At 30.4% G+C, this 71,140-nt stretch overlaps 8 protein-coding genes across 14 annotated transcripts in view; 3 read left to right on the top strand and 5 right to left on the bottom strand.

Moving 5' to 3' along the window:
• Nucleotides 1–37,486: 37,486 nt before the first annotated feature.
• Nucleotides 37,487–37,720, bottom strand: LOC119603801. The gene has a single exon (XM_037955993.1). The coding sequence runs from the start codon at nt 37,690–37,692 to the stop codon at nt 37,564–37,566; it is 129 nt and encodes a 42-aa protein (XP_037811921.1). The 5' UTR covers nt 37,693–37,720; the 3' UTR covers nt 37,487–37,563.
• A 2,859-nt stretch (nt 37,721–40,579) lies between these two features.
• On the top strand, nt 40,580–46,438 carry LOC119603792. Its single transcript, XM_037955962.1, has 8 exons — nt 40,580–41,680; nt 41,740–41,949; nt 42,982–43,151; nt 43,208–43,351; nt 43,407–43,815; nt 43,874–44,412; nt 44,469–44,547; nt 45,964–46,438. The coding sequence occupies exons 1-8, from the start codon at nt 41,171–41,173 to the stop codon at nt 46,195–46,197; spliced, it is 2,295 nt and encodes a 764-aa protein (XP_037811890.1). The 5' UTR covers nt 40,580–41,170; the 3' UTR covers nt 46,198–46,438.
• Nucleotides 46,439–46,445: 7 nt separating this feature from the next.
• LOC119603794 (peptidyl-tRNA hydrolase ICT1, mitochondrial) lies at nt 46,446–47,778 on the bottom strand. The gene is made up of 4 exons (XM_037955964.1): nt 47,490–47,778; nt 47,247–47,432; nt 47,013–47,182; nt 46,446–46,647 (listed from the first exon to the last, which is right to left on the bottom strand). The coding sequence occupies exons 1-4, from the start codon at nt 47,652–47,654 to the stop codon at nt 46,554–46,556; spliced, it is 615 nt and encodes a 204-aa protein (XP_037811892.1). The 5' UTR covers nt 47,655–47,778; the 3' UTR covers nt 46,446–46,553.
• A 130-nt stretch (nt 47,779–47,908) lies between these two features.
• Nucleotides 47,909–50,132, top strand: LOC119603793 (probable tRNA (guanine(26)-N(2))-dimethyltransferase). The gene is made up of 5 exons (XM_037955963.1): nt 47,909–48,066; nt 48,121–48,566; nt 48,628–49,174; nt 49,286–49,818; nt 49,880–50,132. Exons 1-5 carry the CDS (start codon nt 48,040–48,042, stop codon nt 50,034–50,036), a joined length of 1,710 nt encoding a protein of 569 aa, XP_037811891.1. The 5' UTR covers nt 47,909–48,039; the 3' UTR covers nt 50,037–50,132.
• LOC119603795 (protein C1orf194 homolog) lies at nt 50,097–51,517 on the bottom strand. Its single transcript, XM_037955965.1, has 2 exons — nt 50,310–51,517; nt 50,097–50,248 (listed from the first exon to the last, which is right to left on the bottom strand). Exons 1-2 carry the CDS (start codon nt 50,695–50,697, stop codon nt 50,127–50,129), a joined length of 510 nt encoding a protein of 169 aa, XP_037811893.1. The 5' UTR covers nt 50,698–51,517; the 3' UTR covers nt 50,097–50,126.
• Nucleotides 51,518–53,477: 1,960 nt separating this feature from the next.
• LOC119603799 (serine/arginine-rich splicing factor 2) lies at nt 53,478–58,749 on the bottom strand. 2 transcript variants are annotated; one of them, XM_037955976.1, is made up of 5 exons: nt 58,519–58,749; nt 58,202–58,332; nt 55,028–55,495; nt 54,851–54,941; nt 53,478–53,934 (listed from the first exon to the last, which is right to left on the bottom strand). In XM_037955976.1, exons 1-3 carry the CDS (start codon nt 58,582–58,584, stop codon nt 55,102–55,104), a joined length of 591 nt encoding a protein of 196 aa, XP_037811904.1. In that variant the 5' UTR covers nt 58,585–58,749; the 3' UTR covers nt 53,478–53,934; nt 54,851–54,941; nt 55,028–55,101. The 2 variants fall into 2 exon arrangements, with proteins under 2 accessions (XP_037811904.1, XP_037811903.1); XM_037955975.1 differs by lacking the exon at nt 53,478–53,934 and having other exon boundaries at nt 53,943–54,941.
• A 1,600-nt stretch (nt 58,750–60,349) lies between these two features.
• On the top strand, nt 60,350–66,046 carry LOC119603796 (eukaryotic peptide chain release factor GTP-binding subunit ERF3A). Of its 5 annotated transcripts, none has more exons than XM_037955968.1 (8): nt 60,350–61,003; nt 61,133–61,419; nt 63,919–64,107; nt 64,185–64,954; nt 65,027–65,113; nt 65,177–65,353; nt 65,424–65,592; nt 65,668–66,046. In XM_037955968.1, the coding sequence occupies exons 2-8, from the start codon at nt 61,203–61,205 to the stop codon at nt 65,709–65,711; spliced, it is 1,653 nt and encodes a 550-aa protein (XP_037811896.1). In that variant the 5' UTR covers nt 60,350–61,003; nt 61,133–61,202; the 3' UTR covers nt 65,712–66,046. The 5 variants fall into 5 exon arrangements, with proteins under 5 accessions (XP_037811896.1, XP_037811897.1, XP_037811894.1 ...); XM_037955969.1 differs by having other exon boundaries at nt 61,124–61,419; XM_037955971.1 differs by having other exon boundaries at nt 60,396–61,003; nt 61,133–61,413.
• A 4,919-nt stretch (nt 66,047–70,965) lies between these two features.
• The window catches only part of LOC119603798 (solute carrier organic anion transporter family member 74D), a 14,827-nt gene continuing 14,652 nt past the window's right edge, over nt 70,966–71,140 (bottom strand). For both annotated transcript variants that reach the window (XM_037955974.1, XM_037955973.1), the window contains exon 8: nt 70,966–71,140. This exon is cut by the window's right edge and continues 220 nt beyond it. The gene's annotated coding sequence lies outside the window, so the exon portion shown is untranslated.

The following is a 71,140-nucleotide window of genomic DNA, read 5'->3' as shown; positions in this document are numbered from 1 at the left end:
ATAGTCTAGTCTATAGTCTAGTCTATAGTCTAGTCTATAGTCTAGTCTATAGTCTAGTCTATAGTCTAGTCTATAGTCTAGTCTATAGTCTAGTCTATAGTCTAGTCTATAGTCTAGTCTATAGTCTAGTCTATAGTCTAGTCTATAGTCTAGTCTATAGTCTAGTCTATAGTCTAGTCTATAGTCTAGTCTATAGTCTAGTCTATAGTCTAGTCTATAGTCTAGTCTATAGTCTAGTCTATAGTCTAGTCTATAGTCTAGTCTATAGTCTAGTCTATAGTCTAGTCTATAGTCTAGTCTATAGTCTAGTCTATAGTCTAGTCTATAGTCTAGTCTATAGTCTAGTCTATAGTCTAGTCTATAGTCTAGTCTATAGTCTAGTCTATAGTCTAGTCTATAGTCTAGTCTATAGTCTAGTCTATAGTCTAGTCTATAGTCTAGTCTATAGTCTAGTCTATAGTCTAGTCTATAGTCTAGTCTATAGTCTAGTCTATAGTCTAGTCTATAGTCTAGTCTATAGTCTAGTCTATAGTCTAGTCTAGTCTATAGTCTAGTCTATAGTCTAGTCTATAGTCTAGTCTATAGTCTAGTCTATAGTCTAGTCTATAGTCTAGTCTATAGTCTAGTCTATAGTCTAGTCTATAGTCTAGTCTATAGTCTAGTCTATAGTCTAGTCTATAGTCTAGTCTATAGTCTAGTCTATAGTCTAGTCTATAGTCTAGTCTATAGTCTAGTCTATAGTCTAGTCTATAGTCTAGTCTATAGTCTAGTCTATAGTCTAGTCTATAGTCTAGTCTATAGTCTAGTCTATAGACTAGTCTATAGTCTAGTCTATAGTCTAGTCTATAGTCTAGTCTATAGTCTAGTCTATAGTCTAGTCTATAGTCTAGTCTATAGTCTAGTCTATAGTCTAGTCTATAGTCTAGTCTATAGTCTAGTCTATAGTCTAGTCTATAGTCTAGTCTATAGTCTAGTCTATAGTCTAGTCTATAGTCTAGTCTATAGTCTAGTCTATAGTCTAGTCTATAGTCTAGTCTATAGTCTAGTCTATAGTCTAGTCTATAGTCTAGTCTATAGTCTAGTCTATAGTCTAGTCTATAGTCTAGTCTATAGTCTAGTCTATAGTCTAGTCTATAGTCTAGTCTATAGTCTAGTCTATAGTCTAGTCTATAGTCTAGTCTATAGTCTAGTCTAGTCTAGTCTAGTCTATAGTCTAGTCTATAGTCTAGTCTATTCTAGTCTATAGTCTATTCTATAGTCTATTCTATAGTCTTGTCTATAGTCTAGTCTATAGTCTAGTCTATAGTCTAGTCTATAGTATAGTCTATAGTCTAGTCTATAGTCTAGTCTATAGTCTAGTCTATAGTCTAGTCTATAGTCTAGTCTATAGTCTAGTCTATAGTCTAGTCTATAGTCTAGTCTATAGTCTAGTCTATAGTCTAGTCTATAGTCTAGTCTATAGTCTAGTCTATAGTCTAGTCTATAGCCAATAGTTTAGTTTATAGTATAGTCTATGGTTTAGTTTATTCTTTGTTGTAGTCTACAGTGTGCTATGAAGTGTAGTTAACAAGCTAGTCCCGTTAGGGCGATTAACGCTTTACGCCCTGGTTCTGTTTTGTTGCAGAAAAATTGATCCAACCTATCCTTTGAAAGTAAATTATTAATTTTTAATTAGGTTAAACAAACAAAATATTTTTTGTATTTCCTTTTATAAAAGTAAAGAAAATCCTATTAATAATATTTTGTTGTTGTTTGCTATTTGTTTTTGTTAAAATTTATTTATTATTTCCTTTTTGCGTTCTTATCACTTAAATGCCGCAATTTATCAATTAGAGGGGTTTCCCTTAGTTTTTCATTTTTATTTAATTTTGAAAATTATTTAAAAATAAAAACTGTCATCGTAAATGAAGAAAGAAAAAAATGTAGAAATGAAACAACACGTTTGTGGCCACATTTCAATAAATATTTCTTTAATTTTATTAATATTTTTTGTGCAACAAAAATAACATCTGTTTATTAGTGTTTTTGGGGGATTTGTTAAAAAAAGTGTGCGCACTTATAGTCACACATACATAAACAGAATTTCATATTAGTGATGAATAAAGGGGTACAATAGTACTTTTAGTTTAGCGTATAACTAATAAATACTTTATTCGTCTTTGGTCAAATTAAAAGACCAATAAAGTGACAATAATTATTATGTGATTTCATGTTTCTTTCCCAATTTATATCCGTCCACAACGGGCAGTTATAATTCAATACACTTAAGCTGTTGCACTTAAAGAAAAATAAATACAGGGTCAAGAACATGAAACTTTTTGATACTTTCACTAAAATACTTATTTATAACAGTAGATATATTTTTTTAAACTTTTAATAATTCATAACATTTTTGAAACATGTTTTATTTATTTTTTTTTTACAATTTAATTAATTTTTCGTTGTTATTTTTGAGGTTGATTTCGCTTCGCATTCGTTGTTGTATTTCACTCCAAAAACTACAATAATATGTAATTAGAAATACAAGCAAAAATATTATTCATAAAAATTGTAATTTATTTTTTGTTGTTGTAGTTGTTTTTTTTTTCTATTATTTATGGTTTATTTAGGTTTCATGTGCCAAAAAAGGCAAAACAAAAAAAGCGAATAAAATAAAAATCTTTTGTGCTATATATTCTTAACGTCGACAGTTGTGGGTAGAATAATAAATGTTTTTCTTTTTTTAATTTGTTTAAAATATTTGAAGGTTGAATGAACTGTCTGGACTAAGAATTTTATTAATTGCATGTCTAGCATATGTGTATGTACGTAAACTCTCACATTATTCAATCTGAAAGTTTAGTTTTTCTCTACTATTATTGCTATCACCACTGTATATTTAAGAAAATAAGGTATCATTTACCTTCCATGAGAATGGCGTGCGTTTAGCTGGCAAAAAAAAACTGAAAAAAGTTCAAATAAATCTGGCCCAAAATTTATGGGTAATAAATATTAAGACCAACTTACAAAAACTGCAATGTAATTTATACTAGAACAGAAATAGAACAGAACTGGAACAGAACTAGAACAGAACTAGAACAGAACTAGAACAGAACTAGAACAGAACTGAACAGAACTAGAACAGAACTAGAACAGAACTAGAACAGAAATAGAACAGAACTAGAACAGAACTAGAACAGAACTAGAACAGAACTAGAACAGAACTAGAACAGAACTAGAACAGAACTAGAACAGAACTAGAACAGAACTAGAACAGAACTAGAACAGAACTAGAACAGAACTAGAACAGAACTAGAACAGAACTAGAACAGAACTAGAACAGAACTAGAACAGAACTAGAACAGAACTAGAACAGAACTAGAACAGAACTAGAACAGAACTAGAACAGAACTAGAACAGAACTAGAACAGAACTAGAACAGAACTAGAACAGAACTAGAACAGAACTAGAACAGAACTAGAAACAGAACTAGAACAGAACTAGAACAGAACTAGAACAGAACTAGAACAGAACTAGAACAGAACTAGAACAGAACTAGAACAGAACTAGAACAGAACTAGAACAGAACTAGAACAGAACTAGAACAGAACTAGAACAGAACTAGAACAGAACTAGAACAGAACTAGAACAGAACTAGAACAGAACTAGAACAGAACTAGAACAGAACTAGAACAGAACTAGAACAGAACTAGAACAGAACTAGAACAGAACTAGAATTGAATTAGAACTGAACTGGAACTGAACTGGAACTGAACTGGAACTGAACTGGAACTGAACTGGAACTGAACTGGAACTGAACTGGAACTGAACTAGAACTGAACTAGAACTGAACTAGAACTGAACTAGAACTGAACTAGAACTGAACTAGAGCTGAACTAGAACTGAACTAGAACTGAACTAGAACTGAACTAGAACTGAACTAGAACTGAACTAGAAAACTGAACTAGAACTGAACTAGAACTGAACTAAAACTGAACTAGAACTGAACTAGAACTGAACTAGAACTGAACTAGAACTGAACTAGAACTGAACTAGAACTGAACTAGAACTGAACTAGAACTGAACTAGAACTGAAGTAGAACTGAACTAGAACTGAACTAGAACTGAACTAGAACTGAACTAGAACTGAACTAGAACTGAACTAGAACTGAACTAGAACTGAACTAGAACTGAACTAGAACTGAACTAGAACTGAACTAGAACTGAACTAGAACTGAACTAGAACTGAACTAGAACTGAACTAGAACTGAACTAGAACTGAACTAGAACTGAACTAGAACTGAACTAGAACTGAACTAGAACTGAACTAGAACTGAACTAGAACTGAACTAGAACTGAACTAGAACTGAACTAGAACTGAACTAGAACTGAACTAGAACTGAACTAGAACTGAACTAGAACTGAACTAGAACTGAACTAGAACTGAACTAGAACTGAACTAGAACTGAACTAGAACTGAACTAGAACTGAACTAGAACTGAAGTAGAACTGAACTAGAACTGAACTAGAACTAAACTAGAACTGAACTAGAACTGAACTAGAACTGAACTAGAACTGAACTAGAACTGAACTAGAAAACTAGAACTGAACTAGAACTGAACTAGAACTGAACTAGAACTGAACTAGAACTGAAAGAACTAGAACTGAACTAGAACTGAACTAGAGAACTAGAACTGAACTAGAACTGAACTAGAACTGAACTAGAACTGAACTAGAACTGAACTAGAACTGAACTAGAACTGAACTAGAACTGAACTAGAACTGAACTAGAACTGAACTAGAACTGAACTAGAACTGAACTAGAACTGAACTAGAACTGAACTAGAACTGAACTAGAACTGAACTAGAACTGAACTAGAACTGAACTAGAACTGAACTAGAACTGAACTAGAACTGAACTAGAACTGAACTAGAACTGAACTAGAACTGAACTAGAACTGAACTAGAACTGAACTAGAACTGAACTAGAACTGAACTAGAACTAGAACTGAACTAGAACAACTAGAACTGAACTAGAACTGAACTAGAACTGAACTAGAACTGAACTAGAACTGAACTAGAACTGAACTAGAACTAAACTGGAACTGAACTAGAACTGAACGAGAACTGAACTAGTACTGAACTAGAACTAGAACTGAACTAGAACAGAACTAGAACAGAACTAGAACAGAACTAGAACAGAACTAGAACAGAACTTGAACAGAAACTAGAACAGAACTAGAACAGAACTAGAACAGAACTAGAACTGAACTAGAACTGAACTAGAACTGAACTAGAACTGAACTAAAACTGAACTAGAACTGAACTAGAACTGAACTAGAACTGAACTAGAACTGAACTAGAACTGAACTAGAACTGAACTAGAACTGAACTAGAACTGAACTAGAACTGAACTAGAACTGAACTAGAACTGAAGTAGAACTGAACTAGAACTGAACTAGAACTGAACTAGAACTGAACTAGAACTGAACTAGAACTGAACTAGAACTGAACTAGAACTGAACTAGAACTGAACTAGAACTGAACTAGAACTGAACTAGAACTAGAACTGAACTAGAACTGAACTAGAACTAGAACTGAACTAGAACTGAACTAGAACTGAACTAGAACTGAACTAGAACTGAACTAGAACTGAACTAGAACTGAACTAGAACTGAACTAGAACTGAACTAGAACTGAACTAGAACTGAACTAGAACTGAACTAGAACTGAACTAGAACTGAACTAGAACTGAACTAGAACTGAACTAGAACTGAACTAGAACTGAACTAGAACTGAACTAGAACTGAACTAGAACTGAACTAGAACTGAACTAGAACTGAACTAGAACTGAACTAGAACTGAACTAGAACTGAACTAGAACTGAACTAGAACTGAACTAGAACTGAACTAGAACTGAACTAGAACTGAACTAGAACTGAACTAGAACTGAACTAGAACTGAACTAGAACTGAACTAGAACTGAACTAGAACTGAACTAGAACTGAACTAGAACTAAACTGGAACTGAACTAGAACTGAACGAGAACTGAACTAGTACTGAACTAGAACTAGAACTGAACTAGAACAGAACTAGAACAGAACTAGAACAGAACTAGAACAGAACTTGAACAGAACTAGAACAGAACTAGAACAGAACTAGAACAGAACTAGAACAGAACTAGTACAGAACTAGAACTACTACTATAAAAATTGCTTCCAAATAGTTGTCTACAAATTAAATAATAATTTTTGGCAATATTTTCGCACATAACAAAAATGCCAATTTGCATTTTGATTAGAACTTTGAAAGTTAAATTTTAACACAATTGACATTAACAAATTTTTGTAAGTTTTTCCACAATATAACAAATTTACTAAAATATATTTTTAAAAATTTGCAAAAAAAAAATACTGTTCAATTTGTAGGTAATTTTCATGAAGCAAAAAATATATAGTATATAGAGAATTATGAGAAAAATATATAATCAATCTTGGCCTAATGCCATTATCTTATTTGCGTTTCAGAATACAACAAATTAGTAATCGAAAAAAAAAATATTATAAAAAAAAATAATTTAACAAAAAATAATTGTGTATAAATAACCTTTTTTATTTGCAAAATATTGATTAGTATTTATTTGATCAAATAAAAAGTGATTTCTTTCTAGTTTTTTTTTTTTTTGTAGACATAAATGAATGGAGTTGATTAGGTGGAATGAATGAATCTTAAGTTTAGATATTGAGTTGGAGAATATGAATTTTAAATTTAAAAAATACACTTAACAATTTATTAAAAATTAGCCTAAAAAGTCTAAACAATTTTCTGTGTATTTTGCCTTTAATCATTCACTTAATGTTTTTGAAATTACGTTGCAAAATAAAATTTTAGTTTATTTGAAAATATTTAAATTAATTCCAGTGAAAGCGTAATTGGGAGGGGGAGCGGTAAAGGTGAGAGAAGTAGAAACATTTCTTGCGTAACTTAATGAATACATATGTATTTTGCAATAGCAATTATTTAAATTAAAAAAAAAAAAAAACTATTTTTAGTTTTTATTTTCCTTTGTAATTTAACTAGATTTTTATCTTATCAAATTTAGTTGTTTTAAATAAAAGAAAATCTTTTGCTAAATAAATTTATTTGTTCGTAAATTAATTACAAAAACTGTAAAAGTTTACTTTAGATGTAGATTAAATCTGTTCGCTTTCATTTAAAGTAAATTTCTTAGTATATAATTTAATAACAATTAGTTTAAACCTGCTTTAAATTTAAACTTTTTGTAAAACTTAGTTTAAGTAAATTCTACCGTTTATTTAAACGCTAAATTACCTTAAAGATAAAACTTTAAGTTTTAAATCGACTTTAAACTTTTTAAACTACTCCTACAACTTAAATCTACAGTTAATTTTCTTAATTAACTATACCTTTAAAAACTGCTACCTGTTCGTCTGATAAATGACTATTTATCTAAATCACGTTAAATGAAAAAACAAAATTTTGTTTTGTTTACCAAAAGAAACTTTGTATGTAAGTATGAATTCCATATAAAATTCATAATTATTCATGTCAATTATGATAATGAATTTTATGATGAGTGCGACAAGCAGTATTTATTTAAGGCAACCATAATTAAAATATTCGTAGCTGCTGTTGATTTTTTATGATAATAGAATTTTTGTTGTTGTTTTTTGGTTTTTTTATTAATTTTTTTATATGGGAGTCTAATAAACAACAATAATTATCTGATAAATTTACGAAAGTTGAAAATTGAAGGAAGAAACTGAATTTTATTTTAAAATACTACTGATGTTTTAGTTCTGTTCTAGTTCTGTTCTAGTTCTGTTCTAGTTCTGTTCTAGTTCTGTTCTAGTTCTGTTCTAGTTCTGTTCTAGTTCTGTTCTAGTTCTGTTCTAGTTCTGTTCTAGTTATGTTCTAGTTCTAGTTCTGTTCTAGTTCTAGTTCTAGTTCTGTTCTGTTCAGTTCTGTTCTAGTTCTGTTCTAGTTCTGTTCTAGTTCTGTTCTAGTTCTGTTCTAGTTCTGTTCTAGTCCTGTTCTAGTTCTTGTTCTAGTTCTGTTCTAGTTCTGTTCTAGTTTCTGTTCTGTTCTAGTTCTGTTCTGTTCTGTTCTGTTCTGTTCTGTTCTGTTCTGTTCTGTTCTGTTCTGTTCTGTTCTGTTCTGTTCTAGTTCTGTTCTGTTCTGTTCTGTTAGTTCTGTTCAGTTCTGTTCTAGTTCTGTTCTAGTTCTGTCTAGTTCTGTTCTAGTTCTGTTCTAGTTCTGTCTGTTCTAGTTCTGTTCAATAGCGTTCTGTTCTTTCTAGTTCTGTTCTGTTCTGTTCTGTTCTTAGGTCTGTTCTAGTTCTGTTCTAGTTCTGTTCTAGTTCTGTTCTTAGTTCTGTTCTAGTTCTGTTCTAGTTCTGTTCTAGTTCTGTTCTAGTTCTGTTCTAGTTCTGTTCTAGTTCTGTTCTAGTTCTGGTTCTAGTTCTGTTCTAGTTCTGTTCTAGTTCTGTTCTAGGTCTGTCTGTTCTAGTTCTGTTCTAGTTCTGTTCTAGTTCTGTTCTAGTTCTGTTCTAGTTCTGTTCTAGTTCTGTTCTAGTTCTGTTCGTTTCTAGTTCTTTCTAGTTCTGTTCTAGTTCTGTTCTAGTTCTGTTCTAGTTCTGTTCTAGTTCTGTTCTAGTTCTGTTCTAGTTCTGTTCTAGTTCTGTTCTAGTTCTGTTCTAGTTCTGTTCTAGTTCTGTTCTAGTTCTGTTCTAGTTCTGTTCTAGTTCTGTTCTAGTTCTGTTCTAGTTCTGTTCTAGTTCTGTTCTAGTTCTGTTCTAGTTCTGTTCTAGTTCTGTTCTAGTTCTGTTCTAGTTCTGTTCTAGTTCTGTTTCTAGTTCTGTTCTAGTTCTGTTCTAGTTCTGTTCTAGTTCTGTTCTAGTTCTGTTCTAGTTCTGTTCTAGTTCTGTTCTAGTTCTGTTCTAGTTCTGTTCTAGTTCTGTTCTAGTTCTGTTCTAGTTCTGTTCTAGTTCTGTTCTAGTTCTGTTCTAGTTCTGTTCTAGTTCTGTTCTAGTTCTGTTCTAGTTCTGTTCTAGTTCTGTTCTAGTTCTGTTCTAGTTCTGTTCTAGTTCTGTTCTAGTTCTATTCTAGTTCTGTTCTAGTTCTGTTCTAGTACTGTTCTAGTTCTGTTCTAGTTCTGTTCTGTTCTAGTTCTGTTCTAGTTCTGTTCTAGTTCTGTTCTAGTTCTGTTCTAGTTCTGTTCTAGTTCTGTTCTAGTTCTGTTCTAGTTCTGTTCTGTTCTAGTTCTGTTCTAGTTCTAGTTCTGTTCTAGTTCTGTTCTAGTTCTGTTCTAGTTCTGTTCTAGTTCTGTTCTAGTTCTGTTCTAGTTCTGTTCTAGTTCTGTTCTAGTTCTGTTCTAGTTCTGTTCTAGTTCTGTTCTAGTTCTGTTCTAGTTCTGTTCTAGTTCTGTTCTAGTTCTGTTCTGTTCTAGTTCTGTTCTAGTTCTGTTCTAGTTCTGTTCTAGTTCTGTTCTAGTTCTGTTCTGTTCTGTTCTGTTCTGTTCTAGTTCTGTTCTAGTTCTGTTCTAGTTCTGTTCTAGTTCTGTTCTAGTTCTGTTCTAGTTCTGTTCTAGTTCTGTTCTAGTTCTGTTCTAGTTCTGTTCTAGTTCTGTTCTAGTTCTGTTCTAGTTCTGTTCTAGTTCTGTTCTAGTTCTGTTCTAGTTCTGTTCTAGTTCTGTTCTAGTTCTGTTCTAGTTCTGTTCTAGTTCTGTTCTAGTTCTGTTCTAGTTCTGTTCTAGTTCTGTTCTAGTTCTGTTCTAGTTCTGTTCTAGTTCTGTTCTAGTTCTGTTCTAGTTCTGTTCTAGTTCTGTTCTAGTTCTGTCTAGTTCTGTTCTAGTTCTGTTCTAGTTCTGTTCTAGTTCTGTTCTAGTTCTGTTCTAGTTCTGTTCTAGTTCTGTTCTAGTTCTGTTCTAGTTCTGTTCTAGTTCTGTTCTAGTTCTGTTCTAGTTCTGTTCTAGTTCTGTTCTAGTTCTGTTCTAGTTCTGTTCTAGTTCTGTTCTAGTTCTGTTCTAGTTCTGTTCTAGTTCTGTTCTAGTTCTGTTCTAGTTCTGTTCTAGTTCTGTTCTAGTTCTGTTCTAGTTCTGTTCTAGTTCTGTTAGTTCTGTTCTAGTTCTGTTCTAGTTCTGTTCTAGTTCTGTTCAAGTTCTGTTCTAGTTCTGTTCCAGTTCTGTTCCAGTTCTGTTCTAGTTCTGTTCCAGTTCTGTTCTAGTTCGTTCTAGTTCTGTTCTAGTTCTGTTCTAGTTCTGTTCTAGTTCTGTTCTAGTTCTGTTCTAGTTCTGTTTTAGTTCTGTTCTAGTTCTGTTCTAGTTATGTTCTAGTTCTGTTCTAGTTCTGTTCTAGTTCTGTTCTAGTTCTGTTCTAGTTCTGTTTAGTTCTGTTTAGTTCTGTTCTAGTTCTGTTTTAGTTCTGTTTTAGTTCTGTTGTAGTTCTGTTCTAGTTCTGTTCTAGTTCAGTTCTAGTTCTGTTCTAGTTCTGTTCTATTTCTGTTCTAGTTCTATTCTAGTTCAGTTGAAGTTCTATTCTACTTTTTTTCTAGTTCTGTTCTGTTCTAGTTCTATTCTAGTTCTGTGCTAGTTCTGTTCAAGTTCTGTTTTAGTTCTGTTCTAGTTCTGTTCTAGTTCTGTTCTAGTTCTGTTCTAGTTCTGTTCTAGTTCTGTTCTAGTTCTGTTCTAGTTCTGTTCTAGTTCTGTTCTAGTTCTGTTCTAGTTCTGTTCTAGTTCTGTTCTAGTTCTGTTCTAGTTCTGTTCTAGTTCTGTTCTAGTTCTGTTCTAGTTCTGTTCTAGTTCTGTTCTAGTTCTGTTCTAGTTCTGTTCTAGTTCTGTTCTAGTTCTGTTCTAGTTCTGTTCTAGTTCTGTTCTAGTTCTGTTCTAGTTCTGTTTTAGTTCTGTTTTAGTTCTGTTTTAGTTCTGTTCTAGTTCTGTTCTAGTTCTGTTCTAGTTCTGTTCTAGTTCTGTTCTAGTTCTGTTCTAGTTCTGTTCTAGTTCTGTTCTAGTTCTGTTCTAGTTCTGTTCTAGCTCTGTTCTAGTTCTGTTCTAGTTCTGTTCTAGTTTATGCTAAAACAAAATTTAAAACATTATGCTTTATTCTCTTCAAATAAAGCATACTTTTAGGTTGTTTAAATTTATTTAAAATAAAAAAAAAACAAAAACATTATCTAAGAAACTTATCTCTCAAATAACTCAATGTATTATAATTTATATGCCAAAATTTTAATTTATTTATTTTGTAAAAAACTTTTAATCATATGAGACTTGTCAAAAGGGAATTCCCTTTTAAACTATAAAAAATATTTGTCTTAAAAATATTAAAATATAAACTTTTTATATTTTTGTAATAAATAAATATACTGGAATGTCTGTTGCAAAATATACATCTAATAAATCATTTTGTGTTAAAACAAAAACATTAACTAAATGAATGTTAATAATTCTAGGTATTGGCATATTTCTGAAAAAAACAAAGGTATAACACTAACGGTCAAGGTGTGTCGGTATAACAATATAGATAAAAATAATTTAATTAAATTAAAAAAAAAAGAACTTTTAGATAAAACTTTTTTCCATATTGATTGATAAGAAATGGCAAAAAATGTAAGAGATATATTTAGCAAAATTTTTTCATAAATAATTTTATAATAAATTTTTGTCATTTTATGTAATTGTTTATATTTGTTTTAGCATTTTTAAAATTTTTTTGTTTATAATGGTGAGAATTTGCTGCAATTATTTAAAATTTTGATTTTATAAAGAATTTAATTGCTGCAATTTATTACTATTAGTAGTTTGATTGTCTAGATTTGTTTTAAAGATTTATGCATTTAATTATCAACATTTTACTTTGTTCATAATCATGTGGCAAATTGCGCTTATTCATTTAGCAGGAAATTAGTAGAAAATGACTTTTGAAAAATTGCAAAAATTTTCAAAAACATTTAAATATAACTTTAATATACAATCGCTTTAAAACATATAAGAATTGATTACTTTACATGACACTAGTAATCTATTGAGTAGATAATTGTTACCTTTTTAACCCTAAGTAATCAAAGATGTACTTAGAGTATAAGAACGTTCTGAAATACTAATGGAAATAGTCATAGTTGGAGATCAACATTCAGAACTTCAGGGTACAAGATATAAATACAGATATTCCCGATTGTAGATATGTATGTATCTCATATGAGTCGCCATTGTATTGAGCGGGTTAATGCTTTATTATGTGTGTGTGTGAGAGAGAGGGAGAGAGAGAGAGTACATTTTCATTATCAAATACGTTAGCAAAGGGAGCTTTAAAAAGGATTTTACACTTTAGTAATTTGACTTGATTAAATTCTTATCAAACAACAACATACAACATGAATGCAAACACATACAAGTCACAGGTAAAAGCTCAGGTGTCTTACGCCATAAAACAAATGGCGTTTGAAATTTTAAAAAATAATTTTCTATATATTTCTTTTCTAACATTTTGTAAATATCAAAAGCCATGCCAGCTAACGCAGCCCAATTGTAATAAATCAAAAAAAAAAAATCAACAAACAAACATAGCAGCTAAATGAGTTATATACGTAGTTCCAAATAACCTAAAACTATATATAACTTACTATAGAATTCTGATCAAGTTACTAGAATATTTAAAGGGTAAAAATAGCCCTAAGTTAGTTATTTCTTCAAAAATAACACTTAGTTCCGTTTTACCATTAACGTTGCTGGCCTGTTTAGCATTCATTGGCTGTTGTGTTTGCCTAAAGTTTTTAGTAACTAAAAAAAAGGACCCTTCTTGGGGAATTGCGCAAAAGGGAAAAAAATCAATAATATTAGCAACATTTAAAAGAGAACAAAGTGGAAGAGAAATAAACATTTACATTTAAAAGATTATTAGATTTTTGTGAATGTTTTCTTTTCTTCAGACTGTTGATAAGCCTTAAAAAGAATTTGTTTATTTGAAAAAAGCAAAATACAACAACATTTCAATAAACAAATTACTTTAGTGTACTCTTAAAGAAATAAAATTATAATTAATTGCAAATAAACAAATGCCGGAAGAATGTATGTAGAATAATTTTTTAGAAGTAATGATTTCGATCATAAGGTATAAAAAGACTAGACTATAGACTAGACTATGGAGTATACTATAGGCTTTACTGTAGACTAGATTAAAGACTATACTAAAGACTCGACTGTAAACGAAACCAAGACCAATAGACTAGTCTAAACGCTTGACTATAGGTTAGACATTAGACTATACTTTAGAGTAGACAATAGACTAGACTATAAACTAGACTATAGACTAGAGTATAGACTAGACTCTAATTTACAGTCTAGTCTATACTCTAGTCACTAGAGTATAGACTAGATTTTAAATTAGACTATAGACTAGCTCCGTTCTAGTTCTGATCTAGTTCTGTTCTAGTTCTGTTCTAGTTCTGTTCTAGTTCTGTTCTAGTTCTGTTCTAGTTCTGTTCTAGTTCTGTTCTAGTTCTGTTCTAGTTCTGTTCTAGTTCTGTTCTAGTTCTGTTCTAGTTCTGTTCTAGTTCTGTTCTAGTTCTGTTCTAGTTCTGTTCTAGTTCTGTTCTAGTTCTGTTCAGTTCTGTTCTAGTTCTGTTCTAGTTCTGTTCTAGTTCTGTTCTAGTTCTGTTCTAGTCTGTTCTAGTTCTGTTCTAGTTCTGTTCTAGTTCTGTTCTAGTTCTGTTCTGTTTAAAAGCAGTCTGCTCTATAAACTTATCTATAGACAACTTTATAGTCTAATTTATAGACTTCTCTATAGACTGCTCCAAACACTACTCGAAGACTACTCTATAGACTACTTTATAGACTGCTCTGTATACTACTCTATAGACTACTCTATTGTAGACTCTATAGACTATTCTATAGACTACTCTATAGACTACTCTATAGATTACCCTATAGACTATTCAATAGGCTACTCTATATACTACTCTGTAGGCTACTGTATAGACTACTCTAAGTATATATACTACTCCATAGACTAATCTATATGTATACTATTGTGTAGACTACTCTATAGACTTCTCCATAGACTAAACTAAACAACAAATTCTAAATTTTAATATTTTTTATTATTATCAACAGGAGTATCATTAAAACCTAAAATTAATTATTTTATTTCTAGTCTCCAGGCCATTTAATTAGACAATGCCTTTTGTTTCCAGATACCTCAGCCATGACTAATTAATTTTAAAATATATACTATACAGCAAATTTGTTTGTTTTAAATATTTTTGGTTTTGGAACTTAAATGACCAGAAAATAGTTTTTAATTATTAAAAAAAAAAAAACACTCTCCTATAAAAGCTGTGTGTGTTTAAGATTAAAATAAATTAAGAATTTTTTTGTAAAAATTATTTAAAAGTTTATGTCCGAGTGTGTATGTATGTGAGTTTGAGTATACTTTTTAAATCGACATGAAAAACAACAACTAAATACATCAAGGTCATTTTATTAAAAAAAATGTTTGTTGTTGTTATTATTAATGACGTACATGAATAAGTTTCTTTTTTTTATTTTTTAGTAGTGAAAAAACTAAATATTTGAATGTTTTAAATTTTTTTTTTAATAATGTTTAAATGTTTAGTGTGTATTTAGAAAAAACGATACAATGTTGTCGGGTTTTTAGTTTATAAATTTTGATTTGCAAAAAAAATTTCATTTCAATTACTTTTTATAAATTTTTTTATAAAATTAAGTGATTTCGGCTTTAATTCTGTTGGTCTGTCTGTCCGTCCGTCTGTTTTTTTTTTCTTGCTTATTGGCAAAATCAGCGATGGAAAATTATGTGTGGCAAATTAAGCAGGTAAAAAATATTAAATTTTGCATGTAGGGCCTTGATTAGGCGAGAAGCTATAAAAGGGTACTTTTTCGTTCTTAAAAGGTACTTTATGAATTATCTATAATATTGAACCTAGAAACATGAAATTCAGCATGTAGAACTCGACGTAAATGCGAACCTATAAAAGGTTACTTTTTAGTACTTTTTTTCAAAAGGTACTTTTTGAATATTCTGTAATATTGAACCTAGAAACATGAAATTTAGCATGTAGACGGCGGAGTAAATGAGAACCTATAAAAGGTGACTGTTTGGAACATTTTCGTTCTTTAAAAGGTACTTTTTAAATATGAAATTAAGCATGTAAAGTTCGGAGTAAATGAAAACCTATAAAAGGGGACTTTTTGGTACTTTTTCGTTCTACAAAAGGTACTTTTTGAATTTTCTATAATATAGAACCTAGAAACCTGAAATTTAGCATGTAGGGCCTTGATTAGGTGAGAACCTATAAAAGGGAACCTTTTGGTACTTTTTCGTTCCCCAAAAGGTACGTTTTGAATTTTCTATATTATTGAACACAGAAACATGAAATTTAGCAGTAGGGCCTTGATTAGGTGAGAACCTATAAAAAGGGATTTTTTTTGGTACTCTTTTGTCCTTTAAAAAGTACTTTTTGAATATTCTATAATATTGAACCGAAAAACATGAAGTTTAGCATCTAGACCTCAGAGTAAATAGGATCCTATAAAAAGGGATTTTTTGGTACTTCGTTATTCAGAAGGTACTTTTTACATTTTCTATAATAATACTGAACCAAGAAAAGGAAACTTTTAGGTATTATTTCGCTGTTCAAAAAATACTTTTCTATAATCAGAGTTCTTAATGAATGAAAAACTGTAAGGAAAGATTTTTGGTACTTTTTCGTTCGTCAGCTAGTACTTTTTGGTTTTTCTGTAATATTGAGCCTGGAAACATAAAATCAGACATATTGGATCCTTGATTTTTTTAGTACTTTTTCGTTCTTCAACTGGTACTTTTTGCATCTTTTATAATATTAAACCTAGAAACGTGAAATAAAGCGCAGCATACTGATTGAATGTAAATCTATAAAAAAGGAAGTTTCTCGTACTTTTTTGTCATTCAATTGGTACTTTTTTGTTTTGCTGCAATATTGAACAAAGAAACATAAAATCAGACATATAGGATCCTGATGGAATGAGAATCTATAAGATTGAAGTTTTTGGTACTTTTTATTCTTCAAAAAAAGTACCAGTTTATGCATCTTTTATAATATTGAACCTAGAAACCCAAAATAAAAGAAGCAGCATACTGATTTAATGAAAATATTTAAATGGGAATTTTTTCGTACTTTTTCGTCATTCAATTGGTACTATTTTTTTGGAATGGAAATCTATAAGATTGAAGTTTTTTGTACTTTTTGCATGTTTTATAATATTGAAACTAGAAACACAAAATTTAACACGCTGCATAGCGATTGAATGGAAATTTATAAAAGGGGAGTTTCTGGTACTTTTTCGTCATTCAAATGGTACTTTTTTTATGTTAAACCTAGAAACATATAATTAAACAAGAAGCATCCTGGTTCATAAAAAGGTACTTTTTTTGTATATGTACAATGGTGAAGAGTATATATGATTCATCACAGCCGAATGTAAAACCCTGACTTTCTTTAATTTAACATTTTTTAACAAGTTTTTTTTTTATTAATTAACTACAACAAAATTAATTGCTAGATTAACTTGACTTCATATTTCAGTATTAATAAAAATGATTTATGTCAAATATAGTTAAAAATCAAACATTCTACAGTTTAAATATGAGAAAATTTACACAGACATTTGGAACAGAAAAAAAATCTATGATTTATGGCGTTAATGTTCAAAAAGCTTATGACCGACAGTAAAAAATTAAAAAATTCTTCAACCAATATCACGTAATGATAATTTTGAACTTGTTAACATTATTTTTAAATATTTTATAGCAATTGAAAAAAAAAAAAACAAAAAAACTATATATTTATTTAAATAAATTTTGTCATAAAATAGTAAATAAATGTTTAAATAACAAAGATCTTTTGTTAGTGGAAAGATTTATATTGAATAAATGTTAATTTTATAGAAAAATTAGAAGTTTTAAATAACAAAACAAAAAAGTCAGGTGTGAATATAAAAAATTTTAATAATTTTAAACGAAAGATAAATAAAATATTAAAAAAATCTAAAAAAAAGGAACTTAATTCCGTAACACGTTTGTTAAATAATTTTCAAAATGTTTAAACAATTTTTTAAATAAAACTTACATAAATTAATATTTTAGAACTTTTGGACAATGCTTACCTGTAAATAAAAAATTATAAATATTTTAATTAATTAAATGCTTAATAATCAGTTTTTTTTACAAAATTATTTACAAAATTGTTAAATTTTTAAAGAAAACTTGATTCAAAAAATGGCTTTAAATCACCTTGATAAAGGGGAAACACCCAGTTGCAATTTGTAATAAACACTATAAATCAATTATTTAAAATGTTGACCGTCTTTATGCAAAAAAAAAACAAGACAAGACAACCCTGATAAAAACAAAAAAAAAAATCCAATAAATTGAAATGTTGTCTTCTATTAAAGAAACTAAATTCTATGAAAAAATACTACATACATATCATTACATTTCTTATCGTTTTGTCTTTGTTTTTATTTAATTTATCATTTTATATCTTCTATTAAGCTTTAGTTCTTTATTTGCTATCGTTGTCTTTGGAAGTTTATTTTCGATGCATTTAATTCATTTCCCAGTTAAATAATTTTTAATTTCTTTTTTTTTCAGAAAATTTCAATAGTATTCATTGGTCATCCATATACTTATATATTTTAATACTGGCAAATTGTAGCGAAAGTCTCTAGTCATTGTGGGTGGAATTTAAATAAATTGCACAAATAAGTGTGGCTCATTCCATTAATTTTCAATTGAAACTGGAAATATTCAACATAATACCGGCTTTTGTTGAATTTTTCTAGTTTTATTTATTTCGCTTTTTTCAATTTTAGCGTTACACTGAGAGAAAAACACTATACTAAATTTAAATATTGAAAAAACTAACCTAAATTTTATTCTATAGTCTAGCTTATAGTACAGTCTAAAGTCTAGTCTGTAGTCTAATGTATAGTCTAGTCCATGGTCTAGTCTACAGTCCAGTCTAATCTATAGTCGAGTCTATAGTCTAGGCTAGACTATAGACTAGACCATAGACTAGACTATATACTAGAATATATACTAGAATATAGACTAGACTATAGACTAGACTATCGACTAGACTATAGACTAGATTATAGACTAGACTATAGAATAGACTATAGACTAGACTAGATTATAGACTAGATTATAGACTAGACTATAGACTTGACTATAGACTAGACTATAGACTAGACTATAGACTAGACTATAGACTAGATTATAGACTAGACTATAGACTAGACTATAGACTAGACTATAGACTAGACTATAGACTAGACTATAGACTATCAATAGTGTATATTGACTAAACTATAGACTAAGCTATACACTAGATTACAGATTAGACTGGCCTATAGACTAGTCCATGGACTAGACTATATATTAGACTATAGACTAGACTTTAGACTAAACTATAAACCAGTCTAGTCTATAGTCTAATGTATAGGGTATTCTATGGTCTAGTATATGATTTAGTCTCTAGTCTAATATATATTCTAGGCTATGATCTAGTCTATAGTCTAAACTAGAGGCTACTCTATAGTTTAGTATATAGTCTGGTCTATATTCTAATCTACAATCTAGTCTATAGTCTAGTCTATAGTCTAGTCTATAGTCTAGTCTATAGTCTAGTCTATAGTCTAGTCTATAGTCTAGTCTATAGTCTAGTCTATAGTCTAGTCTATAGTCTAGTCTATAGTCTAGTCTATAGTCTAGTCTATAGTCTAGTCTATAGTCTAGTCTATAGTCTAGTCTATAGTCTAGTCTATAGTCTAGTCTATAGTCTAGTCTATAGTCTAGTCTATAGTCTAGTCTATAGTCTAGTCTATAGTCTAGTCTATAGTCTAGTCTATAGTCTAGTCTATAGTCTAGTCTATAGTCTAGTCTATAGTCTAGTCTATAGTCTAGTCTATAGTCTAGTCTATAGTCTAGTCTATAGTCTAGTCTAGTAGTCTAGTCTATAGTCTAGTCTATAGTCTAGTCTATAGTCTAGTCTATAGTCTAGTCTATAGTCTAGTCTATAGTCTAGTCTATAGTAGTCTACGTCTAGTCTATAGTCTAGTCTATAGTCTAGTCTATAGTCTATAGTCTAGTCTATAGTCTAGTCTATAGTCTAGTCTATTAGTCTAGTCTATAGTCTAGTCCAGTCTATAGTCTAGTCTATAGTCTAGTCTATAGTCTAGTCTATAGTCTAGTCTATAGTCTAGTCTATAGTCTAGTCTATAGTCTAGGTCTATAGTCTAGTCTATAGTTCTCGTCTAGTCTATAGTCTAGTTAGTCATGTCTAGTCTATAGTCTAGTCTAGTCTAGTCTATAGTCTAGTCTATAGTCTAGTCTATAGTCTAGTCTATAGTCTAGTCTATAGTCTATAGTCTAGTCTATAGTCTAGTCTATAGTCTAGTCTATAGTCTAGTCTATAGTCTAGTCTATAGTCTAGTCTATAGTCTAGTCTATAGTCTAGTCTATAGTCTAGTCTATAGTCTAGTCTATAGTCAGTCTATAGTCTAGTCTATAGTCTAGTCTATAGTCTAGTCTATAGTCTAGTCTATAGTCTAGTCTATAGTCTAGTCTATAGTCTAGTCTATAGTCTAGTCTATAGTCTAGTCTATAGTCTAGTCTATAGTCTAGTCTATAGTCTAGTCTATAGTCTAGTCTATAGTCTAGTCTATAGTCTAGTCTATAGTCTAGTCTATAGTCTAGTCTATAGTCTAGTCTATAGTCTAGTCTATAGTCTAGTCTATAGTCTAGTCTATAGTCTAGTCTATAGTCTAGTCTATAGTCTAGTCTATAGTCTAGTCTATAGTCTAGTCTATAGTCTAGTCTATAGTCTAGTCTATAGTCTAGTCTATAGTCTAGTCTATAGTCTAGTCTATAGTAGTCTAGTCTATAGTCTAGTCTATAGTCTAGTCTATAGTCTAGTCTATAGTCTAGTCTATAGTCGTAGTCTATAGTCTAGTCTATAGTCTAGTCTATAGTCTAGTCTATAGTCCTAGTCTATAGTCTAGTCCTATAGTCTAGTCTATATAGTCCTAGGTCTATAGCTAGTCTATAGTCTAGTCTATAGTCTAGTCCTATAGTCTAGTCATAGTAGTCATATTCTAGTCTATAGTCCTAGTCTATAGTCTAGTCTATAGTCTAGTCTATAGTCCTAGTCTCATAGTCTAGTCTATAAGTCTAGTCTATAGTCTATCCTATAGTCTAGTCTATAGTCTAGTCTCATAGTCTAGTCTATAGTCCAGTCTATAGTCTAGTCTATAGTCTAGTCTATAGTCCTAGTCTATAGTCCTGTCTATAGTATAGTCTAGTCCTATAGTCTAGTCTATAGTCTAGGTCTATAGTCTAGTTCTATAGTCGCAAGTCATAGTCTAGTCTATAGTCTAGGTCTATAGTCTAGTCTATAGTCTAGTCTATAGTCTAGTCTATAGTCTAGTCTATAGTCTAGTCTATAGTCTAGTCTATAGTCTAGTCTATAGTCTAGTCTATAGTCTAGTCTATAGTCTAGTCTATAGTCTAGTCTATAGTCTAGTCTATAGTCTAGTCTATAGTCTAGTCTATAGTCTAGTCTATAGTCTAGTCTATAGTCGAGTCTATAGTCTAGTCTATAGTCTAGTCTATAGTCTAGTCTATAGTCTAGTCTATAGTCGAGTCTATAGTCTAGTCTATAATTTAGTCTTTAGTATTGTTTATAGTTTAGCCTATATTCTGGTTATCTAATATAAAATAGTTTCTTTTTCTGAGAAACACAGCATCATTTTCTATTAATAATAAAATATTTCTTTATAATAATAATATTTTAAACATTTTGCTGCATAATTTTAAACAAACATACATACACTAGTGACTAGTTAATGACCTAAATGGGAATTTCCTAAAAACACATTTCTTTAGCATTTAATATTTGTATACTTTTTGAATTTTATTACTTTAAGTTAAATACCGGTTATTTTAATGTTCACATTAAAAAAACCGGCAAAATATTTCAATACTTTTACACAAGAATTTCTTGTTCAAAATACCAAAAAAAAAAAAAACTATTTATGACTAAATGTAATAAAACGTCAAACTGTTTTTAAATGTTTTAATTAGTTAGAGAAGTATTGAGATCAAGTAATGCATTACAAACTAATATTTGATATACACAAATAAATAATAAGAATATTGTGTTTGAAATCATTTTGGTATTTGTGGATAATTAACTCTTGATTTTTTCTCGTCAAGAGAATTATTAATAGATATTAACTTCACAACTGAATATCTGATAGAATTTTTGTAGCTTTGGCACCTGAAGATATCTGGGACCTTAAAAAATTGATTTTAACATACATTCATACGGAGAAACAGTGTACAATTTCATAGCCCTCTCACGCCACCCAGTTTTAAGCCGACTTAAGATGGCAAATTTAACAGCGCCGTCAAACTTTGAAATTTATAAGCGGCTGGGCTTAGTCAACAACTCTTGGTATTTCTTTTAATCTATTGTTGCATTTCAAATAACAACCTCTACAATATATTTAAATCATTGGCAACAAAACTAAAAAAGCGAATGTGTAAAAAAAACGCCAAACTGTCGTTATTTCAAAAAAGAGCAAAAAAACTATTTAACAGAAAAAAAGCATCGACGACGACGCGACATGAGTCATGAATATTGGAATAAAATATTGAAACAAAAAAAATGAAAACCAAAGTGTAAAATCACACATCATAAGTACCATAAAGAGCAACAGAAATATAAACATACATACGTATAAAATAAAGCAAAATAAAAAATAAATAAAATAAAATTGTATAAATAGTAAAATTGCTTTTGAATTTAAAGCACATGGCGTAAAATAAAAAATAATAATAAAAAACTAAACTACAAATCGCCTTTTTAGTTTTAAGCTTTCTTGGAAACAATGACTGGTTATATTTTTATTAGTTTTTTATTATATATTAGGGACGGTTCAGAGACCTGTGTAAAAAATAAACAAGGCGCTACGCAATAAATTCTTTAACTTTGTCTGCATGTTTTTAACTTAGCATTTTATTTATAAGAAATGCCGCGATTTATTAATGAATCTTTTGGTTGACTTATGGTTTGAAGCAGGCATGGAAAATGCAAATGTAGAAATAGTAATAACTCATAACCACAAGAGTACTTATTGAACAAATTTTCTGCTATAGCATAGACTAGACTATAGACCAGACTATAGACCAGACTATAGACTACACTATAGACTAGACTATTGACGAGACTATAGACTAGACTATAGACTAGATATAGACTAGACTATAGACTTGACTATAGACTAGACTATAGACTAGATTATAGACTAGACTATAGACTAAACTATAGACTGGACTATAGACTAGACTATAGACTAGACTATAGATTAGACTATAGACTAGACTATAGACTAGACTATAGACTAGACTATAGACTAGACTATAGAATAGACTATAGACTAGACTATAGACTGGACTATAGACTAGACTATAGACCAGACTATAGACTACACTATAGACTAGACTATTGACGAGACTATAGACTAACTATAGACTAGACTATAGACTAGACTATAGACTAGACTATAGACTAGACTATAGACTAGACTATAGACTAGACTATAGACTAGACTATAGACTAGATATAGACTAGACTATAGACTTGACTATAGACTAGACTATAGACTAGACTATAGACTAGACTATAGACTAGACTATAGACTAGACTAGAGACTAGACTATAGACTAGACTATAGACTAGACTATAGACTAGACTATAGACTAGACTATAGACTAGACTATAGACTAGACTATAGACTAGACTATAGACTAGACTATAGACTAGACTATAGACTAGACTATAGACTACACTATAGACTAGACTATAGACTAGACTAGAACTAGACTATAGACTGTACTATAGACTAGACTATAGACTAGACTATAGACTAGACTATAGACTAGACTAGACTATAGACTAGACTATAGACTAGACTAGACTATAGACTAGACTATAGACGAGACTAGACTATAGACTAGACTAATAGACTAGACTATAGACTAGACTATGACTAGACTATAGACTAGACTATAGACTAGACTATAGACTAGACTATAGACTAGACTATAGACTAGACTATAGACTAGACTATAGACTAGACTATAGAACTAGACTATAGACTAGACTATAGATAACTAGACTATAGACTAGACTATAGACTAGACTAGAGACTAACTATAGACTAGACTATAGACTAGACTATAGACTAACTATAGACTAGACTATAGACTAGACTATAGACTAGACTATAGACTAGACTATAGACTAGACTATAGACTAGACTATAGACTAGACTATAGACTAGACTATAGACTAGACTATACCAGACTATAGACTAACACTATAGACTAGACTATTGACGAGACTATAGACTAACTATAGACTAGATATAGACTAGACTATAGACTTGACTATAGACTAGGACTATAGACTAGATTATAGACTAGACTATAGACTAAACTATAGACTGGACTATAGACTAGACTATAGACTAGACTATAGATTAGACTATAGACTAGACTATAGACTAGACTATAGACTAGACTATAGACTAGACTATAGACTAGACTATAGACTGGACTATAGACTAGACTATAGACCAGACTATAGACTACACTATAGACTAGACTATTGACGAGACTATAGACTAGACTATAGACTAGACTATAGACTAGACTATAGACTAGACTATAGACTAGACTATAGACTAGACTATAGACTAGACTATAGACTAGACTATAGACTAGACTATAGACTAGACTATAGACTAGACTATAGACTAGACTATAGACTAGATATAGACTAGACTATAGACTTGACTATAGACTAGACTATAGACTAGACTATAGACTAGACTATAGACTAGACTATAGACTAGACTATAGACTAGACTATAGACTAGACTATAGACTAGACTATAGACTAGACTATAGACTAGACTATAGACTAGACTATAGACTAGACTATAGACTAGACTATAGACTAGACTATAGACTAGACTATAGACTAGACTATAGACTAGACTATAGACTAGACTATAGACTAGACTATAGACTAGACTATAGACTAGACTACTAGACTAGACTACTAGACTAGACTATAGACTAGACTATAGACTAGACTATAGACTAGACTATAGACTAGACTATAGACTAGACTATAGACTAGACTATAGACTAGACTATAGACTAGACTATAGACTAGACTATAGACTAGACTATAGACTAGACTATAGACTAGACTATAGACTAGACTATAGACTAGACTATAGACTAGACTATAGACTAGACTATAGACTAGACTATAGACTAGACTATAGACTAGACTATAGACTAGACTATAGACTAGACTATAGACTAGACTATAGACTAGACTATAGACTAGACTATAGACTAGACTATAGACTAGACTATAGACTAGACTATAGACTAGACTATAGACTAGACTATAGACTAGACTATAGACTAGACTATAGACTAGACTAGACTAGACTATAGACTAGACTATAGACTAGACTATACCAGACTATAGACTACACTATAGACTAGACTATTGACGAGACTATAGACTAGACTATAGACTAGATATAGACTAGACTATAGACTTGACTATAGACTAGACTATAGACTAGATTATAGACTAGACTATAGACTAAACTATAGACTGGACTATAGACTAGACTATAGACTAGACTATAGATTAGACTATAGACTAGACTATAGACTAGACTATAGACTAGACTATAGACTAGACTATAGACTAGACTATAGACTAGACTATAGACTGGACTATAGACTAGACTATAGACCAGACTATAGACTACACTATAGACTAGACTATTGACGAGACTATAGACTAGACCTATAGACTAGACTATAGACTAGACTATAGACTAGACTATAGACTAGACTATAGACTAGATATAGATTAGACTATAGACTTGACTATAGACTAGACTATAGACTAGACTCTAGACTAGACTATAGACTAGACTATAGACTAGACTATAGACTAGACTATAGACTAGACTATAGACTAGACTATAGACTAGACTATAGACTAGACTATAGACTAGACTATAGACTAGACTATAGACTAGACTATAGACTAGACTATAGACTAGACTATAGACTAGACTATAGACTAGACTATAGACTAGACTATAGACTAGACTATAGACTAGACTATAGACTAGACTATAGACTAGACTATAGACTAGACTATAGACTAGACTATAGACTAGACTATAGACTAGACTATAGACTAGACTATAGACTAGACTATAGACTAGACTATAGACTAGACTATAGACTAGACTATAGACTAGACTATAGACTAGACTATAGACTAGACTATAGACTAGACTATAGACTAGACTATAGACTAGACTATAGACTAGACTATAGACTAGACTATAGACTAGACTATAGACTAGACTATAGACTAGACTATAGACTAGACTATAGACTAGACTATAGACTAGACTATAGACTAGACTATAGACTAGACTATAGACTAGACTATAGACTAGACTATAGACTAGACTATAGACTAGACTATAGACTAGACTGTAGACTATAGACTAGACTGTATACTATAGACTAGACTGTAGACTATAGACTAGACTGTAGACTAGACTGTAGACTGTAGACTAGACTATAGACTAGACTGTAGACTAGACTATAGACTAGACTATAGAATATACTATAGACTAGACTATAGACTAGACTATAGACTAGACTATAGACTAGACTATAGACTAGACTATAGACTAGACTATAGACTAGACTATAGACTAGACTATAGACTAGACTATAGAATATACTATAGACTAGACTATAGACTAGACTATAGACTAGACTATAGACTAGACTATAGACTAGACTATAGACTAGACTATAGACTAGACTATAGACTAGACTATACTAGACTATAGACTAGACTATAGACTAGACTATAGACTAGACTATAGACTAGACTCTAGACTAGACTCTAGACTAGACTATAGACTAAACTATAGACTAAACTATAGACTAAACTATAGACTAAACTATAGACTAAACTATAGACTAGACTATAGACTAGACGATACACTAGACTACAGACTAGACTATAGACAAGACTATACTATAGACTAGACTATAGAATAAACTATAGACTAGACTATAAACTAGACTAGACTATAAACTAGACTAGACTATAGACTAGACTATAGACTTGACTATAGACTAGACTATAGACTAGACTATAGACTAGACTATAGACTAGACTATAGACTAGACTATAGACTAGACTATAGACAAGACTATAGACTAGACTATAGACTAGACTATAGACTAAGCAATAGACTAGACTATAGACTAGACTATAGACCAGACTATAGACTAGACTATAGACTAGACTATAGACTAAACAATAGACTAGACTATAGACTAGACTATAGACCAGACTATAGACTAAACTATAGACTAAACTATAGACTAGACTATAGACTAGACTATAGACTGGACTATATACTAGACTATAGACTAGACTATGGACTAGACTATAGACTAGAATATAGACTAGACTATAAACTAGATTATGGACTAGTCTTGTCTAGATTAAGTTTATAAGTAAGTAAAAGCATCGAAAATGTCGATATGATAAAGTACTAAAGTACTGAATTTTCCGTCCCTGGCTTAGAAATTAAATTGAAATTAAAGACATGTAGTAAATACAAACTAAAGTGGAGACACAAAAAGCCGGTAGATTGGTATGTGCATAGGTAGATATGAGTTAAATATGAAACCACGTTTTTAAATTCCAGTAAAGTTTATGTTAAGAAATTATAAAATGAAAAATATTATTAAAAGATTTTATCGAAATCGTAGAACTTTAAAGGTTTATTTATTTTTCATTCTAATGGTACTTTTTTGATTATCTGAATTATTGAACTTAGGCCGGGTTTCTTACTACTTAGTTAAACTAGGCTTAACTTGCTGTTCGATTAAACACGGAGCAAATTTAAGCGTACTTAAAACCGATAATTGTGTCTTATGGATTTAAGATCAGTTAACTTTGTTAGCATTGCCAACTATTCAGTCAAAAACATAAACAATGAACAGCTGTTGTTTTGCAAATATTACTTTTGTTAAATTAAAAACTTTAGAAAAACTTTAAATAAACATTTAAAATAATAACAATATTGCTAAAACAAAACAGAAAATTACTATTTACTTAAAAATTATGTATTACTTCTTCTGAATTGATTACTTTGTCGTTTTCGTTATAACTTAGAATTAATTGCCCACTTATAAGTTAGTATTAATTGCACAATACCACTTAGTTAAACTAAGATAATAAGTAACGTAACTGTTTACTGAAAAACACAAAACATAGCTTAAACAAGGTTTAAACAAAGAATTTAGATTATCGTTATCAGAAAAACCCGTACTTAAAATCATACATATAGAATGCTGATGTAATGAAAAGTTATAAAAGTAAACTTTTGGTACCTTTTTGTTTTTTAACTAGTACTTTTTGAAATCTAAACTTAAAATCATGGAATTAAACACACAGCTTCCAGATTAAATGAAAAACTATAAAAGGGACTTTCAGGTGATATTTTGTTTTCCAATTGGTTGAGAATATAGTTACAATGGCACTTTTATGATAAATTCCGTCATTAAAAGTCGAATTGAAAAGATTCTGTTTCATATTGACATAGATTTTAATTTAAATTATTGTTTTTGTACAATTGTAAACAAAATAGTGCAAGTTTGCAATGCTGTTTTCTACACATAAAAAATACCCATTTGCCATCTCTGATGTAAACACAATAAACAAAAACATTAAACAAGATGATGATAATGATGAGTGTTGTTGCTAAAGAAACCACAGAAATAGCAACAATAATTATAAATATAAACATACGAAATGTATTCTTTAGGTATGAACAAGAAATATTTGTAACCAAAAAAAAAAAAAAAATATGAATAAAAAACTTATATAAAAAGTATACTAAACATGTAAATTTATAAAACATAAAATAATAATTAATAATAAATATAAAAAAGTACTTACAAGAATGTAATTTTTTCTAAATTTATTCGATATTCGTAAGATAAAACTTTGAAATATAATTTTCTTATTAAGGTACAAATGATTGAATACAACAACTCCTAGTTTTGGAATACGATAAAAGAAATAGTTTATAAATAATGCAAATCCAAAAGAACGAAAAAAATATTTAAACAGAACACAACGATTTAACGAAATACACGAGCAGACATAAAGTAAATTGTTGTTATTATTTCTGTTTTACGTTCACTACGTTTTTTTTTTGTGTTTTCGTATTTTCCTTCTTGTTTTTTTGGAATTTCTGTTTAAATATTGTATATATTCAGACGTTTGTAGTTATATTTATATATAAACGCGAGAAACAAACAAAAAATATATTTTAATAAAATAAATGTAAAATTGGAAACGTATTATAAATTAAAATAAAAACACAAACAAAAAAAATATTTTTAAGTAGGGCCGCCACTTGAATGAAAATTTTAGCTTGACGTTCTAGATACGTGTGATTTCCATACGTGTTTTTGTTTTTTTTTCGAAAATTTGCAAAAACAAACTCAAAATGAATGAACGTAAAAGGTCACCGCCATAATTATTGCACAGGATATTTAGGAATATTTCAATCACAATTTAAACTTGCAAAATTTATTTTATTAATTTTATAACACACAAGTTATTTGCTTTCTTAACGTTTACACTCTTCTTCCTTTTTTATTTAATTTGCCTTATTTTTTTCCTTTTTGGCACACACAATTTATGAATGAAATTTGGTTTTTGGAAAACCAATATTATGGAGAAACCGTTTTTGTTAATCAAATTGGAATTAAAGTCAAAACAAATGTCGTCTATTTAAAGAAGAAAAAACAATGTTAAATGACTTGTTTTTCACTTCTTTTTTTTGTTTTTTCAACAAAAGTTTCTTTTTTTTTAACATAAAATTATAAAATAAAACACAACCGCACACCGAACGTTTAGAAAAACACACCAACGTCGATGTCAAAATGACAACTGACAGCTGTGTAAAAAAAATGTGTTGTGGTTGGAAAAAAAATGCGAATGCGAATAACTGTGTAAAATGGAATTGATAAGAGTAATAGAGAGAATTGTTTGAGAGAGAACAAATGCTTACAGGGTTGTATAATTTGGTAGGAAAATTTTCGTTTTGATTTGAAATTAACGGTATTTTTGGTTAAAATATGAAAAAATAATAGTATTTTTTTTAATGATTTCTTAATATTTTAAGCATATTATTACCAGGGTTCTATAAATTAAGTTGCAATTAAACAAAAAATCAACCTTTTGTCGAAAAAAAATCGAAAAGTTAAAAAAGACGACTATTTGTTTGTTATAAAAAAATTCGAAAAGACCACTTTGTAAAATAAAATTTATCGAAATAAGTTGTAGAAAGTCGAAATGAGGGCAAATGTTGATAAATTCAAAATGTTGAAAAATGTTAGAAAAAATCGAAAAATTTGTTTTGGTATTTACAAAAAGTCGACTTTCCGACTTTTTTTCAATTAACGAAAAGTTGATTTTTCAAACTTAGAAATGTTGAAATAGTGACCTTTTGAACATTTATAATATCCACTTTTTGAATTCGAGTTTTTTTATTTCTTTACACTTTTTTTGACTTTTTTTAAAAAAATTGTAGATTTCGTCTTTGTTCGAAAATCGATTTATAGAACTATCATTTTAAACCATTGACCTTGTCGAAGCCGTTTATTTTTTTAACAAAGTCGTCTATCATTAGAGAATAAAGTCAAATAATCGATTATGTAGATTCTATATGGTATGAAAAGTCGAAAAGACTTTTGTAAAAAAAAGTCGAAAAGTCTATTTGTAAAAAAAAGTCGAAAAGTCTATTTGTAAAAAAAAGTCGAAAAGTCTATATTGACTTTTCTACATTTCTCAATTGTCGAAATGTTGGATTTTCGCACTTTTGAATATTTTACAAGTTTGAAATTGTCGATACCAAGGTTTTTTAAATCGACTTTTTGAGTTTTTTCGACTTTTATTTCAAGAGTCGACTTTTTCATTTTTATAAAAAAAAGTTGATATCGACTTTTCGTTTGATCGAAAATCGATTTATAAAACCCTACCTTGGATAAATTATTAGATTTTTCTGCAAAAAGTCGATTGTTGGAAAGTCGATTTATAGAATTATATTCCACTAATCCACGGATTGCTTTAAGTATCCCCACAAAGTTTTGTTTTACCGCAAGGTGGCATCATACTTTTAAATGCTAATCAATTACTCCTCTTTCTGAAATTTAGGACTCTTAAAGCGTACTGGCACAGGGGCTCAATTAGTAAAAGGTAAAAGCTTTAATTTTTTTAATTTATTTATAAATTTAACGATTACCCTTTAACATTTTAACCTCAAAATCTATACCTGTACATACAAAATCAAAAATATTTTCCATTACGAAATTATTTAGCCATCAAATACACAGTCAGCCTTTCACCCTTAAAAACAACAACAACAACAACAATTACCTTTAACTAGCAACCATTAATGCAGTTTTGGCTTTAATCCATATTATTTAACGTCATACCAATAACATCATCCTTTACTATAGAATTCTTCAATAACAAGGATATTCTTTTTATCTCAGTTATTACTATTATTATAATGATTATTTCTTATTTGTACGACGACAACAACTTTTATAACCAAGAAAAAAATGCATACAAAGATTTCCTACCAAAATATAACCCGCCTGCTCAATGTCATTTGAAATGCTTAGAGAAAAGAAAACTTTTTTTTGCATCAAACATCCTAGGGCAACAACAACCACATCAAAACGGATACAAGAATTCATTCATGTATACATCCATACAAAGGCAAATACAAACTCATACACATGCAATCATTTATCGATACACGTGCCGTGCCGGGTTTGGTCATTCCAAGTTCATATGTATGTTCATGTTGGTTTTTTAGTTTAATTAACCCTGAACTTGACTGTGATTGGCAAAATGCAAGGCAGTCATCGTTTACAATACATTTCAATGAAAATTGGGTAAAAACTACCATATAGCAACAGCAAACGGAAGGCTTGCTCATTTAATACATACATATGGACAAAAATACTCATTCACTCATTTCGTATTTAAATGCAACAACTTTTTTTGTAAAAAAGTTATAATAAGTTTAACTGTAAGCTAATATAATAACACAATTTCTAAATATGTATAATCATTAAAGAATTATTAAAAATATTTAAAAAATTAACTAACTACAGATCAAGAACTGAACTAGAACTGAACTAGAATTGAACTAGAACTGAACTAGAACTGAACCAGAACTGAACTAGAACTGAACTAGAACTGAACTAGAACTGAACTAGAACTAAACTAGAACTAAACTAGAACTGAACTAGAACTGAACTAGAACTGAACTAGAACTGAACTAGAACTGAACTAGAACTGAACTAGAACTGAACTAGAACTGAACTGAACTGAACTAGAACTGAACTAGAACTGAACTAAACTGAACTAGAACTAACTAGAACTGAACTAGAACTGAACTAGAACTGAACTAGAACTGAGCTAGAACTGAACTAGAACTGAACTAGAACTGAACTAGAACTGAACTAGAACTGAACTAGAACTGAACTAGAACTGAACTAGAACTGAACTAGAACTGAACTGGAACTGAACTAGAACTGAACTAGAACTGAACTAGAACTGAACTAGAACTGAACTAGAACTGAACTAGAACTAAACTAGAACTGAACTAGAACTGAACTAGAACTGAACTAGAACTGAACTAGAACTGAATAGAACTGAACTGGAACTGAACTAGAACTGAACTAGAACTGAACTAGAACTGAACTAGAACTGAACTAGAACTGAACTAGAACTGAACTAGAACTGAACTAGAACTGAACTAGAACTGAACTAGAACTGAACTAGAACTGAACTAGAACTGAACTAGAACTGAACTAGAACTGAACTAGAATTGAACTAGAACTGAACTAGAACTGAACTAGAACTGAACTAGAACTGAACTAGAACTGAACTAGAACTGAACTAGAACTGAAGTAGAACTAAACTAGAACTGAACTAGAACTGAACTAGAACTGAAGTAGAACTGAACTAGAACTGAACTAGAACTGAACTAGAACTGAACTAGAACTGAACTAGAACTGAACTAGAACTGAACTAGAACTGAACTAGAACTGAACTAGAACTGAACTAGAACTGAACTAGAACTGAACTAGAACTGAACTAGAACTGAACTAGAACTGAACTAGAACTGAACTAGAACTGAACTAGAACTGAACTAGAACTGAACTAGAACTGAACTGGAACTGAACTAGAACTGTACTAGGACTGAACTAGAATAGAACTGAAGTGGAACTTGAACTGAATCGATCGATCGATCTATCTATCTATCTATCTATCTATCTATCTATCTATCTATCTATCTATCTATCTATCTATCTATCTATCTATCTATCTATCTATCTATCTATCTATCTATCTATCTATCTATCTATCTATCTATCTATCTATCTATCTATCTATCTATCTATCTATCCTATCTATCTATCGATCTATCTATCTATCTATCTATCTATCTATCTATCTATCTATCTATCTATCTATCTATCTATCTATCTATCTATCTATCTATCTATCTATCTATCTATCTATCTATCTATCTATCTATCTATCTATCTATCTATCTATCTATCTATCTATCTATCTATCTATCTATCTATCTATCTATCTATCTATCTATCTAGCTATCTATCTATCTATCTATCTATCTATCTATCTATCTATCTATCTATCTATCTATCTATCTATCTATCTATCTATCTATCTATCTATCTATCTATCTATCTATCTATCTATCTATCTATCTATCTATCTATCTATCTATCTATCTATCTATCTATCTATCTATCTATCTATCTATCTATCTATCTATCTATCTATCTATCTATCTATCTATCTATCTATCTATCTATCTATCTATCTATCTATCTATCTATCTATCTATCATCTATCCATTAGAAAATTTTAAAATTCTGTTGCATCGTTTTGAAATATGAATAACATTTTCTGAAATACAACAAAAAGTTCCGAATTGCTATTAGAAATGGTGAAGAAAATAAACTTTTAATTTCTATTTTTGTTATAGTTGTAAAAACCATTGATTTTTATTTTGAATTTTTGTGCTCATGTTCACTGAAATGACCAACAGCAACAACATTCTATATTGAAGTAGTAATAATAGTAACACGAATATGAATACAACAAGGATATTGCTGTCTACAATTACTAAACGAGAACAGCATTTAAAACCACACGACATTTGAATAAGGTCGGAAGGACTATTCGACTGTAACAACTATTATGTTTGCGGGAATAATTTGACAGGTGGAAAAGATACGAAGGACATATTGCAGTGGCTAATAATGAACATAATATATATCTATCTATTAACTCTTAATTATATTATTTATAGTTTTTTATGCTGGTATTGTATTAATGAAATGGTTTGGAGAGAATTTATTACAGTGATTAATTAATGTTTTTATTACACATACAATTTCTGGTATGGAAACCCTTAACTGCATACAAATACTAACATATTCAAATATGTACATTTCCATTCAGGATAACATTCATTATCTTTTAATTTCCTCTACAATATAAGTTTTTATTTTTCAATTCCCTTCAATTTAGTTTTATACCTTTTTGTTGTGCTCAGTTGCCAGTTGAGTTTAATTTGATTATCGATCGATTTAATAAAACTAAACACGTAAAAATAACTGGCACCGATTAACAGATGACAGTGACGAGTTAAATTTACCTTTTCATTACTTTTTAAGATAAATATTTTTTTGACTGTTCTTTATATGTTTTACTACTAAAGTAAATTTTGAAAGTCCTTTTTTAAAATACAAATCAAATAACCTGACATTTAACTCTAACCTTTCCAAAAATATTTAAACTATGTATTACAACAATGAAAATTTACCAACTTAAAGATAAATTAAAAAAGAAATACTAACAAAAATCTAAAAACTAAACATAACAGATTATGTCATCTATTGCGTAAGGATACTTTTTATTATTTTTTACTATAAAACTTGTAATAATGACACATTTATAGAAAAGTTGTTATGACAAACAAAGAAACAAAAAAAAAAACGAAACGTAATAAAATGTTTGCAAACAAAAACAAATACTTTTCGAAGGACACTCAAAACAATTGATTAAAAAAAGCACAACCCACAACTATCGAAAACAAAATTGAGACAGACACCACGCAACATTATCAACAACATCTTAAAATTGCACTAACAATTGGTGGCCAAGTACGAGGACAAAATGTATTAAAAAAAACCAACAACTCAATGATACAAAATATTTGCACAAACAAAAACAAAATACATTATCACAGTCATACATACTCAAACCAAAAAGTGTGATAAACTATTACAAACGAGACAAGATGGCTTGCCAAAAAATATCACACACTCTCACAAACTAATATTCACATAAATAAATCAACAAGGATATGGTAGAAATAGAAGAAGAAAGAAAATGCTAAAATCACAACAACAACTAGACAATGCACACAAGTGTGAGTACCAAAAGTAATAAAGAAATTGAGATGGTAACATATTTGTTATGATAGTTTTTAGTTGTTGTTGTTGCTGTTCTAAACAACATTATATCACAGAAAAGAGAGAAGATACTAATAAGGAGACAAAATAAAACTGTTTTGCGAATATGTGTGTACAAATTACTGTTATTTTAGACAAGCAAAAAAGTGTAATTTACATATTACTTTGAAAAGAGCTTCTTAAAGAGAGAGAGCGATTCTAATTTAACAAATTACATATAAAAATATCAACCGAACCACATTTGAATTAAAACTGAACTAGAACTAAACTAGAGCTGAACTAAAGGTGAACTAATACTGCACTAGAACTAAACTAGAACTGAACTAGAACTGAACTAGAACTGAACTAGAACTGAACTAGAACTGAACTAGAACTGAACTAGAACTGAACTAGAACTGAACTAGAACTGAACTAGAACTGAACCAGAATTGAACTAGAACTGAACTAGAACTGAACTAGAACTGAACTAAAACTGAACTAGAACTGAACTAGAACTGAACTAGAACTGAACTAGAACTGAACTAGAACTAAACTAGAACTAAACTAGAACTGAACTAGAAGTGAACTAGAACTGAACTAGAACTGAACTAGAACTGAAGTAGAACTGAACTAGAACTGAACTAGAACTGAACTAGAACTGAACTAGAACTGAACCAGAATTGAACTAGAACTGAACTAGAACTGAACTAGAACTGAACTAAAACTGAACTAGAACTGAACTAGAACTGAACTAGAACTGAACTAGAACTGAACTAGAACTAAACTAGAACTAAACTAGAACTGAACTAGAAGTGAACTAGAACTGAACTAGAACTGACTAGAACTGAACTAGAACTGAACTAGAACTGAATTAGAACTGAACTAGAACTGAACTAGAACTGAACTAGAACTGAACTAGAACTGAATTAGAACTGAACTAGAACTGAACTAGAACTGAACTAGAACTGAACTAGAACTGAACTAGAACTGAACTAGAACTGAACTAGAACTGAACTAGAACTGAACTAGAACTGAACTAGAACTGAACTAGAACTGAACTAGAACTGAACTAGAACTGAACTAGAACTGAACTAGAACTGAACTAGAACTGAACTAGAACTGAACTAGAACTGAACTAGAACTGAACTAGAACTGAACTAGAACTGAACTAGAACTAGAACTGAACTAGAACTGAACTAGAACTGAACTAGAACTGAACTAGAACTGAACTAGAACTGAACTAGAACCGAACTAGAACTGAACTAGAACTGAACTAGAACTGAACTAGAACTGAACTAGAACTGAACTGGAATTGAACTAGAACTGAACTGATAATAAGCGAAGAAACATTAACATTTTTTTTTTGAGCATTTTCTCTTAGACGTATTTATTCTACCTAGTCGGGAAAAATTATATAACAAAGAAATGCAAACGACTTGTAAATCAGTTTAAAAATTGTAATCCGTAAATATTTGAATTCTCTTAAAAATAAGATTTAATAATAGTTTTTGTTTGCTAAATTTGAAAACAGAAAAAATCCAAAATTAGTTTGTCATATTACCTCGATGTAACGTACTACCCCCGCCTTATTTATTCATACCTTCTATAATTTGTTACTGTTATTTTAAGTCCTTTATTACAATAACAAAATAGAGTACTACTGAAACCATATGATTTTTGTTTTCATTTGGTAACACAAACAATGTGTTTTTTTTGTGTGTTGACATTTTATTGTCATTTACTTGTGATAACTTTGCAGATTCCCAAACAATTGCTCTCTGTCTGTTCTCTAGAGACAAATAGAGCCGCATATTTTTCTCTTTAAATGTCAAAAAGACAGACATGCGCTTTTTAAAAGCCGTCCGTTATATGTAAAAGCTTTTCTTAATTTACAGCATGTCATTATTGTCATGTCATTTTTAACGTATACTTTTGTTCTTTTTTTGTTTTCCTATATTTTTATCATTTCTAATAATCGAATTTTTTTCTAAGTGATGATAATGCTTTCCTTTGAAAAGGGTTTTATAAATCATAACAGGAAAAAACTTAAACTAACAAAATGGCTGAATTCATAAAGGGAAAATTAATTAAAATTCAAAGGAATTTTAAAGGACATATGAACTTTTTTTGAAATAAATAGGATCCCTTTCTAAATACTTGCTTTAAATATTTATTTACACACTTACTTAGATTTCATTATATAATAACTTAAAAAAATAACAAACATTTTTGGCTCCAGAACTACTGATAATTATAAATAGTTTTTAGTAGTCAACTGCAACACATCCTTTCTACTATCACATTAAACTACTGCTACTACTACTACTGGGGCAGCACCTTCGTAAAAGGGACCCCATCTTCATCATCGTAATGTATGTATATTTTATTTGGTTTTTTAATTTTACACCCCCACATTTAATATATAGAAAATGGAAAATGTTACCAAATCACCTTATACCTAAAGGGAGCTATGAAAAATATTGTAACACACACTTGAACGAAAAGAAAATTTTACCTTTTCCATTTGCAATAAAAATTATGTAAAATATTTCTTGAGTAACCTTTAAAATTCAGCCATATTTTTTAAACGTCTTTATTTTATTTTTAAATTTTTAATATTATTTAGTAATTTTTACACTTTTCACAGTATCTTTTTTTCTTCCATAAATTTTACACAATTTTTTTCTACTTTTTTTACTACAAGCTTTATTTTATAGGGATTTTTTTATTAATTTATATATATTTTTTATAATTTAATTTAATTTTAATAAGAATTTTGTTTAAAGTGATCTTTTAAGCACATTTGCATTTTGCATTAAACTTGCTGTTTTCATAAAAACAGCAAATAATTTTATATTATTTTTATGAAAATTTATTAATATATTTTCATAAAATTTACGCGCTGCCATTTCTTGCTAAAGACGTCTTTAACGATGACTGAATTTTTCTGTACTGATTGAAAATTTTTCTTTAGTGAATCTAATAGCAGCATAACCTGGTCAAACCTTTTGGAGGAGGAATTCTTTGCAGATGTTTTTCTATAACAAAAATTATAAGGATATAAAGCTTTATTACTAGGATAATAAAGTTTGATAGAGCTTTTATGAGTTTGATGTCAACAGCTTTTGAACGTTACTTTTTTGGAAAGTAAAACTGGTAAAGAATTGAACTAAATTTAAACTTAACTAGGACAAGAACTGAATTAGAACTGAACTAGAACTGAACTAATACTGAACTAGAACTGAACTAGAACTGAACTAGAACTGAACTAGAACTGAACTAGAACTGAACTAGAACTGACTAGAACTGAACTAGAACTGAACTAGAACTGAACTAGAACTGAACTGAACTAGAACTGAACTAGAACTGAACTAGAACTGAACTAGAACTGAACTAAGAACTGAACTAGAACTGAACTAGAACTGAACTAGAACTGAACTAGAACTGAACTAGAACTGAACTAGAACTGACTAGAACTGAACTAGAACTGAACTAGAACTGAACTAGAACTAAACTAGAACTGAACTAGAACTGAACTATAACTGAACTAGAACTGAACTAGAACTGAACTAGAACTGAACTAGAACTGAACTAGAACTGAACTAGAACTGACTAGAACTGAAACTAGAACTGAACTAGAACTGAACTAAACTGAACTAGAACTGAACTAGAACTGAACTAGAACTGAACTAGAACTGAACTAGAACTGAACTAGAACTAACTAGAACTGAACTAGAACTGAACTAGAACTGAACTAGAACTGAACTAGAACTGAACTAGAACTGAACTAGAACTGAACTAGAACTGACTAGAACTGACACTAGAACTGAACTAGAACTGAACTAGAACTGAACTAGAACTGAACTAGAACTGAACTAGACTGAACTAGAACTGAACTAGACTGAACTAACTGAACTGAACTAGAACGGACTAGAACTGAAATGAACTGAACCAGAACTGAACTAGAACTGACCTAGAAATGAACTAGAACTAGAAACTGAACTAGAAACGGAACTAGAAATGAACTAGAACTGAACTAGAACTGAACCAGAACTGAACTAGAACTGAACTATAACTGAACTAGTAACTAAGAACTAGAACTAGAACTGAACTAGAACTGAACTAGAACTGAACTAGAACTGAACTAGAACTGAACTGAACTATAACTAAGAACTGAAACTAGAACTGAACTAGAACTGAACTAGAACTGAACTAGAACTGAACTAGAACTAAACATAAACTGAACTAAACTAAACTTGAGTCAAACTAAAAGTATATCTAATGCCATTAAAGTTCTATTTCAGGTTCTAGTTAAATGTTAGTGTCAGCTGCTAAGTTATTTCAAGTTCATTCTATGTACTAGTTCAGTTAAGGTGAAAGTAACAAACACCACGCGTTGTACACGGCAACGCGTTATAGACTTCTGCCAAAAAAAGTTGAAATAGTGTATTATTTTTATTACACATTGTAGTTTGTAATAGGGTTCTATATATCGACTTTCGAATAATCGAACAATCGACTTTTTGTCGAAAAAAGTCGAAAAGTCGAAGTCGACTATTTTGTTCCAAAAAAGTCGATAACTCGACCATGGTCTGTGAAAAAGTCGAAAAGTCGACTTTGTTAATAAAACTCGAAAAAAGTCGAAAAGTCTGAGAGTCGAAAAAAATCGATAAATCGAAAAAAATCGATAAATCGAAAAAAATCGATAAGTCGAATAAAGTCGAAGAAAGTCGAAAAAAGTCGTAAAAAGTCGAAAAGTAGGAAAAAGTCGAAAAGTCGGAAAAAGTCGAAAACTCGAAAATTGTAGAAACAAGTCAAAAATAGTCGAAAATCTTAAAAAAAGTGAAAAAAAATTCAAAATCTCTTAAATAGTCGGAAAAACTCTAAAAAAGTAAAAAAAAAGTCGAAAATAGTCAAAAAGTCGAAAAAATCGAAAAATCGGAAAAAGTCGAAAAAAGTCGAAAAAATTCGAAAAGTCGAAAAAAGTCGAAAAGTCGACTATTTATAAAATACTTATAGTTGAAAAGTCTAAAAGTCGACTTTTAATTAAATGAAAAAAGTCGAAAAAATCGACTTTTCATAAAATGCAAAAAGTCGAGAAGTCGAAAAGTCGACTTTTAACTAAATGAAAAATGTCGAAAAGTCGACTTTTCGTTTCAACTATAGAACCCTAGTTTGTAACGCGTCTGCCGCGAAAAGTTCAGCAACTTTCAACTTTGTAAGCGCCGACAGTTGATCATGGTTGTATTTTGTTTTGTTTTGTGTAGAAACTAAAATGAAATAAATTTCTCCAACAATGAAAGAAAAATATTAAAAAATAGACAATAACTTAAAATTTTGATTTTTTTAAACAGTAATAGTCTTAAAAAACATTAAAAGAAAGATCAAAATGAAGCGTGGTGTGTAACTTGCCGCTTATAAAGCGCGAAAAGTTTTAAAAGCGTGGTGTGTTCTTCCACCTTAACTGAACTAGTAATAGAATTGAACTTGAACTAAACTAGAGCTGAACTAAAATTTAACTAGAACTGAAGTAGAACATTAATGGTATTAGATATTACTTTTTTAAGAAAAACATCCTTATAATCACAAATTTACTTAAACCTAAATATACGCCTTCAAGTAGAACACTTTAAAAAAATTAACGAATTATTTCCGATCTCTGGAAACCTCTAAAAATCACTCAACTACATAATATGTTTTAAAATTATTTGGTGACTCTACACAAAATTTGTGTCTTTGTTGCTGCTACAATGATGATTAACAGTATTTCAGATCTATTTTTAACGATACTTTAATCAAATATTTTTGTTTATTGATCGTTTAGATACATTTTGTTATTCAATAATTCATATGTGATAATATAAACAAAAAACAAGCTATTTACAACAACCCTGAGTTTTTTAATAATTTTTAATAACAAAAACAAATTTTAAAACATTGATTGCATTCAGTGACAAAAAGACAGACGTGAGATACCGTTATCTGTTATAATTTTATTAAGGAGAGTGTGAGAAGATAATGATCAAGGCGAATTCATATACATAGATTCGCCTTAATAATAATGTTTGTAAAAGCAGTTGTTAAATATTAAATTGTAATAAACAACAAATAAATTAAAATAAAAAAAAATAGAAAAAAAAACTGAAAAAATAAATAAAAAGAGGAAAATTACTAACCTATCGCCTTCTTGTACCAGATTAATCAGTAGTGCGTTGTGCTATAACAATTACATTTGATGGAAACAAATGCTGTTGCATTTCAATATAGTGTTTTGAAATAAAATAGAAAAATTATTAAAAATAAGATTCATTAAGTTGTCACTATATGTTTATATGTAGTTTGTTTTGATCTTCACGAAAATAAAATAAAAACAAAGAAAAAACAATTATGGATGGCATGGCCTCAGTACTATTTGTCGTCACAATACCGACAGCCATTGAAGAGGAACGTCTGAAACGTGAGTTTCTGGCGAAAAAATATGATTTATTAAAATCAGAACAAGCGGATAGTACACCGACTACGGCCGGCACATTCCCGCTAAAAACAACGGACAGTAGTAGAACAGCAACAACGATCAATTCAAATATTACACCAACAACTACAACAACAGGACTATATCAAAATAAAAATGAAGGTCAAATTATCAATGACAATGCAGAGACAATTAGCACAACCACTATAGGTGTACCCTCGATCTCAGCTAGTGCCGATGCTGGAGCCAGTGATGAAATATCAGCTGGTGCACAAATGGGCCCTATACAATATGGCACATTTCCCAAACGTAGAAAATCTAGTCAGAAATCCAATATATTGGAAGATCTTGCAGATGCCATGAAATCACAGCAATTTGCCGCTACTCGCACCAGCAGTCTAAAAGATATCGATGCAAATTCAACGGTTAGTTTTGTTTTTCTAAATAATATTAATTTTAATTACACATTTTGTTAATGTTATAGGATGGCTTGCCGGATACACGTAAGTCTTGGGAAGGTATTAGAGACATTTTATCTTCAACTAAACGTAAAAATCTAAAAAAGAAAGACCAATATATTGATTTGGAATTATCGAAAGATATTTGTATGGAAACTGTACTTAAAGAAATTTTAAAAAAATTTCATATTCAAAGTGCCACCTGGGCAAAAGATGCTGAAGGCCGTATGTATCAGGTAAGTGAGGATATTTATAGAAGTAGATATTAAGGATAAGTAGATAAATAGACTAGATATAAACAGATAGATAGATAGATAGATAGATAGATAGATAGATAGATAGATAGATAGATAGATAGATAGATAGATCTAGATAGATAGATAGATAGATAGATAGATAGATAGATAGATAGATAGATAGATAGATAGATAGATAGATAGATAGATAGATAGATAGATAGATAGATAGATAGATAGATAGATAGATAGATAGATAGATAGATAGATAGATAGATAGATAGATAGATAGATAGATAGATAGATGATAGATAGATAGATAGATCGATAGATAGATAGATAGATAGATAGATAGATAGATAGATAGATAGATAGATAGATAGATAGATAGATAGATAGATAGATAGATAGATAGATAGATAGATAGATAGATAGATAGATAGATAGATAGATAGATAGATAGATAGATAGATAGATAGATAGATAGATAGATCGATAGATAGATAGATAGATAGATAGATAGATAATATAGATAGATAGATAGATAGATAGATAGATAGATAGATAGATAGATAGATTAGATAGATAGATAGATAGATAGATAGATAGATAGATAGATAGATAGATAGATAGATAGATAGATAGATAGATAGATAGATAGATAGATAGATAGATAGATAGATAGATAGATAGATAGATAGATAGATAGATAGATAGATAGATAGATAGATAGTAGCTAGATAGATAGCTAGATAGATAGATAGATAGATAGATAGATAGATAGATAGATAGATAGATAGATAGATAGATAGATAGATAGATAGATAGATAGATAGATAGATAGATAGATAGATAGATAGATAGATAGATAGATAGATAGATAGATAGATAGATAGATAGATAGATACATAGATAGATAGATACATAGATAGATAGATACATAGATAGATAGATAGATAGATAGATAGATAGATAGATAGATAGATAGATAGATAGATAGATAAAGGCTCTCTGCTTCTATTTTATTTCTAGATTTTCTTCACCGTTGAATTTAATGAAACCTATGAAAAAATATTGGATAATTTAAATGAATGGGGTATTGGAGATCGTGAAGGATCCACAGTGTCGGTAATGAATTGTTTAACCTCAAAAACTTATTCACAAAAAGTTGATAACGATGTGGAAAATGACTTTAGCACGGAGTAAGTCTAAATCAAATAATCTTAAGAAATGATTTAAATTTAATTATTTTTTTTAGAAATAATTTAGAACAAAAACAAAGCGCCTGGGAGCGTTTTATGAATTCGGTGCGCAGTCGTTTAAATGTAGCAAATATTATACGTGATGTAAGACAAGATGCTTCTATAACTTTTGATTTTGTAGTGCTGGTGGTATCGGCAGCGTAAGTCTGTTTTCCATTTAGAAAAAGTTATTCCTCTTAAGATATTTATTTTTAGAATTTTAGCTTCCTTTGGTTTGGTAGAGGATAGTACCATATTTTTAGCCTCTAGTATGCTGATTTCACCTTTAATGGGTCCCATTATAGCGGCCATTTTTGGCACTGTCATCAAAGATCATTCTTTGCGCAGTTTGGGCTTAAGGAATGAGTTGTATGGCATATTAATGGCAGTAATAGTAGGTTTCCTCTTTGGCATGGTGGTTTGTACTACCGATGATCGCTATAGCATTGGTGACGGCCTCACAGATGAAATGATTGCACGCTGTGAATTACACTCGCTTATAGTGGGTGTATTTACCGCCATTCCCTCGGGTGCGGCAGCTGCTATTGGCATACTGGGCGGTAATATAGGTTCTTTGGTGGGTGTGGCTATTTCAGCCTCCCTATTGCCACCTGCTGTTAATTCGGTTAGTTGTACTTTACATTGATTTATTTATTTGCTTACGCTTTCATCAATAATTTCAGGGTCTTCTTTGGGCTTTGGCTTTAATTTATAAATTTTTCGAAAAAGATGAATCACGCTATAGTAATGTGGTAAAAAATACTCTCTATTCGAATAATCAAGCTACCGAATTGGCTATTTTGGGCACAATAAGCATGTGTTTAACCATTTCCAATATTATATGCATTTATATTATGGGCATATTAGTGTTAAAGGTTAAAGAAATTGCTCCCGTGATATCGCGTAATAATCGTGAATTTTGGAAACATGATATTAAAATTGCCCGAGTACTTAATCGTAATGGCTTCGATACGGATACTGCCATAATTGATGAATTCGCCAACTTACCGAAGGAGGATCAGAAAGCTTTGGGTATTAGCTGTGATTTTCTGCGTAATCTACATATGGATGAAGCCGTCTACCAACACACTTGGTCCCCGGTGGGTGGTAGACATCCATTTGAACTTACCTATGATCCGATTAGAGATAATTATTCTACTGTTCATCGCATAGAGAGGCTATACTCGACTATAACGCAACAGCATTCTATGAAGGAGAAAAGGTAAGGTGTAAGGATGATCTAAAAAAAAATTCTAACTTTTTAATATCTTTTTAAAGGCACAAATTTGGTTTGGGTCGCCGTCCTACCGGTCGTTTAACGGATTTTGGTACTAGCTACAAAATTCTTAGTGAAAATGTAAGAAAATGGACTGGAACTGAAGTAGATCTGAACTAGAACTGAACTGGAACTGAGCTAGAACTAAACTAGAACTGAACTAGATCTGAACTAGAACTGTACTACAACTGAACTAGAACTGAACTAGAACTGATCTAGAACTGAACTAGAACTGAACTAGAACTGAACTAGAACTGAACTAGAACGGAACTAGAACTGAACTAGAACTGAACTACAACCGAACCAGAACTGAACTAGAACTGAACTAAAATTGAACTAGAACTGAATTAAAACTGAACTAGAACTGAACTAGAACTGAACTAGAACTGAACTAGAACTGAACTTGAACTGAACTAGAACTCAACTAGAACTGAACTAGAACTGAACTAGAACTGAACTAGAACTGAACTAGAACTGAACTAGAACTGAACTAGAACTGAACTAGAACTGAACTAGAACTGAACTAGAACTGAACTAGAACTGAACTAGAACTGAACTAGAACTGAACTGAACTAGAACTGAACTAGAACTGAACTAGAACTGAACTAGAACTGAACTAGAACTGAACAAGAACTGAACTAGAACTGAACTAGAACTGAACTAGAAACTGAACTAGAACTGAACAAGAACTGAACTAGAACTGAACTAGAACTGAACTAGAACCGAACTAGAACCGAACTAGAACTGAACTAGAACCGTAACTAGAACTGAACTAGAACCGAACTAGAACTGAACTAGAACCGAACTAGAACTGAACTAGAACTGAACTAGAACTGAACTAGAACCGAACTAGAACTGAACTAGAACTGAACTAGAACTGAACTAGGGCTGAACTAGAGCTGAACTAGAACTGAACTAGAACCGAACTAGAACTGAACTAGAACCGAACTAGAACTGAACTAGAACTGAACTAGAACTGAACTAGAACTGAACTAGAACTGAACTAGAACTGAACTAGAACTGAACTAGAACTGAACTAGAACTGAACTAGAACTGAACTAGAACTGAACTAGAACTGAACTAGAACTGAACTAGAACTGAACTAGAACTGAACTAGAACTGAACTAGAACTGAACTAGAACTGAACTAGAACTAGAACTGAACTAGAACTGAACTAGAACTGAACTAGAACTGTACTAGAACTGAACTAGAACTGAACTAGAACTGAACTAGAACTGAATTAGAATTGAACTAGAACTGAACTAGAACCGAACTAGAACTGAACTAGAACTGAACTAGAACTGAACTAGAACTGAACTAGAAATGAACTAGAACTGAACTAGAACCGAACTAGAACTGAACTAGAACTGAACTAGAACTGAACTAGAACTGAACTAGAACCGAACTAGAACTGAACTAGAACCGAACTAGAACTGAACTAGAAGAATATCCGAACATTAAATTTTTATTTGTTTCTTATTTTCTTAAACTCTTTAGCTGCCACGTTGTTCCACGATGCCCACTAAAGTCGCCTGCCCCACCATAAATATAATAAATGCCGATGCAACCATAACAGCCGGATCATTGGCTAGTGATTCAAAAGGTACATCTGCCACAAATACACCCACTGGTATGATCGATGCCAGTAAAAGGCGAAAATTTATTGTTACACCAGCCCAAGAGGATCCTTTACAATATACGTATGTCCCCTCGGAAGATACTGATGCTTAATGGTTTTCCTTTAAATATAAATTATTGTATTTTCTTTTAATATATATATTTTTTTTCATTGTATAATTTATATTGTTATACTAATTGGTCAGGTTTATGTTGTAATTTCAGATTTTGTCATTCTTTAAAAGGCTGTTTAGTTTTATATGCAGCCTTGCTTGTATTTCCATTTTGTTTAGTTCAATTTTGTCCTTTTTTGTAAATGTTTGATAAGGATTTTTTGGCCTTTAACTTAATAAACAATAATGTTTTCGTAATAATTGTTTTTTGATAGTTTTAATTAACTGGTTATTTGTTGTTTTTAACGTTAACACATATGTATAATTTGTAGTTTACTTGACTATAAAAGGTAGGTATTAAAAATCAACTCCTGAGGGTCCTTGACGATCAGCTTTGACTTGTGAACGTTGACGTTTAACAAATAAACGTTCTCGGGCTGCTTTTTCTTGTCTAAAAAGAGAGGAATTAAATTTGGCTTTGAGTTAAAGCTGAGCTAGAAGTTTAGAACTAAACAGAAGTAAAACTAATCTAGAACTTAACTAAAATTGAAATAAACCTATACTAGGACTGGAGTAGAATTGAACTAGAACTAAACTAGAACTGAACTAGAACTTAACTAGAACTGAACTAGAACTGAACTAGAACTGAACTATAACTGAACTAGAATTGAACTAAAACTAACTGGAACTGAACTAAACCTAACTAGAACTGAACCAAAACTTAAATAGAACTGAACTGGAATAGAATTAGAACTGAACTAGAACTAAAACTTTCTCACTCCTGGTTGCATTCATATTGAAAAAATATAAGTTTACCTTTTTCTTATTTTCTCTAGAGTTTCTTCGGAAGTAGGAGCAGCCTCGTACTCATGGTCCCTTATGATATTTCTCAATTTTTCTAAAGCATCTGCTAAATTCATTTGTTGGGAACGAGTTAAATCACTTTTGATAACATAGTAACCTTCTTTGGTGATTTTATTTTCCAACTACAAAAAAAATACAAAACAAATGAAAGAATCTAAAAATTTGTTCCCAAAGTAATAAACTTACAGAAGCCAATAATTTTGCTCTAGTTTTCTCCGGTATCCAATCTGCTTCGCTTAATTTAAAGCGAACATCTACTTTGGTGTTGACGGTATTCACATGTTGGCCCCCAGGTCCTGAACTGCGACTGTAGGTGATTTCCAATTTATTTATGGGTATGAAGCCAGAAAATTTATCATCTTTGTTGGCAGGCTATATAAAATAAATTGATAATTATAGTTCCTTAACAAAAATAATGGTTAGCTTTACCGGTGGAGGTGTGTAGAGTTGTAGCCGACTATTGGGGTAAATCTTGTCCAACGATAAATCACTTTTGAATGACAAGTTTCTTCCTAGTACGGCAGCTGATGTATAGGTTTTTTCCAAGTTCGAGTGACTTAGCACCGAAATAAAACTTCTGCAGATCTTATTCATTTCAGAAATTAAGAAAATTTCGGAAAATTTTATAATTTAAAAGAAAAAACGTTCTTGTATGTTTTCGTAACACCAGTATAGACGAACAGCTGTTTTTCCATGTTGCCAGCTTATTTGCTTAAGAGTTGCCAATCGAACGATTGAATTTAGTTATAGTTTGAGAATCACACCATATATTTATTTTCATTATGGTTTGGAAGTCACTGCTTTTCATAATAAATATAACAAAAACAGTGTGGTTAATAGTTTTGCTTCTTAAAAATAGTAAAAACAGCTAAATTATCATTACTTAACAGCTGTTACAAAAAACGTGGAATTCGATTTGTTTTGTTGAGTTTTCTTTATTTATATTTTTTAGAAAATTATTTGTTTATTTTGACAAAAAATGGAAGTTGACCATGAGGAATCCAAGGTAACAGAAATATTTTCCATTTTACATACAAACTAACCTGTTTCCATTCTCCAGATCTCCATTAAAAATCCCATACACAAAATAATACGTGAACGTTCTGCAGAAATTGTTTCAGGAGGCAATGTTTTCTATAATCCTGTACAAGAATTTAATCGCGATTTAAGTATTTCTGTGTTAAACGTGTTCTTTAAACGCTTGCTTAAAGAAAGGCAGCAGAAACTTTTAAAGAAAAGTAAAAAGGATACAAATGGTAATGCCGCTGATGAAACTGACAAATGTGAAAAGGAATATAAAGCTGGTACTAAATATGAAGATGGTTTGAGAATATTGGAAGCTTTGTCAGCTACTGGCTTACGTAGTATACGTTATGCCAAGGAAATTGCTGGTGTCAAAGAAATTATAGCCAATGATTTGTCCAAACAGGCGGTAGAGGCCATTAGGGAGAATATTAAACATAACCAGGTGGAACATTTAATTGAACCCAGTCATGCAGATGCCATGTAAGTATTGATTCTTTTTTTCTATAAGTTTCAGAGCTTGAATAACTGATTATTTCCGTAGGACTCTTATGTATTTGTCTACATCAAATGGCAAACAATTCGATTGCATTGATTTAGATCCCTATGGCTGCCCAAACCGTTTCCTTGATGGTGCCATACAGTCATTAGTGGATGGTGGTTTGCTGCTGGTTACAGCTACCGATATGGCCGTTTTGGCCGGCAATGCTCCAGAGGCCTGTTACGTTAAATACGGTTCGGTACCTTTACGCATGAAATCCTGCCACGAAATGGCTTTACGTATTTTGTTACATTGCATTGAAACTCATGCCAATCGTTATGGCAAATATATCGTTCCTTTACTAAGTATTTCGGCTGATTTTTATGTTCGTATCTTTGTACGTGTCTTTAGTAGTCAAGCAATGTGCAAATTTAGCATGAGTAAACAATCGATGATTTATCAATGTTGTGGCTGTGACACATATACTCTTTATCCTTTGGGCACTATTAAACCCAATCCTACAGCTTCAAATCCCAATCAAGTGAAATTTGGTATACCCACCGGACCGCCAGTGGGCATGAGCTGTGAACATTGTGGTCAGAAACACCATGTAAGTAATGAAGCATATAACTAAAACTGAATTGGAACTGAACTAAAACTAGTCCAGAACATTTTCAAAAGAATGTAAATAAAATACATAATTTACATATTTTTCTTTCAGTTGGGTGGTCCCATTTGGTCAGATCCCATACACGATAAAACGTTCGTACAAGAATTGCTAGATGCAATCGATGTGGAGCCCTTATCGGAATTGGGTACACAAAGACGTTTAATCGGTATGTTAACGGTGGTGCAGGAAGAATTGGACGAAGTACCACTCTACTATACATTGGACAAATTATGTTGTGTTTTAAAATTGGAAATTGTGCCTATATTGAAGTTCCGTTCGGCTTTACTAAATGCCGGCTATAAAGTGTCATTCTCTCACGCCTATAAAAATTCCATTAAAACAAATGCACCTGCTTCAGTGTTATGGGATATTTTAAGATGTTGGAATAAACGTCATCCCGTTAAGGAGGAGCGCATGATTGATGGCACACCCATTAAGGCAATTTTAAGTAAAGCCTGTACACAAGAATATAATTTTGATACAATACATCCTGAAGCAAATCCTAAAAGTAGAAAACAAGCTTTATCCAGATTTCAAGCAAATCCAACAGCACACTGGGGTCCAGGCACCAGAGCAACTATAATGTAAGTTTGATTTTGTTTTTAAATATTTCTAAAATATAAATTTTGTTCTTTCATTTTGTAGGGTGGGAGAAGATAAAGTGGCCAAAAGTTTTCGCAATCAAAATAAGAAACAAAAACATAAAGCCACTGACTCAGAAGAGGTTAATTTAAATGATGATGAGAACAAGGAAGTTCAGAAAACTAAACAACCTAAATTAGAAGAGGCCGATAAAAGTTGATTTAAGTTAAACAATGTTTTATTTTATTAAACAATTTACAAAGATTTTTATTTTGTAAAAATTATAAAAAGAAAATTTTAATATTTATATTTAATAGCGGAAAAAGTTACCATCGGCTGGTTGACGCGAATAGCCATTGTTGACCAGTTGGGTATGAGGACCACTATTTATTAATTTAACACTATGAGGAGACAATTTTTCCTTGAGACCACCTTTAAAAGGATATTTATAAAAACTTAATTTTGTTTATTAGCAAGTTAAAACTCTACTTACCTATCTTCAAAGGATGCCCAATCAATTCCGGTTTCTCCAGGGGTATATCACGGGTATTTCTTAAAACCCGAAATGTTTGCGGTAATCTCTGGCAAGTCTCCACTTGCAAAACAAAATCTACCTTTTCGGGAAAATAATCACGCGAATGTACATAACGTGATTGCAATTGAAAATCTAGCGAATCTTTTGGTATTTTTGCACAGGCCATAAACCGCTTGCAACCTCTAACAGAGGCCAAGGTTTGATGATAGTAAAGACGTTCATGAGGCTTCAAATTTGCATGCCAACATTTGTTGGATTCAATATTATTAGGTTTTGGCATGGGACATATAAGACGTCCCTCCCTTTCCAAATAAGGCGCATAGGAATGATTACGTACTCTTAACATTCTTTAGCGTTAGTTAATGGAAACAAAAATGGGTTTTTCTTATAAATTGGACAGATTATAAACTAAATTGAAAGAGAAAATTTGTATATTTGAATCAATTTGTTGTTTGACAGTAGTAAATAACTGTAATGTTGCTAGGGAAATGGAAAATGTTTATACATGTTATCGATATTGATTAGAGTTTATAATCACCCCTATTCTGCACTTCAATTTAAATCGAAATTTTCTCCATTTGTCATCTTTGTAATTTCCATAATTTTCACGACGTTAAAGAATTTTCGCATATTTTTAGTTTTATCAAGAATTTCACTAAAAAAAGATAAAATTTTCACCGAAAACCTAAATTTCTATTACAAATCCGAATTCTTAAAAAAGTGTCGCATTAGAAAGTGAAATTTTCACCAATTTTTTTCACTTAACATTAAATCTATCGCTTAAATTTCTCTAAAGATCGGTAATTCTCTAGAAAAGGATGTTTTCACTAAAATTCGAATTTTTAACTTTAAACTCGATATTTTCACGGATAACCTAAATTAATTTTGTGAAACCAAAAATATTAAAATATCGTTAATTACGTTAAAAATATATATTTCTTTACGCTAAAAATCGATATTTTCACTAAAAATCTATAACTTCACTAAAAATCTAAGTTATCATTAAAAATCCAAAATCATACTAAAATGTCCCATTAGAAAGTGAAATATTCACCAAAATTTTTTTTCACTTAACATTAAATCTATGACATAAAATCTAAATTATTTTCACTAAAGATAAGTAATTCACTAGAAATGGATGTTTTCACTGAATTTCGAAATTTTAACTTAAAACTTGATATTTTCACGGAAAACCTAAATTTTTACTAAAAATCTATAATTTCACTAACAATCTATATTTTTAAGGAATATCTTTAACTAAGACAAAAATCGATATTTTTACGGAAACATGTCAATTTCGCTAAAAAAACGATATTTTCACTAAAAATCGACAATTTCACTAAAGAAGCTAAATTTTCACTAAAAATCAGATTTTTCACAAAAAAATTTTATTTTCACTAAAAATTTATATTTTTACGGAATATCTTTAATAAATAATATTTTCACTAAAAATCTAAAATTTCACTAAAAATTTATATTTTCATTTCGCTAAATATCTAAATTTTTTACGAAATATATTTTACTACGCTAAAAACTGATATTTTCACTAAATATTTATAATTTCTCTAAAAATGTATATTTTCGTTAAAAATCTATATTTTCACTTATAATCGATATTTTCCTTGAAAATCTAACTTTCACCAAATATCTAAATTTTCACTTAAAATCCAACTTTTTATTCGAAAAATTTTCAATGAAAATGACCGATTATTCACATGGATATTTCCATAAAGAATCAAAATTTTTATTAAAAATCGTGTTTTCACTGAAAATTCATATTTTCACTAAAAATCGATAATTTTGCTAAAAATCTATATTTGTACCTAAAATCGTAAATTACGTTAAAAATCTATTATTTTATAGAAAATCGATAATTTCCCATATAAATCGATATTTTCATTAAAAGTCGATAATTTCACTAAAAATCGATAGTTTCACGAAAAATATATATTTTCTTAAAAAATTTACATTTTCACTAATCGATAATTTCCGAGAAAATCAAATATTTACAGAAAATTAAAATTTCCCATTAAAGTCAAATCTATCACAGAAAATCGTTATTTCCTATTAAAAACTGATCGTCGGTTTTTTTATGAAAATCGTAAATTTTCGCTGAAACTCGATAAATTCAAATTTGATATTTTTCACAAAGAATTGTATTTGGCCTCAACTTTCTTAATATTTCTTTTCTGAGGCTATTTAAAGACAATATTATATTATCCTTTCTTTTAAATGTAATTAAATAAAAACAACAAAATTTGTTTATTACGTTTTAAAAAAAATTTATTTTATTTTTTTTTAGTTAAAAATAGAAAATAAGTATAATTTTAAGAATAATGATAACCTGAAAAAAATGTTATTAGTAAAATAAAATTCCATAAGTACTTACATGTTTCCCAGAACTTTCCCAGTAGCCCCCAAAAGTTGCAAAATAAACGACCAGCTTAAACGTAGCAGTAGAAGTTGTAGTCCTGATTGCCACATAAACCTGTGCTATATTAATTTTTTTTTTTTTTTTTGTGATAAAAAAAACAAAACGATCGAAAACGAACAGCTACTAAACACCAACCAACCGATCATACATATACTGCAAACAAGGAGGTGCTCTCATATATATTTTCTTTCCTAAGGTCTCGTTGTAGAAGAGGATACACTATGAAATACTTTTAGAAAACTGGAAACCTGCTTTTATCTGTTATAGTGAATGATGAAATCACCGCAAACTCTAGCTAAGATTAAACATACACAACTCCCACGAACCAAGAACCACCATATATCATATATCAGCAACACCACTAGATCTGTGTTGTGCACATGTGAGAAGTACGATGAAACGCACGAAAGGTTTTATTTTACACAGCACAGCGCTCTATCACGCACGCAACAGGATGTATGAGAAAAATAACTGGGGACGGCATGTGTTCTGTTACAAAAACAAAGACGAATGTGAAATGTGTGCTGCTTATGCTTTCGATTAAACTACAATAATACACCGAGCGAGTACTGCTGACTGACTACTTCTGCGCCGTATGCTGCTTGCTTTGTTTTTTGGTTCTTGGTTGGACAAGTTCTACAAATTTTTTTTTGATTACGTTAGTTTGTTAAAGAAGTGTTAATAAAAATCACCTTTTTGATGCAGTGGAAAACAAAAAGGCTGAAGAGGGATGGGTGGTAGTAGTAGTAGTAGTACATAGAGACTAGTTACAGCAGACAACATAATCAATCAGCAACCGCTTCAGAAGAGTTATTCTATCTAACAGCTTTTAGATTATGTTATGCAAAAGTAGCAACAACAGCAGTCACAGCAGCAGCAGCTACACAGCAACAATAAAACCGTTTACGCAGCTTGAATTAATATGGTGCTTACACGAGTTTTTTTGTAAGCAGCACGCGCTCTTTACACAGCTTACTCCCTCTCTCTCTCTCTCTTTCACACACTCTTTCTCTGCACTTCATCAATTACATTTTTAATAATGACTATTTTTTTATACTGGTTAAATTTTTTGTTTTTTACACTTTTCAGCCTGCCTGACATGACTGCCTTTCTGCTTAAATTAACCAGCCAACAAACCGCTTTAAATGCCTGCATTATATAAAATGGTTTATGATTATTATAATTGTTTTTTGTGTGTTGTTTTTTTTAGAAATAATAGCAGCAAATTAAAAAAATAGAGTTGTAGTAAAAGGAGAACAAAAAATAGGGGCTTTAAAGTTTTTCTTTAACATGGATTTCCTGTAATAAACTTGATAATATTTTGTCAGATTTAAGCTATTAAGTTTTCTTTTCTATCGAAATACAAAGTAAATCCCCCCCTAGCATGTTCCTAATCCGTCTCTTCCTAAGCCTTTTTTTAAGTTCAGCACATTTTTGTATCAAAATTTTTAAGCAAATACTAAGTTTTGTTTGTATTTTTTACGTTTTTTTTTTTATTAATTACATTTGAAGGGAGTTTTGGTAGGCTCTAAAATGTCTACTAAATATGTATTATTTTAAACAAATGCAATTGCAAACATACGATTACAATTGTGTTATTTAAGATATTTATGTGTGTGTGTGTATACAGAGATTAATACCAATAGAATGTATGAATTTATTTAGTTATTTAATTAATATATTTCTTCTTTTTTCAATGGTGGCAATTATTACTTTGTTTGGTTTTCTTTTTTTTTGTTTTTTGAGACACTATTTTTATGTGATAAAAAAGATAATCAATTTCACCTTTTCCTGGTGAATTTTCGTTATAATTTTGATATTCTAAATTATAAAGAATATATGATTAAAAGAAAGCTGACGACTTACAAATTAAAGAATGTAATATAATGGGGAAATGTTTAAATATAATTTAAACATTTTTTATACAGCTTTTTGTTGTTGTTGTTGTTTGTAAAACAAAAACAAATGGATTTTGTTTTTGATTTCCAAAAAAAAAAAAAATGTGTGTTGACGTAGTAAATTAAAAGTAAAATGTTTAAAAATTAAAGGATTATTAATTATATACCTGCTGATAAGACACAGCAACGTATTGTTAAAAATAAGTGTAAAATACATGTCCCCAAGAAGCCATTTTCCATAACGGTTTGAATAGAGACCTATATGTGGAAATGTTAAGAAAAGACAAGGACAAAACTTAACTAAAAGATCTAATAACAAATAACTAACAATAATAATAATTTACCTTTTTATTTTTGCACATCTAAGTAATAAAACCTTTTTCTTGTTTTAGTTGTTGAGAAAAAAAGGTTTTATTATTTAAGATCTACTACGACTACGGGAGACACTGCGTCCTCTGTCGGCACCACCGCCACCACTACTGCCTATAGCGCCCAAACCATTTCGGCTGCCACTGCGGCTAAGGGAACGTCTTACGGGACTGCGTGAAAATTTATTACGTCTCACGGGTGAACGACTCTGTGGAGAACGTGAACGTGAATATGAACGACGACGTGGACTGCGAGAACGACGACGAATGGGAGAACGTGAACGACGACGGCCACCACCTCCACGGCGATTATTATTACGTCTGTTGTTTGATGGTGAAGTGGGTCGGCCATAACGTGCCATTTGTACACGCAACTCCCTACCGTCTAATTTGCGTCCATCCATAGCTTCAAGAGCTTCTTCGGCATCACGTTTGTCATAGAATCTAGAAGTAAATAAAGAGAGGAATTTATTTATTAATTGTTGTAAGGAAATATTTAAAGTTATGTTATATTTGTAATATAATATTTCTATCATAAAAACTTAAAAGAATTATTAAATTATATTTTAAAATTCCTATTTCTTAAATTTGTAGCTTTCGTACGTATGTTGTCTAGTAAAGATGCGTAGACAACCGTTGCAAGTTAAAAACTAATTATTATAGCAATTTTTCTTAAAACAACTTTTTAGGAAATGTTAAAAATTGTTCATTTTTTTATAATTAAAAATTGCAACATTTTAGACATATTAAAACTACTGATATGCTTTTATTTAAAGATTAATAAGGTCTTTTTGAGTACGTCGTGATATCGATAAATAAACTTTTGATAGTAGTCAACAGACTCGTCTGTAGACTATAGTGAAGTTCATAGTCTAGAATGTAGTAAAGTCTATGGTCTAGTATATACATATATGTAAAATAGTCTATAATCTAGTCTAGTCCATACTCTAGTATATAGTGTAGTTCATAGTCTAGTCTTGTATATAGCCTATTCTATAGGCTATATAGTAACTATACTATAGATATATAGTCTAGTCTATAGTATTGTCTAAAAACTATTCCATAGTCTAGTCTATAGTCTAGTCTATAGTCTAGTCTATAGTCTAGTCTATAGTCTAGTCTATAGTCTAGTCTATAGTGTAGTCTATAGTCTACTCTATAGTCTAGTCTATAGTCTAGTCTATAGTCTAGTCTATAGTCTAGTCTATAGTCTAGTCTATAGTCTAGTCTATAGTCTAGTCTATAGTCTAGTCTATAGTCTATAGTCTAGTCTAGTCTATAGTCTAGTCTATAGTCTAGTCTATAGTCTAGTCTATAGTCTAGTCTATAGTCTAGTCTATAGTCTAGTCTATAGTCTAGTCTATAGTCTAGTCTATAGTCTAGTCTATAGTCTAGTCTATAGTCTAGTCTATAGTCTAGTCTATAGTCTAGTCTATAGTCTAGTCTATAGTCTAGTCTATAGTCTAGTCTATAGTCTAGTCTATAGTCTAGTCTATAGTCTAGTCTATAGTCTAGTCTATAGTCTACTCTATAGTCTAGTCTATAGTCTAGTCTATAGTCTAGTCTATAGTCTAGTCTATAGTCTAGTCTATAGTCTAGTCTATAGTCTAGTCTATAGTCTAGTCTATAGTCTAGTCTATAGTCTAGTCTATAGTCTAGTCTATAGTCTAGTCTATAGTCTAGTCTATAGTCTAGTCTATAGTCTAGTCTGTTGTTTCAAAATTTAAATATTCCATGACTGCCATATATACGAATAACTTTATTTGTAATACTTGTAGCTTTCGTACGTATGTTGCCTAGTAAAGATGCGTAGGCAACCGTTGCAAATTAAAAGCTTTTTTATAGCATTTTTTTATATAAATCAATTTTATAGTAAAATAGATTTAAATCAATAAGAAAATGCTAAAATATTACTAAATTATTTCAAATTTATTGCATTATTTGATATTCTAATATATTAAAAACTAATGGGAACGCAAATGAACTGGGCAGAAGGGGTGAAGGAATGTCTAATTTCCTTTGCCACAACTATACAATTTTTATAGCCATTTATCTTTAAAGTTTTATACCCTTATTCTATAACTTAAAAAAATTCATTAATATTGTTATGAAAACAAATTGCAAAAAAAATTAAAAATAAATAATAAATGTAGCTTTCGTACGTATGTCGCCTAGTAAAGATGCGTAGACAACCGTTGCAAATTAAAAGCTTTTTTATTGCACTTTTATTTAGTAAATCCATATTATAGTAAAAAATAGATTTAAATTAATTAAAAAAAGTGCAAAACTTATAAAATAATTTGTTAAATTTGTAGCTTTTTTCTTCATTGTAATATAAAGGCTGATGAGATCGCTGATGAACCGGACACAAGGGGTTTATAGCTATATTCTTTGCTAAAGCTCCTGGATTTTACCAACTAAACCTAGCATAAACTTAACACCAAGTCAACCTTAACCACTAATTGGGTTGGATAGTGTGATTTTAAACATATTACTGCGTAAAAGAATCCTCTGTATGACAATGGTATATCACCTCTGTGGTGAAGGGATATAGAGGTCCTTAAAACGATCCTAAGATATCTAACTATTATCATTCCCTTATGGAAATTTACGTTAGCAACAAGATGGCTAGCACCTATTTATTATGAATAACAACCATTTCCTTATGGAAATTTACTTTAGCAGTAAGATAATTAAAATTCAAAATAATTAAGTTATTTCTTTCCAAATTGGACATTTGATTAGGCCATACACACAACAATTTCCTGATTATTTAATTCATCAAAATGGATTCCAATTAAAACCAAATGACTAAAACGGGTTATAAACAATACTACTTTTAAGTAGATGGCTCAAAAATTAACTCCTAGTAGACAAATATTACAATTATGCCCACCCCATTTTTTTAGTGTACACTATTGCAATCCAATAATAAAAACACACACACACACAAGTAGTATTTTTTAAGTACTAAAACCGGCGCATCAAAAAACCAACGCAAAAATGTCCAATGATATTATAAAAACAAAAGTTAATGCGTAGTTTAAATAACAAGCAAAAAAATTTCCAGTTCTTACTACTACACTAATTAATGATAATACAATAAAACAAATAAAAACTTAACAAAAAACCGATAAAAAAAACACTTACCTAACAAAGGCAAAGCCACGACTTTCACGGGTATAACGATCGCGTGGGATGTAAATGTCTCCAACATCACCGCAACGTTCAAAAACTCTGCGTAAATCTTCTGGTGTAGTACGATATGTTAAATTATCCACCTACAATAGTTGCAAAAGAGAACAGAAAACATTTATTAAACAATTTCAACTTTTAGCACTTTAAAACAATTCTTAATGAAATTTTATCAAATAAAAAGACGCCATTTTGTTTTTACCCACCGCAGGCGTTAACCCAATTGAAAATTTTCCAATTTGTTGGGAAAAAAAAGCGTTAGAAAATCTTACCTTAAGGGATATCATTCCATCTATACGTGGCGGTGGGCGACCACTGTTATTATTGTTGTGATTCATCTTGCGGCTATTAATTTTGACAAATTTTTATTTAACACAAATTAGAAAAAATTCTTTTATCTCGTGGCTATTTTATTTTTCTTCTGATATAAATCACAAATATGGTGGAGAAACACGTCCACACGGCAAGAAAAGTCAAATACAAATGAACGAATTCATTGCCATAGTTGCCAATCGCTGCTGATTAATTTTTTTCCATTTGTCTGGCAGCCTTGTTGAGTTGCCTTGCCAACATTTATGGGGCAAGGTTTGTTTGATAATAGCATAGAGATGACTCTGAGTTTCCACAATGTCAAATCACATATGAAAAAAAGTTACGTTTATTGAAACCACACCTCATGCAAATTGCTTTGCGAATTCAGAGAGTTTTTACTGCGACGGAACAGACGGCCCTCGGCAGGAAACGTGGATTATATTATGCATCAAGATTTATAGGGTTATATGTATTTTCCCTCTATTTGGAATGCCGTAACTTTATTTGGAATGTTTTGTACACAAACTTAGAACAAAAACTTCTATTAGCCCTATGATTTTGGAGTCTATACTTCAAACTTTTATAAACTAGATTTAAGCAGAAAATTTTATTCAAAAATGCTTTGTATTTTTATAATTGGATTATTTTTTTTCTCTCAGACAATTCAATAAATTATCTTAAAGGCCAAATAGACTACACAAGCTGCTTGACAAACATATTGAATTTTTGTCAAACCATTTGTATGGTTTATATTCATTAATAAAAAATTTTTCAAAAAAAATACATTTCTAAAAAAATTAAGAGTCCACAAAAACGTGAAAAAATCGGTGTTTGTACGAGCAATGTTTGCGTAGTGTGTGTGCGAATGAAAAAAGTATGTTTGATAAGCAGCTTGTGTAGTCTATTTGGGCCTTTACGAATTATTTGAATAAAATCTAAATTAAGTTAATTTAATTAACCCATTTAAAATTAACCAACCGTATTCGGAAATAATTAAATGTTAAAAAATTACATATATTTTGGAAGTTTGTACAAAACTAATTGTAAAATCACAGAAATATTTATATTTTTCAAAATAATCTTTTTATACAACTCAAATTTCTTTAAGTGTTTTCGCACCAAAAACATTTTTTGACATTCTTCTTCAATACTGCTTTCGTATAAAAACTTGGCATTACCAAATTAACCAATTTACATTGAGTTGCCAACTTACAAATCTGACTTTGACGTATACCCACCAAAGACTTTCGCCAGGTCGGCTTAAAACCGTCGTATATGTTTCAATAACGCCGTCAAATATGTATCAACTTATGACGGCTTGAAATTTAAAAAATTTTACCATACAAAAAAACTTTTTTTAAATTAAGAAAGCTTGCTTTTTGCTTTCGTTTTTGTTATTAATTTTAAAAAGTCGGAAAGCTGAAAAGTAATTTTACTTAAATTGTAAAAAATTTAAAAGAAAAAATCAAAATTTGACTTTTTGGACAAAATTCGTCTTATAGAATCCTTATCAAAACATATATGATAACAGAGGTTTTATATGTAAAAATCGGGATTTTAAATATTTAAAATTCCGCTTTTAATCTCTGTTTATTACAAAATTAAAAACACATAAAATACTTAAGTCTTCATAACACAGGTTTTATATAAGACAATTTTCCAAAATACAGATTTTTTCAAAATCCCGCTTTTCAATCACCTCAGATTTCAATATTATTCAATAAAAATTTAAACTTTGCCGACTTACAGTCGATTTTAGGTTGACGGCGTAATTTTTAATGGCAACAGCCGTTAATGTTTGTCGGCACAGGGCTCTGTATCTACGTGGCCATTTTAAGTGATTGGAAAACGAATAGTTGTGGTTAACTTTTTTTAAATTGTGTTCAATAATTTTAAATACAATTAAATAGAAAAAAAGCAAAAAAAGTGCTCCTTTTTACCTAACCACTTTTGGCACCTAAGCGTATTTAAATATTTCATAAATTCCAAAGCAGGTGTGATAATTTTTGTCACAAAAATAATTCTTACGTTCTTCGTACGGTGTTGGTTGAAATTCCTTTGTCGTCGAAACTAGTGAAAAACGTGATTTTCGTGAAACGAGACAAGAAAAAAGAAAGCGTAAAAATATTATAATTCAAGTAAAGAGGAGGGAATGTGTAACAAAAAATAGAAAGGTGTAAAAAATATTAAAAAAAAAATAGTTAAAAAAGAACCAAGTAGCCGAGGAAGTTGAAGTTTTTTCAAGAAACGTGTCTCCGTCTGTTACTGAATCCAACGAAGTAGCAGAAACGCAGTGGTGGACAGGAGTCAACAGAAAAGAAATATATAAAAAAAGCATAGGAAAATTATCGAAGGTTATCTCTACTAGCTCTAACCCAACCGCCGGAGTACAAGAAGAAGTAAAAGAAGCAAAGAGAGTTTAGAAGAGAGTGCGTGTTTTGAAAAGTAAGTCGACAAATAAAAATAACAAAAAAATTTAAGAAATTTCACAATGGCTCAGGATAATGCGGAAATGTCCACAAAATTCTCCACATTAAATGTAAATGCTGCTGAATTTGTACCAAGTTTTACTAGTTTCAGTGCTGCCGCTAGTACTACTCCCCTAAGTAGTGACAACACACCGGCAGCAGCTACAATTGCCCACATGGACACAGCCAGCGTGCCAGCTTCTGCCAGCGGCACTCCTGCCACCACACCTAATTCGGAGGCATCCGGTTCAGGTTCCACAAACGCTCTCAATCAGGCCGACGTACCGCCAGCGGAATCACCCATGCAAACGTCACCCATAAAGACTGCGGCCGCAGCTGCACCTGTAGAAAATATCAACACAGCCGATAAAATTGCAGCCAATAATGGTAATGGTAAATATCGAAAAAATATATCAGAAAATTTATTCGGTTTGGGGTGCAGATTGCACTCTTAACTGACGTCATGACAACATGACATTTTTTCTAAAAAAAAAGAAACTAACTTTGTAAACATCTTGTTCTTTGCCCTAGGAGTAGTTAGTTATAGATCGTTATAGTTGTTGTTGTCGTTCATGGTGTTGTTGTGGTCATTAACCACTAGTTGTTTGCTTCTAACGTTTTATTTAAGGAGTGTTAAGTTTTTTCTTTCATTACAATTTGTTGAATTTTTTTCTTTCTTTTTTTGCTCTAACTACCTACAACCTAACCTCAAATTTATAATGGGGTGGCATTGAATTATTCTATTCTATTTTTAATATTTGTTAAATAAAACAATTTACAAATAAGTATTTGAGGAGTATTTAATTGAAGATGTTTCTATTGTTATTATTATTTAATAATTATAAATTTGTGATTAATTTAAAATTTCTTTTTTTGTGATTGTTTTTGTTTGTGTACTTGTGTGTGTGTGTGTGACATTTTGCTTGTCACATTTTTCTCTTCAATTCTTCATTCAACACTATTTTTCTTCATTTGCAATTTTTTAAACATTTTTTTTTTGTGTGTTATTGACACGTTAACTTTTTCTTATTTTATTTTGTATTCAATTTATTAACAAAAAAATGTAATTATTTAACTCTATGTGAGGTGTTTGTTAATAGTGAGTGTTATGTGTTGTTAAACATGCTGAAGATAGTGGTTATAGGAGATACCTAATAGTAGATTTTAAAAGTTTTTAAAGAAACTTGAAATTTTGAATGGTAATTGTTTAATTTTATTAAACAAATCATATTTTTTAATATTTCCAGGGAAACTTTTTCGGCAGAAACGTAGTTTCAGAGTCCTGCTTACGCGAATATATTTTTAATTTTCAGATTTATATTGAGTTCTAAATGTATTATCTACTTGAAGTCTAGTCCATAGTCTAGTGTCTATAGTCTAGTCTAGTGTCTATAGTCTAGTCTATAGTCTAGTTTCTATAGTCTAGTCTAGAGTCTAGTGTCTGTAGTCTAGTCTATAGTCTAGACTATAGTTTAGTCTGTAGTCTAGTCTAGTGTCTATAGTCTAGGCTATAGTCTAGTCTAGTGTCTATAGTCTAGGCTATAGTCTAGTCTAGTCTATAGTCTAGTTTATAGTCTAGTCTATAGTCTAGTCTATAGTCTAGTCTATAGTATAGTCTATAGTCTAGTCTATAGTCTAGTCCATAGTCTAGTCTATAGTCTAGTCTATAGTCTAGTCTATAGTCTAGTCTATAGTCTAGTCTATAGTCTAGTCTATAGTCTAGTCTATAGTCTAGTCTATAGTCTAGTCTATAGTCTAGTCTTTAGTCTAGTCTAGTCTATAGTCTAGTCTATAGTCTAGTCTATAGTCTAGTCTATAGTCTAGTCTAGTCTATAGTCTAGTCTATAGTCTAGTCTATAGTCTAGTCTATAGTCTAGTCTATAGTCTAGTCTATAGTCTAGTCTAAAGTCCAGTCTATAGTCTAGTCTATAGTCTAGTCTATAGTCTAGTCTAAAGTCTAGTCTATAGTCTAGTCTATAGTCTAGTCTATAGTCTAGTCTATAGTCTAGTCTATAGTCTAGTCTATAGTCTAGTCTATAGTCTAGTCTAGTCTATAGTCTAGTCTATAGTCTATCTATAGTCTAGTCTAGTCTAGTCTATAGTCTAGTCTATAGTCTAGTCTATAGTCTAGTCTATAGTTTAGTCTATAGTCTAGTCTATAGTCTAGTCTATAGTCTAGTCTATAGTCTAGTCTAGTCTTTAGTCTAGTCTTTGGTCTATTCTATAATCTAGTCTATAGTCTAGTCGATAGTCTAGTCTATAGTGTAGTCGATAATCTATTCTATAGTCTAGTCCATAGTCTAGTCTATAATCTAGTGTCTAAGGTTTAGTCTATAGTCTAGTCTATACTGTTGTTGTTGTAACAGTTCGACTGGCCGATAGTTCTTTTATGTAGAAAAAACTTTCGGTTGGTACAGCTGTCACTGGGTTGACAATCTTTGGCCGAGTATGACTCGGGTCGTTCCGGAGCGGAGATCCAATTGTCGTGAGAACGACTGTAGTCTGTAATCTAGTCTATAGTCAGTCTATAGTCTATTCTATAGTCTAATCTATAGTCTAGTCTTTAGTGTAGTATTAAAGCATATTATTTATCCCAGCGTATCATAAGAAACCCCTGGGGTCCGCAGACGATTAATATGGAATCTAATACCTGATTTATTTCATTTTTAAGTTTTTTTTAATGAATTCAAAAATTACATTTTTAGAGAAAAATTTAATTTTTAGAAAAAAAATTTAGAGAAAAAAATTTAATTTTTAAAGAAAACTTAAATTAAAATTAAAAAAAATAACATGAAATTTAAAAAATTTAAATTTTTAAAGAATGGTGAAACTTTTAGAGAAACAAATTAATGCAATTAAATTTGTATTAAACGAACACCTTATTATTTATAGAAAACGATCCAGCTGATAGTTGGGATGTTGAAGATGATCCTGTAATAACACCCGATGATGATGATCTAGATGAAAATGACGATACTGAAGGTGAGGCTACACCTAAAGTGTCCAAGAAGAAATTACCAAAAGTTGAAGAGTCACGAAGCAAAAAGGAACACGTAAATGTTGTATTCATTGGTCATGTTGGTAAGAAATTTTTAAACTCGTAAAGAGATCATAAATGATATAATTAATTTTTTCATTCTGTTCCATTACTATTATAGATGCTGGTAAATCAACAATTGGTGGCCAAATCATGTCCTTAACTGGTATGGTAGATAAACGTACTTTAGAAAAATACGAACGTGAAGCCCGTGAAAAATCTCGTGAAAGTTGGTATCTCTCATGGGCTTTGGATACAAATCAAGAGGAACGTGACAAAGGTAAAACGGTGGAAGTGGGTCGTGCCTATTTCGAAACGGAACGTAAACATTTCACCATACTCGATGCTCCTGGTCACAAGAGTTTTGTGCCCAATATGATTGGTGGCGCTGCTCAGGCTGATTTAGCTGTTCTTGTCATATCGGCGAGAAAAGGTGAATTCGAAACTGGTTTTGATCGCGGTGGGCAGACACGCGAACATGCTATGTTGGCTAAAACGGCTGGTGTTAAACATTTAGTAGTGCTGGTCAATAAAATGGACGATCCTACGGTCAATTGGGATGAGGCTCGTTACAACGAATGCAAAGACAAGATCCTTCCTTACCTCAAAAAATTAGGTTTTAACCCCGCCAAGGATTTAACCTTTATGCCATGCTCAGGCTTAAGTGGAGCCGGTCTACGTGATATTATACCCGACTCAATATGTCCCTGGTATAGTGGGCCTGCTTTCATTCCCTTCATTGATTTGTTGCCTTCACTTAATCGCAAAGCTGATGGTCCCTTCATTATGCCCATTGTCGATAAATACAAGGATATGGGTACAGTTGTAATGGGTAAAGTTGAATCGGGTACTGCGCGAAAGGGACAAAATTTATTGGTGATGCCAAATAGAGTAAGTTTAGCCTAAATTATATCGAAGTGAAGGCATATTTAATTTGCTTATTTTTTATTTTTTTTTTAACAGACACAAGTAGCTGTTGATCAACTTTGGTCGGATGATGATGAAGTAACATCTGTGGGTCCTGGTGAAAATGTTAAAATTAAACTGAAGGTTAGTTTTTGTTGGTTTTAATGAAATTTTGGGTTTTGTTATAACTTGATTTATATTTTTCAGGGTATTGAAGAAGAAGATGTTTCTCCTGGTTTCGTTTTGTGTGACGCTTCTAATCCTATTAAAACCGGCAAAGTTTTCGATGCTCAAGTTGTTATTTTAGAGCATAAATCAATTATATGTGCTGGTTATTCAGCAGTTATGCATATACATTGTGCAGCCGAAGAAGTTACCGTTAAAGTAAGTAGTTATGACAACTGTTTCTTCTTTTATATAACTAAAATTTTTTTTTTTTTTTTTTCATTTACAGGCCCTCATCTGCTTGGTTGATAAAAAGACCGGCGATAAATCAAAATCACGTCCAAGATTCGTTAAACAAGATCAAGTGGCAATTATGAGAATTGAATGTTCCGGAATGATTTGCTTAGAACAATTTAAACTATTCCCACAAATGGGAAGATTTACTCTTAGAGATGAAAGTAAGTTATAAGACGCATATACAAACTTTTATAGTTCTTTACTTATAAATATTTGGCTTGTTTATCTATTTACAGATAAAACTATTGCTATTGGCAAAGTATTGAAGGTGATCGAGTAAATTGAGCCAAGCTTAATTTTTTTTTAATTTTTCTTGAGTGCTTCAAGCCCCGCCTTTTTAATAAAAAACAAAAACAAATAAAGTAAAGACCTAATTTTACCAGGCTTTTAAGCCCAGCCGTCGTCAAATAGGAAAAAATTGAATACAGTAAATTTAAAGAATAACAAATAAAAATTTAAATGATTTAAAACAAAAAGAAACACACTCACACAAAACCACAACCTATTCTTAAAACAACAACAACAACAAAAAATGAACTTTAATAACGAAACGAACGAAAAACAAGGATCATTATTAAATTATAAAGAAAAAAAAAACAACAAACAAACAAAAAAGTAAGGAAAAATCGTCGTATATAAATATATATTATATTATTACTATTAAATATTTAAAGAAACAAAATGAAAAAAAGAATTATTATTATTATATATGATTAAACTATTATTTTTTTGATTTAAATTATAACAAAACTTTAACTAAACAAAACAACAAATTGGTTTAAACAACAAACAAACAAACACAAAAAGAGTGAAGGATTTTTAACAGCTACAAAAACTACAAAAAACAACCTACTCTCAATTTTACAACTTAAATTTACAAGAACAAAAATTAAGTTACAACAAAACAAAATATTTGTAGTTAATTAGTTACGTTTTTTTTTATTACATACTTAATTTTGTGCTCCTAAGTTTTAAAAAATCAAATTTTATGTATGAATTCTTTTAATTTGTTTTATTTGCTAAACAAAAAAAAAAAAAAAAAAACATTTAAAATGAATGAAAAACAAAAGAAAACATAACACCAATACCAATCACAACTAAAACACTCACTCTTATCATCAAAGAAAGTAAAAAAGTTTATTAGAAAATCTAAAAGAAATAAAACAGAAAAAAAAGGAAAGTAAAGTAAACTTAACTATATAGTCACTATAAAAAAAAACAAAACAAAACAAAAATTACATTAAGCAATTTGCAAAGGCCTACTACCTACAGTCACAGTTAATTTATTTTTATTTTTAAATGAATACCAACAGCTCACTACTCTCCTCATTAAATTCTCGTTTTTTTCCTTACCCTACTTCCTAAATCTTCTAAAGCTGCTGTTTTTAGTTTTAAACAGAAATTTCTTTTAATTTACTTATATTGTATAGCCTTTTTTTGGGATAAACACCAATTTTGTTGCTTTAATTTTTTTTTTTAATTGTTTATAATTTTAATTAATATTATATATATTTTTTGTTTTGTTTAAGCCTTTGCTTATATACATATATACAAAAAATGATCGATCGGATGAAAAGAAAAAAAAAAATCAGTAAAACAAATTATTGGAAAAAACCTCTAAACAATTTTGTTTATTTAATTATTTTTTTTTTATTTTATTTTTTTTTTTTTTTTGTGTTTTTATACATTAGTTGGTGACAAAATTTAATTTTGTTTGGAAAAACCAAAGATCCACAAAGTTTTAATTCAGAGGGACTGTGTAACAACTACAATTCAAAATCATTGGTCATCAGTTGGCAAACCCCTGTGTCTTTAGACAAGTAGAACCGACATAAGTTTTATGTAACGGTTCAGCGGCAAAATTTTCTGGTCTATATCTTGGATTAGAGCTTTTAGTCTGGGCTTTAGTCTAGAAAAACTTTATAATATCTGGAGTTTAGTTTATAATCTGGACTAAAGTCTAGTTTGTCTGGTCTTAAAGTCTAGTCTAGACAAAAAGTATAATCTATAGTCCGGACAAACGTTTAGTCTATAGTCTGGAGTAAAGTATAGTCTATAGTCTGGACTAAAGTCAAGTTTATAATCTGGATTGAAGTCTAACCTATAGTCTGGACTAAAGTCTAACCTATAGTCTGCACTAAAGTCTAGTCTATAGTCTGCACTAAAGTCTAGTCTATAGTCTGCACTAAAGTCTAGTCTATAGTCTGGACTAAAGTCTAGTCTATAGTCTATATAAAAGTATAGTCAATAGTCGGAACTAAAGTCGAGTCTATAGTCTGAACTAAAGTTTATAATCTGGACTAAAGTCTAGTTTATAGTCTGGACTAATGTCTAGTCTATATTCTAGACGAAAGTCTATTCTATAGTCTGGACTACAGTCTAGTATGGACAAAAAGTCTAATCTATAGTCTGAACAAAAGTCTATAGTCTAGACTAAAGTCAAGTTTATAATCTGGACTGAAGTCTAGTTTATAGTCTGGACTAAAGTCTATAGTCTGGACTAAAGTCTAGTCTATAGTCTGGACTAAAGTTTAGTATATAGTCTGGACTAAAGTCGAGTCTATAGTCTGAACTGAAGTCTAGTCTATAGTCTGCACAAAAGTCTAGTCTACAATCGGGACTAAAGCCGAGTCTATAGTCTGAACAAAGTCTAGTCTATAGTCTGGACTAATGTTTAGTCTATAATCTGAACTAAAGTAGAGTTTATAGGCTGGACTAATGTCTAGTTTATAATCTGGACTGAAGTCTAGTTTATAGTCTGGACTAAAGTTTAATCTATAGTCTGGACTAAAGTCGAGTCTATAGTCTGAACTAAAGCCTAGTTTATAAACTGGACTAAAGTCTAGTTTATAGTCTGGTCTAAAGTCTAGTCTATAGTCTGGACTAAAGTGTAGTCTATAGTCTGGACAAAAGTCTATTCTATAGTCTCGACTACAGTTTAGTATGGACAAATAGTCTGAAGAAAAGTCTAGTCTATAGTCTGGACTAAAGTCGAGTTTATAGTCTGGTCTATAGTCTAGTTTATAATCTGTACTGATGTTTAGTTTATTGTCTGGACTAAAGTTTTGACAATAGTCTAGTATATGGTCTTCAGAAAAGACTGCTTTGTAGTCTGGATACAAGTAAAGTCTAGTCTATAGTCTGGACTAATTCTTTAGTCTGGATTTAAATCTAGTCTATAGTCTGGACTAGAGTTAAGCCTATAGTAAAAAATATATAGTCTAGACCAAAGTTTCGTCTATAGTCTAGAATAAACCAAGTCTATAGTCTTGTCAAAAGTCTTGTTATAGTCTAGATTAAGAAAATATAATAAGAAATTCCATTTCGATTCAATGCCCTACGATTTTGTAAGTTGTTTTTTTAGCGAAGTAGCAGAATATTGAAGTTTTCAAAAGTAGAAAATTTCGATTCGAATTGAAATGCAGACTTTTCCACCTCTATATGCATAAAAAAATTTTTAATTTATCAAAGTTTTATAAAACATAATTTTCATATAAATTTTATTTAAAAATCATTCTATATAAGACCTCCTTAATAAGTTTATCAAACTGTAGCCCTCCCCCAGCATTTAGTTTGTGGCATTTCTTTTTAAAAATTTTCGTTTTAAAAATCCCCACATTTCAAAAAGAAAATATTAAGAAAAATATATATTATATTTACAGCTTTAAAAGTTTAATTATATGACAAAAAAAAAAAAACTAACAAAAAATTATTAACAAAAGTGTATAACCATTTAATAATTAAAACATACATACAACAAAATAATTGGTTAATTAAATTAACTTTAAAACAACAACAACAATTCATGAATGCATTTTTTTGTCACCATAACAACTACAACAACTTAAATCCAAAAAAAAAAACTATTATTCAAAATCATTTTTGAAGGTTAACAAATTCCTCTCTTTTTTTTCAATTGAAATATTAATTTATTCAATATAATTAATAAAAACAAAATTTTATAATGAATTGCGAAAAAAATTTATGGTTCAAATAAAAAGAAAAACTAAAAAATAATATTGAATTCAATTCCCTATTACTACTAAAAAAAAATTCATTTAGTAAAAAATTAAAAAAATGAAAAACAAACTTAATCATGGAGAAAAAAAGCGATTATTTATACACTGAAAAAAAAAAAAAAAAATTAAAGAAAAGAAATGAAATAACATAAATACGCCTAAAAATAACGATAATAAAAAAACAAACATTTTTTATTAATAATAAATAAAAAAACAAAACAAAAAATAATATATTATAAAGTCAAAGAAAACAATTTAAAAGGTTTTTCAGTTTAAAAGTTTTTTTTAAAATGGGGAATTTTAGCATTTTGGATTAAATTTTGTAAATTAAACTTAATATTGGCAGCGCTAATTCGTTTCCTTGTTAAAGGTTGATTTTATAAACTAGTGCAAGTGATAATGAATTTACTCAGTGAATTTGTATTTTCAAAATCTAGTGAAATTTTGATTTTGAAAAGTTTTACTTTGAATTACGAAAATATTAGTTTTTGAGTGTTGGAAAAATAATAATTCCTGAAATAGCCTAAGTGCTATGTTATGGGCAAGCAATTAAATTTTGCGCCTTAACAAAAAAAAAAAGTCAATTAATTTTTGTACTCAATAAAGTTATAAAATTATACGAATAGAGTAGATTGCTCTACAAAAATTTCGAACGATCTTCTAGAATGCCATTTTGATTAAAGATGGTATTAATCTTTAGTCTTATAATTATCCAGAAAAGCTTTGATTATAATTAATTAGAAAGTTTTCGAAATACATTGTATTTCTCACACAAATTGACAGAAGTAGATGTCGGAATAGTAATTAAGGAACTATTTCGTATGAAATAAATGACTTCTATTTATACTGTCTCATTGCACTACATTTGTATGGCGACTAAGGACACATGAAGTCTGTTATCAACGGTTATCAAGACGCTGTCGAGGTACTAGTTTTTTGAACATAATTATGAGTTCAAAATTCCTATTTTCGTAAAAGTTCGACTGTGACCGATAGTTCATTCCTGGGGAATAAGTTTTCGATTGAAATAAAGCTGTCGTTGGGTTTACAATCATTGGCCGAGTAAAACTCGGGATGTTCCGTAGTGAAAATCCAGTTTTTGTGGCAACGATTTCTGTTGTAGGGGGGCTAGTGAAGTATAGAACCGATTTCAAAACCTTTTCAATGGGCATTACTTAGTTAGTTTGAAAGAAGGGTCCGTAGGATTAAACATAGACTACTATAGGACCTATTTTTGTTCAACTTTCTGAAGGGGACTAACATCTTACACAAATTTGATCCGAATTTTACAACCGTTGTTGTCAGTTCATAAAAAAGTTCAAATCTATATTTACAACTTCTCTAATATTGTTTTTAATTTTTCTTTTCAGAAATATATTATATAATGCAATGTTATTTGGAAGTAGGATTAAAATCAGTATTATATTGATTCCAAAACAATAGACCCAATTACTAAAGTGGTAAGTTTTAATTCAAATTTAATAAAAACTCTATAGATTTTTATGATTTTTTTTTTAATAAAACGTCTTAATTTATTTTAAATAAAAATTTAAATAAATAAACATTAATAATAATAAAAAACTTCACAACAAAGCCTAAATACATACTTTGCTAAATCAATAACAAATTATGTTGCTAGCAACATGTTGCCTTTCATTCTTTCTTACTTGCAACATGTTTTGTTAATTGT

This window comes from Lucilia sericata, unplaced genomic scaffold (genome assembly GCF_015586225.1).
Source record: "Lucilia sericata isolate MDLA Ls3-8-SP2 unplaced genomic scaffold, ASM1558622v1 Contig000337F_arrow, whole genome shotgun sequence".
Lineage (NCBI taxonomy): Eukaryota > Metazoa > Arthropoda > Insecta > Diptera > Calliphoridae > Lucilia > Lucilia sericata.
The sequence above is the reverse complement of the archived record's forward strand: the minus strand, read 5'-3'. Positions and strand labels throughout refer to the sequence as shown.

Coding starts and splice junctions, on each gene's coding strand:
- LOC119603793 (XM_037955963.1), top strand. CDS start 48,040: ATGGAAGTTGACCATGAGGAATCCAAG. Junction 48,067..48,120: donor TTGACCATGAGGAATCCAAG/GTAACAGAAATA, acceptor TCCATTCTCCAG/ATCTCCATTAAAAATCCCAT. Junction 48,567..48,627: donor CCCAGTCATGCAGATGCCAT/GTAAGTATTGAT, acceptor TTATTTCCGTAG/GACTCTTATGTATTTGTCTA.
- LOC119603799 (XM_037955976.1), bottom strand. CDS start 58,584: ATGAATCACAACAATAATAACAGTGGTCGCCCACCGCCACGTATAGAT. Junction 58,333..58,518: donor ATGGAATGATATCCCTTAAG/GTAAGATTTTCT, acceptor CAACTATTGTAG/GTGGATAATTTAACATATCG. Junction 55,496..58,201: donor CGTGGCTTTGCCTTTGTTAG/GTAAGTGTTTTT, acceptor ATTTACTTCTAG/ATTCTATGACAAACGTGATG.
- LOC119603795 (XM_037955965.1), bottom strand. CDS start 50,697: ATGTTAAGAGTACGTAATCATTCCTATGCGCCTTATTTGGAAAGGGAG. Junction 50,249..50,309: donor TGGGCATCCTTTGAAGATAG/GTAAGTAGAGTT, acceptor ATCCTTTTAAAG/GTGGTCTCAAGGAAAAATTG.
- LOC119603796 (XM_037955966.1), top strand. CDS start 61,050: ATGGCTCAGGATAATGCGGAAATGTCCACAAAATTCTCCACATTAAAT. Junction 64,108..64,184: donor TGTATTCATTGGTCATGTTG/GTAAGAAATTTT, acceptor TTACTATTATAG/ATGCTGGTAAATCAACAATT. Junction 64,955..65,026: donor TATTGGTGATGCCAAATAGA/GTAAGTTTAGCC, acceptor TTTTTTTAACAG/ACACAAGTAGCTGTTGATCA.
- LOC119603792 (XM_037955962.1), top strand. CDS start 41,171: ATGGATGGCATGGCCTCAGTACTATTTGTCGTCACAATACCGACAGCC. Junction 41,681..41,739: donor ATATCGATGCAAATTCAACG/GTTAGTTTTGTT, acceptor TTAATGTTATAG/GATGGCTTGCCGGATACACG. Junction 41,950..42,981: donor CTGAAGGCCGTATGTATCAG/GTAAGTGAGGAT, acceptor TTTTATTTCTAG/ATTTTCTTCACCGTTGAATT.
- LOC119603801 (XM_037955993.1), bottom strand. CDS start 37,692: ATGGCAGCGCGTAAATTTTATGAAAATATATTAATAAATTTTCATAAA.
- LOC119603794 (XM_037955964.1), bottom strand. CDS start 47,654: ATGAATAAGATCTGCAGAAGTTTTATTTCGGTGCTAAGTCACTCGAAC. Junction 47,433..47,489: donor AACTCTACACACCTCCACCG/GTAAAGCTAACC, acceptor TATTTTATATAG/CCTGCCAACAAAGATGATAA. Junction 47,183..47,246: donor GAGCAAAATTATTGGCTTCT/GTAAGTTTATTA, acceptor TTTTTTTTGTAG/TTGGAAAATAAAATCACCAA.